The sequence below is a fragment of the Brassica rapa genome, unplaced genomic scaffold, assembly GCF_000309985.2.
Source record: "Brassica rapa cultivar Chiifu-401-42 unplaced genomic scaffold, CAAS_Brap_v3.01 Scaffold1063, whole genome shotgun sequence".
In the NCBI taxonomy this organism is placed as follows: domain Eukaryota; kingdom Viridiplantae; phylum Streptophyta; class Magnoliopsida; order Brassicales; family Brassicaceae; genus Brassica; species Brassica rapa.
The window spans coordinates 1-52,539 of NW_022610997.1; the positions used below are offsets into that span (position 1 = coordinate 1).

Genomic DNA, 52,539 nt, shown 5'->3' on the forward strand with positions numbered 1-52,539 from the left:
TGGTGCGATTGTTCTGATGACGGAACAGGGCAACTGATTGTTCTGCTTTCCACTTTCCTCTACACACTCTTCAATACTTGGTACCAACTTCTGCTCGACCTTTCCAGTGGCTCCAGTTTCTTTTCTTTCTCCCCTTCTCCATCACATTAATTCGTTTTTTGTTTTTTTTTTTTTTTTTTTTTTTTTGATGATTGATATGGTGATGTGACGAAGAAGGAGGTAATACATGATCGTTATGAGTGCCACTGGTGGTTCTGATTTCGCGACCATTCTGGTTCTCCACCCCTGCTCTTGCTGCGCAGTTCATTGGTTATGGAGCGGTTGCTCCCTTAATCTGCTTGTTCTCCTTTCTGACATAATTTCTGCAGCAGTAACGAGTAGGAGGCTGCGTTGATCCTTTCCTCTCCGACCTTTTTGCACATATCTGCACATATGACACTGAAAAACAAATGCATGAAGGTGGAATAAAGGCTAAGGTGCAGGGTGGGAACTAGCTAAAGATGAGCTAGCCACTCAGGATCAGCAAGATGGATAAAAAAGGATAAGAAGTCCTGAGTGTGTTCTCGTTTCCCTGATCTAATGCCCATAACAAGAAGAATTTCAGTCAAGATTAGGTTCAAGTAAGGTGGAGTTAAGTCTACCCAGTGTAACCTGATCGGCTGAGAACTTCTGGAGAATCAAGTGAGATATGTCAGGGTGTTCCAGGTCCACATGTGTGTCTTTCGCCACTGCTAAGGTCACTGAATAAGATAACTAAAGCACGAGGTGGTCAGTGATCAACACAGAATAAGGTCCTAATTCCCACAAAGTTTTGACTGACTCAATAAAATCTGACTCAAATTGACCCAAAAGAAAAACAAAAGAAAGAAACGAGTTAGTAAACGACGAAAACCCTCCCCCAGACTTACTTCACAACGTCCCTGGTGTGAAAATAAATCAGAGAGAAGGAGAAAACAAGAATAAATATTTTTTTTTTTGGGTCGAGATACTTACCTGAGTGGAGCAGGCGCTCCATGAAAATTCTGGGGTTCTATCGTCAGATGATCGCCTGGAACAACCGCTCTTTTCAGGGTAGGTTGTTCCGTTTCTGCAACCCAGAATTTTTGAAGTATCTCGAATTTTTTTTTTTTTTTTTTTGCTTTTTGACCTGAAACTCATAAACTAAAACGAAAATGAGTAAACAAAAAACAAACCAAGTTATATTTACACTTACCAGTGGGTTGCCTCCCACCAAGCGCTTGGTTTAAGTCTCTAGCTTGACTTGGTGACTGGGATCAGTCGGGTTGAGCAGGAGGGCCTGTTCGAAACAAGCTCCACAATCAGACATGTTCAGCTTCAAAACCCTGCTCAACAACCCTTTCACAGCAGCTTCCCCTTTCTCTTTCAGCTCATGTGTGAGAAAGCTCTGACTTTAGAGAACGGTTTAGAGGTACCCTTGCACTTTACCTCATACTCAATGGAGTTCTCATCACACTTGAGAGGTATCAAAGTCACTGTAGGATCTCCTTTGACCCTTTTCTTCTGGACTTTCTGTTTCACCCTTGAGTTCCCTCTGAATTTAGTAGGATCAGTGCTAGGATCTTCATCAAAGAACAGTCTGCTCTCACCCTTATCACCATGCTCCTTCTCTGGAACAACCTTCAGCTTTTCTACATCAAACACTGAGATGCGAGAGGCGTGTGATGAGGAAGATCTGGTGGGTACAGCCTTGTAGAAAACTTTCTTGTTGATGTTGGAGAAGCAGACTCTCTTGTTGGGCATATCGATGGTTGCTCCAACAGTAGCCATGAATGTCCTTCCAAATATCAAAGGCATCTCATGATCTTTGTTCATCTCAACAACTGAAACTCAGCAGGAACAATGCATTCCCCTACTTGAACATGAAGGCTGCGGATGGTTCCATATGGGACTGCTCTGGAAGAGTTTGCAAAGGTCAGGGTCAACTGAGAACGCTCAACATCAGCAATACCCAAATCGTCTACAATAGCCTTTGAGATGAGATTCACACAAGAACCAGAGTCACAAAGAGTGTCTTTGAAGGTTGTTCCTGCGATGGAACATGGGAAAACAAACTTTCCAGGATCATCAACCTTAGGCAATACCTTCAGTGCTGGCGTATTCAGTGCTCTGGTATAGAGGACCTTGATCTCCTCTTGAGTCTCTCTACAGTGTTTAAAGAACTGGAGCAATGGACGAATCTGCAGAGCATCTTCGAATGCAAGTTCTTTAGGAAGCCTTCTCACCATCTTGTTAAAACCTATCAGCTGCTCTTCACTAATGGGATCCTTCAGATGTCTAGGTGGAATTGGATAGGGAACCTTGGGAACATAGACTCGAGATGGTGGAGTCTCAGCAGGTTCGCTAGGAGCAGTCACTCCAGAGCTAGCAGACTGCTCTGCTCTCTCTTCTGCGCCTGGAGCAGTCTCAGCAAACGGCTGCTCTATTGCATTACAGTGCTCAGTCCTAGGATTTTTATCAGTTCTTCCAGGGAGCGTCTCTTGTTGCCTCTTGACACTCTCAGCTGTTTGAGCAAGCTGAACATCGATCTTTCTCATATGGATCGCAAGATTGTCATACTTGTTATTCAGCTCAGTGAACATGTTGCCCATCCTGGTGTCAATTTCTGTGGTTACCTGATTCAACACCTTGGCCTGAACCTGCTGACCCTGCAACAGTTGTTGCATCATCATACCCAGACCCTTCAGCTCATCTGGTTGACTGTTCTCGGTAGCTGGAACAACATGCGGATTGCTCTGCGGTTGTCGTTGGTTCTGGTTCTGAATATGCCCGGCTGTAGGTTGCTCCATGCTGAAGACGTGTCCTTGGTTGTTTTTCAGTAGCTGATCAACCTTGGCAGCTAGCTCATCTATTTTCTGGGCGTCAGAACTGTTTCCTTTCTTGGAGCAATCACTCTCCTCTTTCTTATTAGCTGAGCTAGCAGCCATGTTCTCAATCAGCTTAAACGCTCCAGCAGTGGTTTGAGTCATGAAGTCTCCATTGCTCGCAGAGTTTAGAGCACCTTGGTATTTCCAGTCCACTCCATCATAGAAAATGTCCAGGATATAATCATCATCAAACCCATGGTGAGGACATTCTCTGCGATAGTCATTGAAGCGCTCCCATGCGTCGCAGAAAAGCTCATCAGTGAGCTGTCTGAAGGAGGTGATCTTGTTCCTCAATGCAGCTGTTCTCGCCTTAGAGTAGAAATGGCTGAGGAACGCTGATCGGACCTGTTCCCATGAAGTGAGAGAGCCGGTAGGGAGAGAGTTCAACCACCGTGCAGCTTTTCCATCAAGAGAGAATGGGAATAACATGCACGTGATGTAGTCTGGTGGAACACCATTCACGCGAGTGAAACTGCAGACATTTTCGAAGCTCTCAATATGCTCCATTGGAATTTCTGTAGAGAGACCAGAGAACACCTTTCTCTGTACAAGACCGATCAAAGCAGGCTTGATCTCGAAGTCCTGCCTGGTGCAGAGTGGAGGAACAATGGCAGAGCGCGTAGTAGGGATGTTACGGGGGAGGTTTCTCTGCCCGATTGGAACAGTCTGCGCCTGTTGTTCCTGCTGCGCGAGAGCAGCCTGTTCAGCAGCATCCTGCTGAGCTTGGATGGTCTGCTGCATTTGTTGCATCTGCTGCTGCATGAGTGCCATAGCCGCAGCGAGATCATCCTGATTGGCGTGATCACCCATAGTGGTGTCAGTTTGCCTTGGCTGTTGACGATTTGTTCTTTCTAACCTTGCTAGCTCCTGGTTGGTAAATGTAACTAACTCTCCTTGTGCGTTTCTCCGAGTATGTCTACTGGTCATGCACCTGGAACATTAGCTGCAACAAAAAGGATAAGGCAAGTTAGAGGTCTTAGACTAAATAAATAACCGAAAAATAAAGGTAAAAAAATGGTCCCCGGCAACGGCGCCAATTTGATATTACGTGTATACGCACACCAAATAACCTAATGTGCACACTACCACAATCGAATGGTATGTCGATGTAGCACTTTAGGATCGAATCCACAGAGACCAAATCTTACACTTTATCTTTATGGGATCAGAATCAAGCTAAAACAATATGGGGGTTTTAAAGTTGAGGAATCGTAACAAGCAAGTAATAGATTGAATTAAAGTTTTCAGATGATTAAAAATGCTAGCCTAGGGTGGTTTGATCGGGTGTTAAACAAGTGTGAGCCAAACAATTATTCAAGTTTAATTAAGAGAAAGTCTAGAACTCGGATCACTCAAGTAGAACAGCCCACTGTCGTGGTACTGCTCCCTATGCTGATCGATCTTGATACCTAAACTCTCGTTTGGATCAAGATGCGACAACAAGCAATAGAGGTCAAGTCCGATATGTTCACAAAACACCCTAACATCTACTTTCGCTGGTTAGGGATGCAATGCTCATTCAAGTTATGTCTAGCAACCTATAACACTTTTGATGAATAGATTAAACCTAGAATCAGGCACTAAGTGGTTAACTTGATGCAAGCCTTAAGAACAACAATGAATGAAGACAATCGATTTATAACTTATTTATGTCAAGCTCACGGATCTAACACCCTAACACCCTAGACTAAGCAAGCTGACTACTCAGCCATGGAGCAAGAAAACACAGAGACAGAGATATAAAGCAACATGAAATATGACTGAAATAAAGTAATAGGGTTCAGGGGGTTCTTCTCTAAATCGAGAGAGATGGCCTTCTCCCTTTACAAAGTAGCAGAATCTCAAGTCTCCAACTCTAAGGTCAGGTTCTTTGTCTCCAAAACAGCGTAGAATGATAAAGAGAAACAGAAAATATGATATATCAAAGCCACAGGCGGCTGGGAGAGAAAATATGGATAATTAGGGCAAATCCCATAATGATTGTAGTTTCCTTAAACATCTCTGCCGCTGGAACACTCACTCAGAACAGTCATCAAGACTGTTCTGCGTGAAAATCACTAAATTGCACTGTTTTCTGCATCTTTTGTTCCAGCTGGTCCATTTCCCATCCAATGCAACTCCAGACCTGTAATGACTCCAAAAGGAATAGGAAGACTCGATAAAGACTTGAAAACCAATTTAAAAGCATATATACAAGATGTATAAAACACCATATATCAGTATCCAAATCAAGCTTCTCACAAAGTGATTCATCCTGGTTTGATTGGAACGACGATGAAGCTGTGCTATTCCCAAACTGGGAAACTGGAATCACCTGATTTGAAAGTGGGATAACTTCTTCATCCCAACTCCTATGAGACTTATTCAACTTCCTGGTGATTCTCCCCCACTTTATGTATCCAAATCATGCTTCTCACAAAGTGATTCATCCTGGTTTGATTGGAATGACGATGAAGCTGTGCTATTCCCAAACTGGGAAACTGGAATCACCTGATTTGAATGTGGGATAACTTCTTCTTGCCAACTCCTATGAAATTTATTCAACTTCCGGGTGATTCTCCACCACTTTATGTATCCAAATCAAGCTTCTCACAAAGTGATTCATCCTGGTTTGATTGGAACGACGATGAAGCTGTGTTATTCCCAAACTGGGAAACTGGAATCACCTGATTTGAAAGTGGGATAACTTCTTCATCCCAACTCCTATGAGATTTATTCAACTTCCTGGTGATTCTCCACCACTTTATGTATCCAAATCAAGCTTCTCATAAAGTGATTCATCCTGGTTTGATTGGAACGACGATGAAGCTGTGCTATTCCCAAACTGGGAAACTGGAATCACCTGATTTGAAAGTGGGATAACTTCTTCATCCCAACTCCTATGAGATTTATTTAACTTCCTGGTGATTCTCCACCACTTTATGTATCCAAATCAAGCTTCTCACAAAGTGATTCATCCTGGTTTGATTGGAACGACGATGAAGCTGTGCTATTCCCAAACTGGGAAACTGGAATCACCTGATTTGAAAGTGGGATAACTTCTTCATCCCAACTCCTATGAGATTTATTTAACTTCCTGGTGATTCTCCACCACTTTATATATCCAAATAATGCTTCTCACAAAGTGATTCATCCTGGTTTGATTGGAACGACGATGAAGCTGTGCTATTCCCAAACTGGGAAACTGGAATCACCTGATTTGAAAGTGGGATAACTTCTTCATCCCAACTCCTATGAGACTTATTCAACTTCCTGGTGATTCTCCCCCACTTTATGTATCCAAATCATGCTTCTCACAAAGTGATTCATCCTGGTTTGATTGGAATGACGATGAAGCTGTGCTATTCCCAAACTGGGAAACTGGAATCACCTGATTTGAATGTGGGATAACTTCTTCTTGCCAACTCCTATGAAATTTATTCAACTTCCGGGTATTTCTCCACCACTTTATGTATCCAAATCAAGCTTCTCACAAAGTGATTCATCCTGGTTTGATTGGAACGACGATGAAGCTGTGTTATTCCCAAACTGGGAAACTGGAATCACTTGATTTGAAAGTGGGATAACTTCTTCTTGCCAACTCCTATGAGATTTATTCAACTTCCTGGTGATTCTCCACCACTTTATGTATCCAAATTAAGCTTCTCACAAATTGATTCATCCTGGTTTGATTGGAACGACGATGAAGCTTTGCTATTCCCAAACTGGGAAACTGGAATCACCTGATTTGAAAGTGGGATAACTTCTTCATCCTAACTCCTATGAGATTTGTTCAACTTCCTGGTGATTCTCCACCCCTTTATGTATCCAAATCAGGCTTCTCACAAAGTGATTCATCCTGGTTTGACTGGAACGACGATGAAACTGTGCTATTCCCAAACTGGGAAACTGGAATCACCTGATTTGAAAGTGGGATAACTTCTTCATCCCAACTCCTATGAGATTTATTCAACTTCCTGGTGATTCTCCACCACTTTATGTATCCAAATAAAGCTTCTCACAAAGTGATTCATCCTGGTTTGATTGGAACGACGATGAAGCTGTGCTATTCCCAAACTGGGAAACTGGAATCACCTGATTTGAAAGTGGGATAACTTCTTCATCCCAACTCCTATGAGATTTATTCAACTTCCTGGTGATTCTCCACCACTTCATGTATCAAAATCAAGCTTCTCACAAAGTGATTCATCCTGGTTTGATTGGAACGACGATGAAGCTGTGCTATTCCCAAACTGGGAAACTAGAATCACCTGATTTGAAAGTGGGATAACTTCTTCATCCCAACTCCTATGAGATTTATTCAACTTCCTGGTGATTCTCCACCACTTAATGTATCAAAATCAAGCTTCTCAAAAAGTGATTCATCCTGGTTTGATTGGAACGACGAAGAAGCTGTGCTATTCCCAAACTGGGAAACTGGAATCACCTGATTTGAAAGTCGGATAACTTCTTCATCCCAACTCCTATGAGATTTATTCAACTTCCTGGTGATTCTCCACCACTTTATGTATCCAAATCAAGCTTCTCACAAAGTGATTCATCCTGGTTTGATTGGAACGACGATGAAGCTGTGCTATTCCCAAACTGGGAAACTGGAATCACCTGATTAGAAAGTGGGATAACTTCTTCATCCCAACTCCTATGAAATTTATTCAACTTCCTGGTGATTCTCCACCACTTTATGTATCCAAATCAAGCTTCTCACAAAGTGATTCATCCTGGTTTGATTGGAACGACGATGAAGCTGTGCTATTCCCAAACTGGGAAACTGGAATCACCTGATTTGAAAGTGGGATAACTTCTTCATCCCAACTCCTATGAGACTTATTCAACTTCCTGGTGATTCTCCCCCACTTTATGTATCCAAATCATGCTTCTCACAAAGTGATTCATCCTGGTTTGATTGGAATGACGATGAAGCTGTGCTATTCCCAAACTGGGAAACTGGAATCACCTGATTTGAATGTGGGATAACTTCTTCTTGCCAACTCCTATGAAATTTATTCAACTTCCGGGTGATTCTCCACCACTTTATGTATCCAAATCAAGCTTCTCACAAAGTGATTCATCCTGGTTTGATTGGAACGACGATGAAGCTGTGTTATTCCCAAACTGGGAAACTGGAATCACCTGATTTGAAAGTGGGATAACTTCTTCATCCCAACTCCTATGAGATTTATTCAACTTCCTGGTGATTCTCCACCACTTTATGTATCCAAATCAAGCTTCTCACAAAGTGATTCATCCTGGTTTGATTGGAACGACGATGAAGCTGTGCTATTCCCAAACTGGGAAACTGGAATCACCTGATTTGAAAGTGGGATAACTTCTTCATCCCAACTCCTATGAGATTTATTTAACTTCCTGGTGATTCTCCACCACTTTATGTATCCAAATCAAGCTTCTCACAAAGTGATTCATCCTGGTTTGATTGGAACGACGATGAAGCTGTGCTATTCCCAAACTGGGAAACTGGAATCACCTGATTTGAAAGTGGGATAACTTCTTCATCCCAACTCCTATGAGATTTATTTAACTTCCTGGTGATTCTCCACCACTTTATATATCCAAATAATGCTTCTCACAAAGTGATTCATCCTGGTTTGATTGGAACGACGATGAAGCTGTGCTATTCCCAAACTGGGAAACTGGAATCACCTGATTTGAAAGTGGGATAACTTCTTCATCCCAACTCCTATGAGATTTATTCAACTTCCTGGTGATTCTCCACCACTTCATGTATCAAAATCAAGCTTCTCACAAAGTGATTCATCCTGGTTTGATTGGAACGACGATGATGAAGCTGTGCTATTCCCAAACTGGGAAACTAGAATCACCTGATTTGAAAGTGGGATAACTTCTTCATCCCAACTCCTATGAGATTTATTCAACTTCCTGGTGATTCTCCACCAGTTAATGTATCAAAATCAAGCTTCTCAAAAAGTGATTCATCCTGGTTTGATTGGAACGACGAAGAAGCTGTGCTATTCCCAAACTGGGAAACTGGAATCACCTGATTTGAAAGTCGGATAACTTCTTCATCCCAACTCCTATGAGATTTATTCAACTTCCTGGTGATTCTCCACCACTTTATGTATCCAAATCAAGCTTCTCACAAAGTGATTCATCCTGGTTTGATTGGAACGACGATGAAGCTGTGCTATTCCCAAACTGGGAAACTGGAATCACCTGATTAGAAAGTGGGATAACTTCTTCATCCCAACTCCTATGAGATTTATTCAACTTCCTGGTGATTCTCCACCACTTTATGTATCCAAATCAAGCTTCTCACAAAGTGATTCATCCTTGTTTGATTGGAACGACGATGAAGCTGTGCTATTCCCAAACTGGGAAACTGGAATCACCTGATTTGAAAGTGGGATAACTTCTTCATCCCAACTCCTATGAGATTTATTCAACTTCCTGGTGATTCTCCCCCACTTTATGTATCCAAATCAAGCTTCTCACAAAGTGATTCATCCTAGTTTGATTGGAATGACGATGAAGCTGTGCTATTCCCAAACTGGGAAACTGGAATCACCTGATTTGAATGTGGGATAACTTCTTCTTGCCAACTCCTATGAAATTTATTCAACTTCCGGGTGATTCTCTGTTGAACTGAAGAGAAGATGGAGCTTGTACAATGATAGGGCAAGCTCTAGAAGATGTCTAGAAGAGTTCAATCAAGCTTCAGAAGTGTTCTGAAGAAGTTATCTTGTGAAGATAAGTCTAGGAAAGACTTAGACTGATCATGTGAGGGCTTTGAAGGAGTTAGAGAGAAGATGGAAGTGTGGTGCAAAGATAGGGCCAAGTCCAGGAGGGACTTAGAAGAGTATTTGGGCGAGTGTGCAAACTTAGGGACTGGCTGTACGGATTTGGTACGGACGTTGTACGGACCGTACGGATCCGTACGGACCGAGACATCCCGAAAGTTCACCAGTGGTGCAGCCCTGGAATGGCTGTCTCTCCCTGGATCACTTGAAGGGGCGTGGGTGGATGAAAGGTGATGGATATGGTCTTCTCCTTAGAGCTATGGATGCTATAAAGATGTTTTTTTTCTGCTCCACAGACACAGGATCACCCTGCTTAGTGTCTAGGATGGATCACAGAGATAATCCTTGCAAACAGAGAATCAAAGACTCGATCTGTATCAAGGTTTGTGGATTGATGTGGGACACAAGAGAGATGGCTCGCCTCCTGATACTCCAAGGCTTCTGATCTGGATATGACACACCAAATCAGAGAACCCAAGCTGGATATTACACACCAGCTGAATTGAGAGAAAACTCAAAACAAAGAAGTTGAAAAAAAAATGTCGATTGATTGATCTCCATGCCAAAACGTGGCTATATATGTTAAAAGAATAAAACTGAAAATCCTAAATTTAAATCAAGATGGTTTAATCTCCTAATCCAATTCGAAATTGGTTAATTTTAAATACTAATCTACCCAAATCTGGTTTACTCTAATTCCTAATTGTCTTTGGTTTAAATTAAATGAAAGCCCAATAAACTAAACCCATTACATTGCAATTAAATCAAACCAACAAGGTGGTTCTTCTTTGGTTTATGATGGGCCACGACTTGAACTTGATTTGGAGTGTCTCCTAATTGTTGAACTGAAGAGAAGATGGAGCTTGTACAATGATAGGGCAAGCTCTAGAAGATGTCTAGAAGAGTTCAATCAAGCTTCAGAAGTGTTCTGAAGAAGTTATCTTGTGAAGATAAGTCTAGGAAAGACTTAGACTGATCATGTGAGGGCTTTGGAGGAGTTAGAGAGAAGATGGAAGTGTGGTGCAAAAATAGGGCCAAGTCCAGGAGGGACTTAGAAGAGTATTTGGGCGAGTGTGCAAACTTAGGGACTGGCCGTACGGATTTGGTACGGACATTGTACGGACCGTACGGATCCGTACGGACCGAGACATCCCGAAAGTTCACCAGTCAACCATTTGAGCATAGTTGAAGTTAGTGCAAAAATAGGGTACTGGTGAAATTCTTAAGAGAAGAAGACAAAGGAGAGGCTGGCGAGTGACAGGCTGGAAAGGAGAGTCTCTTGCTGTAAAGTAAAAAGCAAAAGGAGACCATGTATCTAGCAAAAGAAGTGGGCAGATTCATGGGAGCCTTTAGCTAGCCAATAAGGAGCCAGCCTTCCCTTGACCAGATTCAAATGGACCAATTATCCATCAGGAACAGCACAGCCACGACCAAGACCATCTGTCCATCTCATCCATTCATTTAAATTCAAGTTATAACAGCCCTTAGATTTAGGTTTATGATTGCAAGTTGTAAAGAGCATATATAAGCTCATAAGTGATGTTTTGTAACTCTCAAGTGAGTAAGGGGGTTTCCCTTCTCCTTCTCTAATCTGAAACACTAATCTTCAGTCTCTTATTCTCTCAGTCTCTCTCTAGTCTCTTAAGTCTCTTAAGTCTCTTAATCTCTGTTCTTAAGTCTCTCACATACTCATAAACACTCTCATCAATCCTTTTCTCTATATTACCTAGAACAAGCTCTAATCATTCTTCATTGAAGCTTATACACACACACATACTACCAGAGTAGAGATCTCTTTAAAAATCATATGGTATCAGAGCCAGGTTCATCAGAACCTGAGCTGTAGCTTCCACACAACACCAGCTCTACCCTCAGCTCAAAGCCAAAGCCAAACCTTAAAGACATGTTCATCCGGATCTTGTTTCTTCAAGAGGAAGAAGAAGACTGAAGCCATGGCGTGTACTCCTTGTCTCTCAGCCATCCCTACCTGTCCTAATGAAGATTCTCACGGGAAGCAAAGGTGTATGGAGAGGTTGAGTTATTCTACCTCTATGGTGCCTTGCTTCAAGAGCTGTTTCTCATCTGGTTGCCAAAAGAAAGTCATCTAGAAGTTGGCGTGTTGAAGGCTTGAAGAAATGAGGGGTTATTTGGGTGGGGAATACAAGATGGTGGCCATGAACTGAAGGAGAAAGAGATGGGGGTCAAACCAGGCTCTTAGATTCAACAAAATTCATGGCTGGGTTCATAAAATGCAAAAGGAATCAACCTGGTTCCTTGCTGTAAGCGATTCTATAAACCATCTTGATAATGAGCTTGTGTTGTTGACTGGTTATAATGTGTGATGTGATTGAAAACCTGAGGATTGTTAAAGATTGATAAATTAAAATGTTTAGAATCTGTCCCAGGATACTTTAAGAGCTTTGTTTGGTGACTGAATGTGATTAATATGCTTAGCTTCGTTTCATAGTGATGCTTAGTGTGATTAACTGAATCTGCTTGCATACATGGATTGAAACTGAATTTAAAGCTGTTGCATATAGTCTTGTGGCTGTCTTACATTGAAGCATTAGATTCATGTCTAAAGTGCTGAGTAAAGAAGTTTTTAAAAGTGCCTAAGTAACTTGTCTTGAATCTGTTAGGATCTTGCTTGTACTTAGAGAGCTAGCTTGCAAAGAATAGAACTTGATAATGCCTTGTGTCTATCTGTTGCATTGCTTGTGATATTGGGAATCAAACTTGATGATTTATTAATCAAGTTTTGACATCAATACTATTGAAAATGGTTAAATGCTTAATCTCAGCTCTAAATTAACTTGTCTTGTTAAGATGATAGATTATATTATCTAATCATACTTGCTTTCATGAGTTAGAAACTGATTAAGATTAATGCATACTGCCTTGTTGCTGCCTTGTATTGTTGCATTTAGATTAAAGTCTAAGTTGCATATTAAGGAGTGATTAAAATTGCCTAAATACTTTGACTTGAATTTGATAAGGTCTTGCTTAGTATTTAGAGAATGGTTGATTGCATAGTTAAGAACTTGACATTGTCTTGATTCTATCTAATGTTATAAAGCTTGAGACATTGGTGATCAAACTTGATGAAGTCAAGGATTGATCCCAATGCAATTGTGTTATATCTTGGCTAGAGTTTGAGTGATGTTTCAGGTTCACAAAAGGTGTTCCTAGTTCATCATCAAATCCGAGTTTAAAGAGAAAAAATGGTGTCCATTGTGTGTGCAATGGAGAGTTACTACAAGAAGGGTGAAGCGCAGATGGTTGTAAAACCCACTTGAAGCTCACTGGTCTTCCTACTACCATTGCAAGTAACTGAAGAAGAAGCCAACCGGGTCTAGGCAGTGGCGTGCCTATTCAAGAGGGTGCTCAAACTAAGACAGAGCACTCTTGGCTGTGTGAAGAAGAAGGCTACTCTATCAAGGCGGCCTCTATTGTGAGGTGATTGAAGAAGTAGCTGAAGCATCCACAAGCATTCCATCATGGTGGTGAATTCAGAAGGGTGATTGCAATAAGAGAAGAAGAAGAAGTAAGGATTCAAGTGGTAACTTTGAGAACCATTTCTCATCATCTTAACCAAGGGAGTAAACCTAATCTCATCTATCTTAATATGTCTTGATAGGTTTATCTTCTGATTATACTATGTGCTTTCCCTAATTCCATTAAGAGTTTATAGCCTCTAGTAGAATGTCTAGGCTAATTGCACTGAAATTGTTTTGCTGCTGCATTGTCATATTGATAGTAAATAATGTTTAGAGTCCCAGAATCTCATGTTCTGTTTATTGCATTGTCTTGAGGGTTGTCATAGCTTGAATCATCATGAATGTGTTGTAGAATTGAGTAGAATGTCTCTGCTGCTTGCATCATGATTGATAAGTTATTTTGCATTCATCAGCATATCTCATACTGTCTAAGTTCAATCCTATTGTTATCTGATGCTATTGTCTATGCTTAATCCACCAATGAAAGTCTTGCATCAATTAGAAATTGTCTAAGTTGTTTGCATCATTGGTTTTGATTGAAACTGTTGTGCATAGCCTTAATACTGCGCATGGATTGAACCTGTTGCATTCACATAGCTAAAGCTTTAAGATTGTGCATTCATATAATAATGCATTTAAAAATGAGCCTAAATTGCAAATGTACTGATAAGCTTGCATTGCATTTAGAGAACTTAAAAACAGAACTTGCATTGTCATTATTAGAGATTGAAATCTACTTGTCTACACTCAGTCCAGTTCTGATTGTTGCTATGCCATAGTTAAATCCATCAGTGATGTCTTATAAGCACTTAGAAGTATGTCTAAGCTATTTGAATCATTGGCTTTGATAAAACTAGTGAGCATAAGCATGAATTGAGTCACTCTTGTCGCCTTGATTGCATAAGTATCATCTAGACTTGTGTTCAATTTAGATTTAATCTGTTTCATTCATATAGTTAGTATGTAACCTAATGCAGTCATCTATTGTTGCATTTAAAAAAAAAAAAAAACAAAACTGAATTGATTGTCTTGATTGTCTAGCTTGTTTCAAGTATTATATATTATTGTGGCATTGGTGATCAAACAGGATGGATAATCTTGGTTTGATCCCAATGGGATGATCTGATCTTGCATTGAGTTGTGGTGGTGTTAGGTACACAAGGAATGGGATACATGTAACTCACCAACAACCAAGAATGTAAAGACAAAGGTCTTGTGCCATTGCATATCATCACTAGGACATGTTAGTCCATAATCTACAGGAAGTGTAGTGTGATTGAGTATGCAATGAGAGATGGCCATTGCATAATACCATTGGACATATCTAGTCCTTAGTCTACAGGAAGTGTAGCATGGGTCATTATGCAATGAGAGGTGTGTCTTGTGAGACTCTCTATGGTGATTCAAACACCCTAGTTCCTGGTTAAGGAAGAGAGTAAACTCACAAGAAGAAAGCTATCATGAAAGATGATAGTTATTAGACCATGGAGATGCATAGGATCATCACAAGCTTAGCTCCTTCTAGTCTCGGTTCTAAGCTTGAGGGGGAGTCTTAATGCATATGATCCATGGTCAGTAACAAGTTTTTTGCAAAAGCTTCTACAAGGATCATCAACCGGACCAAGTCAGTGGCGTGTCTAGGCAAGAGGCTGTTCAGAGCAGCCTTGGCGAGTGAGGAGGAAGGCTCTCCATCAATGCGGCTTCAATGAGAGGTGATTGAGGAGAAGCTGATGAATCCATTCTGCCTTTCCAAGAAGTTGATGATGCCATGAAGATGGTGCATTGGCCGAGTTTGGAAACTCACAAAAACACAAGGGAAGTTCCCTTAGACTTTTAAAACTCTTTTCAATCTTTTTCATTCATCTTATTCATTGCTTGTGCTTGAAAAGATACTTAAGATCATTATGATTGAATTGTGAGATTGTGTGCATCAAGTGTGATGCAGGATATTCATTTTCTTGTTTTTGATAGGTACTGATGCACCTTTGGGATAATGTATCAGGTACCATTGCTTGAGCCTCATTAAAGATGTTCCTGGTCAGTTCCCAGCTTCTCTAAGATGGCTGAGAAGTCTGTTGAGAGGGGGAGATCCAAACCAGTTTTATGAAGAGGGCAAGCCGTGTGTGAAGTGTTGATCAGTCTCACTGGTGTTTTGAAGATGATCTGGTCGTGTCCTAGCTTCTCTAAGATGGCTGTGAAGTCAGTTGAGAGGGGGAGACTTCAAACCGGTTCCATGAAGAGGTGAAGCTGAAATGTGAAGTGTGCGCAAAGCTGTGAAGAGTTGCTGCACCTATTAGGCCGTGATCCAGAGCTTCTTGTGTCCAACCATACTGGTTTTAAGGCACAAGAGCTCACTGGCCAATCCCTAGGCTTTGGAGAGCTCTACTCTTTTTCCCTTGCAAGGTTTTGTCCCAATGGGTTTTCCTTGTAAGGTTTTTAATGAGGGAGACTCTTCAGAGTTCCAAGCTTGGCTTAGGATCTCCTAAAGTCAAGCTTGAGGGGGAGTGTTGAACTGAAGAGAAGATGGAGCTTGTACAATGATAGGGCAAGCTCTAGAAGATGTCTAGAAGAGTTCAATCAAGCTTCAGAAGTGTTCTGAAGAAGTTATCTTGTGAAGATAAGTCTAGGAAAGACTTAGACTGATCATGTGAGGGCTTTGGAGGAGTTAGAGAGAAGATGGAAGTGTGGTGCAAAAATAGGGCCAAGTCCAGGAGGGACTTAGAAGAGTATTTGGGCGAGTGTGCAAACTTAGGGACTGGCCGTACGGATTTGGTACGGACATTGTACGGACCGTACGGATCCGTACGGACCGAGACATCCCGAAAGTTCACCAGTCAACCATTTGAGCATAGTTGAAGTTGGTGCAAAAATAGGGTACTGGTGAAATTCTTAAGAGAAGAAGACAAAGGAGAGGCTGGCGAGTGACAGGCTGGAAAGGAGAGTCTCTTGCTGTAAAGTAAAAAGCAAAAGGAGACCATGTATCTAGCAAAAGAAGTGGGCAGATTCATGGGAGCCTTTAGCTAGCCAATAAGGAGCCAGCCTTCCCTTGACCAGATTCAAATGGACCAATTATCCATCAGGAACAGCACAGCCACGACCAAGACCATCTGTCCATCTCATCCATTCATTTAAATTCAAGTTATAACAGCCCTTAGATTTAGGTTTATGATTGCAAGTTGTAAAGAGCATATATAAGCTCATAAGTGATGTTTTGTAACTCTCAAGTGAGTAAGGGTGGGGTTTCCCTTCTCCTTCTCTAATCTGAAACACTAATCTTCAGTCTCTTATTCTCTCAGTCTCTCTCTAGTCTCTTAAGTCTCTTAAGTCTCTTAATCTCTGTTCTTAAGTCTCTCACATACTCATAAACACTCTCATCAATCCTTTTCTCTATATCACCTAGAACAAGCTCTAATCATTCTTCATTGAAGCTTATACACACACACATACTACCAGAGTAGAGATCTCTTTAAAAATCATACTAATGAGCTTTAGATCCTCCACGTCCTGTTAGGCCAGCTAGAAAGCAAGTGGATCAAGATTCTGGCTGCAACTCTCTTTTTGGACCGAAAAAGCCTTATTTCGTCTAGATCCAAATATAGCCCAATCCAGAAACTTCCTGACATGTTTTCCTTGTTCTCCATACATATTTGGACGAGGTGAATGGTATCCATAGCTCCTGTTAAGCTCAGTTGGTTGAATCCTCTTTGTTCAAGCTGTTTCAAGGCAGTACCAACAGTTCTTCTCTTCTCTCTATCCAGAACCTCATAGATCATGCCAATAAGAGTATGATATTGTCCATTAAACTGCACCATGATCAGTCGTATAGCTGACCCATACATTGGCTTCAATCCATTGATTCCAATCCTGATCAGGATCACACCATCCCCTCCTCCTTTAAAAGGATTTGTCCTCAAATCCAAGCTCTGTAGGATGATAGAACCTTGATAATTTAACTCCAAAGTTCCTGACCTGGCCATGAGATATATCATCACCTCTCTAGTCTCTCCAGGATGAAACACAAAGCTCTGCAGTCCTTCTTCATGTCTCAGCAACATCTTGGAACTTTCCTCACTACATGTGGCTTCTAAGGCAGATGATTTCTCCACTTTGTTGAGTTTGCAGTTGAATGCTTCTCTCCAGGATGATCCTACCCACGTCCTGATCATGAACATGAGACCATGTACTCTCAGTTTAACATCCTTCTGGTCAGGTGGTCGTGTGGTTTGGTCCCCATACTCATCCTCCAGTTCTGGCTTCTCTATAACCACCACCAGTTCCTGTTTATCTCTTCTCAGCTTGTTCTGGTCAGTTATGAACCAGATAAAGGACGTGTTACCTCCTGACTCTCCTTCATTCTCTCTGCAAATAGTTTTTATCATACCATTCTCTCTCCCTTTAAAAAGATTTGACCACAAATCTTGTTTTTCAAGAGTGAATGAACCTTGCAAATTGAGCTTGTATGCAGTTGCTTTCTGATCTAGAATTTGTTTATTTCTTCTAACCACACACAAGCTTCCTCCTGGTTCAAAAACAACTTGTTGCAGGCCCTTAACAACTCTCAGATGTTCTCCACTAAGCTGAGCTGAAGACATACCAAAGGTCTGATTAGTAACTCACAAGCTAAAGACTTAAAGTTATCACCTTGCTCAACAGTAGGAAGCACCAATTCAAGAGCTTTAGATGACCCTCCAGGAACTTTTTCTTCTTGTTTTATTTGATCAGGCACGTGGCCACACTCAGCTTCTGCAACTTCTGCCTCCTCCTCTAGTTTTAAACAAAGAGTTGTTGGTTCTGGTTCAGTTTTATGACTCTCCTCAATCTGTTTTATTGGAGAAGCTAATATAGAAGCTTGCAGCTTTTCCTCCTCTTGTTTTAATGATAGAACCGGAACCACAGATCTTCTCTCAGCCGGTTTTAATGACAATTCAGACCAATAGGCAGGCTGATCTAAAGTAGTAAGCTTTGTTGCTGCTTCTGGTTTTAGTTTTGGAAGTTTCCACTGCGAGACAAACCTCTTCTTCATCAAGGTCTTCATCTCCACCCATGAAATAATTTGTGGTTTTTTTTCAAATCTCCTAGTCTGAGAAACTCTCTGCCACCATGAGATGCACTTCCACAGAGTCCATTGACTGCTAGACATACCTTTTTCTTTTCAGTGTAGTATAGGAGTCCAAAGAGAAACTCCATCTTCTTTTCCCAATCAAGGTATGCCTCTGTATCAATCTTCCCATAGAAGAATGGAATTGTAAGCTCTTCTTCATATCCAGACATAGAATACAGTTTGTTAACTGATAAATTTCGTGCTCCCTTGTTAAAACTTCAAACCCTAACCCTCAAGAGGCTCTGATACCACTTGGTGCAGCCCTGGAATGGCTGTCTCTCCCTGGATCACTTGAAGGGGCGTGGGTGGATGAAAGGTGATGGATATGGTCTTCTCCTTAGAGCTATGGATGCTATAAAGATGTTTTTTTTCTGCTCCACAGACACAGGATCACCCTGCTTAGTGTCTAGGATGGATCACTATGAGATTTGTAGAGTTCTCTTCTCTGGTTGTATGTGTGTGTATAAACTCCAATGGAGAAAGATGAGAGCTTGCTCTAGGTAATTTAGAAAGAGAGATTGGTGAGAGTGTTTATGAGAGAATAAGAGACTTAGGAACAGAGATTAAGAGACTGAGAGATTAGGAGAGTAAGAGATTAAAGATTAGGGTTTCAGATTCAAGAACAAGTTTATCATTCATGAAGTGGAGAGGGGAAATCCCCCTTACTCCCTTAATTCTATTACAAACGACATTACTTAGCTTATATATGAGTTTCACACAACTCAGATCATAAACCTAGATCCTAAGGCTGTAAATACAAGATAGAATGGATGGTAAGGATGAGAGAAGACTGGTCTTGATGTTCTGGTTCTTAGCTGGCGACTTGATCCAATGTAAAGGGCTTAGATTGCTTCATTTGAATTGAATGGATAGGATGAGTCAAGGCTGTAAAGGTAAAGCACCTTTACCTTTCCAGCTCATACCAACAGCTCACCTTATCCATTTGAATCTTCCCTTGCCTCTCCAAGAGTCTCCAACGGTCACATGATTCAACCTAAGTCGCGCCCACACATTGCACAACTTGGGCAAGGCTGATCCGGGTAATGGCCGTACTGATAAGGTTGTACGGACGCTGTACGGCCTTGAGGTCCGTACACTCGCCCTATCTTTGCACCATACTTCCATCTTCTCTCTAACTCCTCCAAAACCTTCACATGATCAGTATAAGTCTTTCCTAGACTTAACTTCACAAGATAACTACTTCAGAACACTTCTGAAGCTTGATTGAACTCTTCTAGACATCTTCTAGAGCTTGCCCTATTATTGTACAAGCTCCATCTTCTCTTCAGTTCAACACTCCCCCTCAAGCTTAACTTTAGTTGATCCTAAGTTAAGCTTGGAACTCTGAAGAGTCTCCCTCATTAAAAACCTTACAAGGAAAACCCATTGGGACAAAACCTTGCAAGGGAAAAAGAGTAGAGCTCTCCAAGGCCTAGGGATTGGCCAGTGAGCTCTTGTGCCTTAGAACCAGTGTGGTTGGACACAAGAAGCTCTGGATCGTGGCCTACTAGGTGCAGCAACTCTTCACAGCTTTGCGCACACTTCACACTTCAGCTTCACCTCTTCATGGAACCGGTTTGAAGTCTCCCCCTCTCAACTGACTTCACAGCCATCTTAGAGAAGCTAGGACACGGCCAGATCATTTTCAAAACACCAGTGAGGCTGATCAACACTTCACATACGGCTTGCCCTCTTCATAGAACTGGTTTGGATCTCCCCCTCTCAACAGACTTCTCAGCCATCTTAGAGAAGCTAGGAACTGACCACGAACATCTTTAGTGAGGCTCAAGCCATGGTACCTGATACATTATCCCAAAGGTGCATCAGTACCTATCAAAAACAAGAAAATGAATATCCTGCATCACATTTGATGCACACAATCTCACAATTCAATAATAATCATCTTAAGTATCTTTTCAAGCACAAGCAATGAATAAGATGAATGAAAAAGATTGAAAGGAGTTTTAAAAAGTCTAAGGGAACTTCCCTTGTGTTTTTGTGAGTTTCCAAACTCGACCAATGCACCATCTTCATGGCATCGTCAACTTCTTGGAAAGGCAGAATGGATTCATCAGCTTCTCCTCAATCACCTCTCATTGAAGCCGCATTGATGGAGAGCCTTCTTCCTCACTCGCCAAGGCTGCTCTGAACAGCCTCTTGCCTAGACACGTCACTGACTTGGTCCGGTTGATGATCCTTGTAGAAGCTTTTGCAAAAGACTTGTTACTGACCATGGATCATATGCATTAAGACTCCCCCTCAAGCTTAGAACCGAGACTAGAAGGAGCTAAGCTTGTGATGATCCTATGCATCTCCATGGTCTATAACTATCAGTCTTTCATGATAGCTTTCTTCTTGTGAGTTAACTCTCTTCCTTAACCAGGAACTAGGGTGTTTGAATCACCATAGAGAGACTCACAAGACACACTTCTCATTGCATAATGACCCATGCTACACTTCCTGTAGTCTTTGGACTGTATATGTCCAATGGTATTATGCAATGGCCATCTCTCATTGCATAATCAATCACACTACACTTCCTGTAGATTATGGACTAACATGTCCTAGTGATGATATGCAATGGCACAAGACCTTTGTCTCTACATTCTTGGCTGTTGGTGAGTTACATGTATCACTTTCCTTGTGTACCTAACACCACCACAACTCAATGCAAGATCAGATCATCCCATTGGGATCAAACCAAGATAATTTATCCTGTTTGATCACCAATGCCACAGCAATATATAAACCTTGAAACAAGCTAATCAATAAGGCAAGAACAAGCAGTTTTCAATCTCTAAAATGACAATGCAAGCATTATACAATACATTGACAATTTAGGCTCATTTTTAAATGCATCAATACATGAATGCACAATCTTAAAGCATTAACTACATGAATGCAACAGGTTCAATCCATGAGACATATTAAAGCTATGCACACCAGTTTCAATCAAGCCCAATGATGCAAGCAACTTAGACAATTTCTAATTGATGCTAGACTTTCATTGATGGATTAAACATAAACATTAGCAACAGTACACACTCGGATTGAACTTAGACAATATGAGACATGCTTATGTATGCAAAACAGCTGTTCAAACATGATGCAAGCAGTATAGACATTCTACTCAATTCTACAACACATTCATGCTGATTCAAGCTATGGCAACACACAAGACAATGCAATAAACAAAACATGAGATTCTGGGACTCTAGACACCACTCACAGCACAATAAATAAAGACACAAGCTCTTATTAAGGGTTAGGAGGTTTGCTTACAAACAGGAGATCCGAGCTGATCTCTTGAACCTCCATGGGCACGGTTCACTTGAACTTGGCAGGTTTGAGGCTTGGATTCAGTATCCAACACCTCTCCTTGGTGTGCCCATCCCTCTTGCAATGCTCACTCTCCAAGCATCTCACACCAGAAGCTTATTGAGTAGCTTTCTTCTTCCCTCTACTTCAGCTGGATCACTCCATGATCAGCTTGCAATGGTCTTGGTTTAAATTGCATCACCCTCCTGGTGATGCTCTTCTTTGTATGTCGACTGTCCTCTCTACACTCATCTGATGTGTAGGCTATGGTGACTAAACCACCATGGACAGAACCACAAGTCATCTCTCCATTGTCACAACATCCTCTCTACCCTCTTTGGAGCAGGCTGTGGACTTCCCACAGAATGTTGGCAACAGGCTTCATTTTATCATTCTGTTGTAGTGATAAGGAGGAAACATGTCTTGAACTTTAGCTCTTCAGGTTGGTCATTTGAATCCCCACCACAAGCTTGAGACCGAGAATGGGGGAGATCCAAGCTTGAAATGAGCCTCAATGAACTTCAAGACCAGGAGCACATCACCCTAACAGCTGCGCTTAAATCACTGATCCACCCTTTTGCCTTCAGCTTCAAGTACCCTCAGATCACCGGCCTTCCTCATGGCTTAGGTGGTGACCTTCTTCTTCTTGTGTGTCTTGAACCAGGAGCTCAACAACCTCGTGGCCTGCGCTTCTTAAACCGGCTTCTACACACAAGAACCTTCCCATTGCTCCACACAATGGTTGGTCTTCCGCTTGTATGTCTTGAACCAGGAGCTCAACAACCTCGTGGCCTGCGCTTCTTAAACCAGCTTCTACACACAAGTATCTTCCCATTGCTCCACACAATGGTTCAAGTCTTCCTCTTGTCTTGGATAGGTGGTGAGCAAAGAACACTTCTTGTGAACCTGAAACACCACTCAAACTCCAGCAAAGATAAGACACAAGAGTATTGGGATCAATCCTTGATTAATCATCAAGTTTGATTCCCAATCTCACAAGCATTGCAACAGATTAAAACAAGTCATTTTCAAGTTCTATCTTTGCAAGCAATCTCTCTAAGCACAAGCATTTTCTTTTTCAGTTTATGCAAGCTACTTAGGCATTTTAAAGCTTCTTTACTCAGCATTTAGACATGAATCTCATGCTTCAATGTAAGACAGCCACAAGACTATATGCAACAGCTTTCAATTCGGTTTCAATCCATGTATGCAAGCAGATTCAATCAATCACAACAAGCATCATTATGAACCGGAGATAAGCATATTAACATACCTAGTAATCCTAGTAATACTGTTAAATTACTAGTCTTTTTAAAGCACTTACACAACTGCTAGTAAACTTAGTATAACTAGTACAATGAAAGGATTACTAGGGAACCAAGCTCTTTAAGCATCCTGGGACAGATTCTAAATTCATTTTATTTCATTTAATAATCTTTTAAACAGTCCTCAGGTTTTCAATCACATCACAACATCACAACCAGTCAACAACACAAGCTCATTATCAAGATGGTGTATAGAATCGCTTACAACAAGGAACCAGGTTGATTCCTTTTGCATTTTGTGAAACCGGCCATGACTGTTGTTGGAACTGAGAGTCTAGATCATCACCCACCTCCTTCTCCTTCAGTTCATGGCCACCATCTTGTACCATCAACTCAAAAGATCCCTCCTTTCTTCAGAACATCTAGGCGCCAAGCTCTTGACACCATACTCTTTTTAGCCTGATGTGAAACTTCTCTTGAACAAGGAGCTTTGGAGTCAGGTTAGTTAGGCCTCTCCATACACCTTTGCCTCCAAGGATAATCTCCATCTGAGCAGGTAGAGAACAGGATGAGGAACCAAGGAAACTCGCCAAGCTTCAGCCTTCTTCTTCATAAGGGACTGAACTGGATGGGAAAGCGTCAATGGCTTGATTTTGAGCTGAGGCGTGAGCTGTGGACTTGCGGAAGCTTCAGCTCAGGTTCTGATGAACCTGGCTCTGATACCATATGAGATTTGTAGAGTTCTCTTCTCTGGTTGTATGTGTGTGTATAAACTCCAGTGGAGAAAGATGAGAGCTTGCTCTAGGTAATTTAGAAAGAGAGATTGGTGAGAGTGTTTATGAGAGAATAAGAGACTTAGGAACAGAGATTAAGAGACTGAGAGATTAGGAGAGTAAGAGATTAAAGATTAGGGTTTCAGATTCAAGAACAAGTTTATCATTCATGAAGTGGAGAGGGGAAATCCCCCTTACTCCCTTAATTCTATTACAAACGACATTACTTAGCTTATATATGAGTTTCACACAACTCAGATCATAAACCTAGATCCTAAGGCTGTAAATACAAGATAGAATGGATGGTAAGGATGAGAGAAGACTGGTCTTGATGTTCTGGTTCTTAGCTGGCGACTTGATCCAATGTAAAGGGCTTAGATTGCTTCATTTGAATTGAATGGATAGGATGAGTCAAGGCTGTAAAGGTAAAGCACCTTTACCTTTCCAGCTCATACCAACAGCTCACCTTATCCATTTGAATCTTCCCTTGCCTCTCCAAGAGTCTCCAACGGTCACATGATTCAACCTAAGTCGCGCCCACACATTGCACAACTTGGGCAAGGCTGATCCGGGTAATGGCCGTACTGGATAGGTTGTACGGACGCTGTACGGCCTTGAGGTCCGTACACTCGCCCTATCTTTGCACCATACTTCCATCTTCTCTCTAACTCCTCCAAAACCTTCACATGATCAGTATAAGTCTTTCCTAGACTTAACTTCACAAGATAACTACTTCAGAACACTTCTGAAGCTTGATTGAACTCTTCTAGACATCTTCTAGAGCTTGCCCTATTATTGTACAAGCTCCATCTTCTCTTCAGTTCAACAATCACAGAGATAATCCTTGCAAACAGAGAATCAAAGACTCGATCTGTATCAAGGTTTGTGGATTGATGTGGGACACAAGAGAGATGGCTCGCCTTCTGATACTCCAAGGCTTCTGATCTGGATATGACACACCAAATCAGAGAACCCAAGCTGGATATTACACACCAGCTGAATTGAGAGAAAACTCAAAACAAAGAAGTTGAAAAAAAAATGTCGATTGATTGATCTCCATGCCAAAACGTGGCTACATATGTTAAAAGAATAAAACTGAAAACCCTAAATTTAAACCAAGATGGTTTAATCTCCTAATCCAATTCGAAATTGGTTAATTTTAAATACTAATCTACCCAAATCTGGTTTACTCTAATTCCTAATTGTCTTTGGTTTAAATTAAATGAAAGCCCAATAAACTAAACCCATTACATTGCAATTAAATCAAACCAACAAGGTGGTTCTTCTTTGGTTTATGATGGGCCACGACTTGAACTTGATTTGGAGTGTCTCCTAATGAGCTTTAGATCCTCCACGTCCTGTTAGGCCAGCTAGAAAGCAAGTGGATCAAGATTCTGGCTGCAACTCTCTTTTTGGACCGAAAAAGCCTTATTTCGTCTAGATCCAAATATAGCCCAATCCAGAAACTTCCTGACATGTTTTCCTTGTTCTCCATACATATTTGTATTGAGATGAAGACCAAGGAGAGACAGTAACTGTAGAGTTTTACTGTGGTAACTTTATTTTAACCACAGTAACTACTTGGGAAGTTATCTGATGAGATGAGAAGGTAACTTAGTGAAGAGAAGAGGGTAAACTCGACCTAAGAGGATAAGGAAGGATAAGGGAGCACTTTGACAGCCTGTATGATGCTGGAAAGGAGAGGATGCTTTTACACTAGTGCAAGCATGTGAGAAAGCACAGCCAAGTGATTCAAAAGGAGTTCCAGCCTGTCCTTTGACTACACATGCTTATACATTTCGAAATCCCTTGTTGCTCTCTCTTTATATACTTGTAAACCCTCATCAGTTATTAATTAATGGAGTTTTGAGTCTCTCTCTCTATTCTCTCACTAAAATCTCTTAATCTCTTTAATCTTTTCATCTGATTATCCCTGATTAGTTGAATCATGCTCTAATACACAAAAGTGTATATGGTATCAGAGCCAGGTTGCTAAAAAGGGGAGAGTGTGATTTCGTTTTTTCATAAAGTTCTTGAGTGTTCTTGAGTGTTCTTGGTGTTCTTGAGTTCTGGTCTTTATTATCTGAGTGGTGTGAGATATTCTGATGGATTCAAACTATCTCAACATGGAAATGAAGCACAGATCTAGTACAACCATGGAGCTTGAAGAAGAGAGGGAGGGCGATTGGTCAAGATGGGCAAAGAGAGCTTTGGAAAGCTGTGGGTTATGGAGTAGTCATGGAAAGGGGAAACCTTTCACGGAAATGGCTACTGAAGAAGGTCAGCCAAGAGGTCTGAAGCTGGGAAATGAAGTTGTTCAAGGAAACACTACAAAGAGTGAGATTGAAGCAACTTTAGGCAAGTCTAAGCTTGTGAGAGTCGTTGAGGACAGAGGGGTGATCCGCGGCTTGAGACAAGGAAAGGATGAGTGTTATCAGCTTGTGGGAAGGCTGAGAGAAGTATGGTCAGAGCTAGATGTGGTGAAGACACACACATCAAATCCGAGATGTTGTCAAGAAAGGAGGAAGCAAGATGTGATCTTCAGCTTCCTTATGGAAGAGGTATGTGAACTTGTTAAATATACTTGTGTGTGGGAAATGAACAGGAAGCCAGAAAGATGGAAGGGAGGTACAAGCTGTAAGAAGGGAAGGTTGAGAAAACTTTCTAAGGAGTGGTTAATGAAGAGAAGGGCATGGAGAAAGTATAGCGAGTCTGGGCACTTAAGTGACAGGATGAGTGTGATCTTGAAGAGAATCAAGGATGTACTTCAGCAGATGGTTATAGGAGAGTGTTCATACTCAGCTTACATGGGAGAAACAGTAGGAGACAGTGCGGATATGAGAGGAATGGATACCAAGAGGGCAGATGAGTGTGTGACAAAGAAGGAATGGGATGAGTTGGTTAAGCATGTGTATGCTTTGGCTACGACCCGGAGTCAGGGTGCTCCTGCCAAAGCATCCACATCTAAACCCATCATCATTGACTCTGGAGCAACACACCACATGATCAGTGACAAGAGACTAATCAGTGAGGTTAAAGCAGCAACAGGGAGTGTCATGATAGCCAATGGTACCAGGATCCCAATAGAAGGAGTGGGAAACCTCAAGCTGTTTGAGAAGAACTCCACTGCCTTCTACCTACCTCAGTTTACATCCAATCTAATCTCAGTTAAGAAGGCTACAGTTGATCTGGATTGTCAAGTGGTTTTCAGACCAAATGAAGTTGAGTTCCAGGATTTGAAGACTGGAAGGGTTATTGGCAGAGGAGACAGCAAGCATCAGCTCTATCATCTCCAAACAACTGAGGCGCCTAGTCCTGTGGAGTCTGTGTGTTTAAGCAGCACAACGGATAGGTGTGATAATCTCACATGGCATGCAAGGCTGGGACATCCTCATGCCAAGGCAATTGAACTGATTCTACCAAGTATGGCGTTCAATCACTTGGAGTGTGAAGCTTGTATACTTGGAAAGCACTGTAGGACTGTCTTCCCAACATCAGAAACCAGATATGAGAATTGCTTTGATCTGGTGCATTCAGACGTGTGGACAGCTCCCTGTATGTCTAGAGACAGCCATAAGTACTTTGTGACTTTCATTGATGAGAAGTCAAAGTACACATGGATCACCATGATTCCCTCCAAAGACAGAGTCCTAGAAGCCTTCATGAACTTCCAAGCATATGTTACTAACCAGTACAATGCCACTGTGAAGATTCTGAGGTCTGATAATGGAGGAGAATATGCTTTCAAGAGTCATCTTGCAAAGCATGGGATTGTGCAACAAACTAGCTGTCCCTACACACCACAACAAAATGGGGTGGCTGAGAGGAAGAACAGACATTTGATGGAGGTTGCGAGATCAATAATGTTCCACATGAATGTCCCTAAGAGGTTTTGGAGTGATGCTGTTCAGACTGCTTGCTATCTCATCAATAGAGTGCCAACCCGTGTCTTGAAGAAACTGTCTCCCTTTGAAGTATTGAACAAGACCAAGCCACACATTGATCATTTGAGAGTCTTTGGGTGCTTATGTTATGTGATGATTCCCGGAGAAAGAAGGAACAAGCTAGAAGCAAAGAGTACTAAAGCTATGTTCATTGGGTACTCAATCACTCAGAAAGGCTACAAATGTTATGATCCAATAACTAGGAGGGTTATGGTATCTAGAGAAGTGAAGTTTGTTGAGTCTAAAGGGTATTATGAGGAGAAGAAATGGGAAGACCTAGAGGATCTGTCCCGAGCTCCATCAGAGAAGGCAACAACATTGAGAGTGTTGTTGGAGAGGCTAGGGATAGGATTATCCCAAGATCAGGAACCAGGAAGAACAGGACCTTCTAATCAAGCTGGAGAAGCTGGAGGAACAACCCCTCTTGATCATGAGAGGGGGAATGGATCTGAATCAGGGGAGCAGGAGCATAACCAAGAGGATTCAGGTCAGCATGATCAGGAGGAGACACAGGAAGTAGAGAGTGAAGCTCAGTCAGGTGGAAATGAGCAGGGAGAACCTACTGGTTTAAGAGAGGAAGCACAAGAGAATGTTCAGGCTGAAGAACAGGTTGAGACCTTGCGGAGGAGCACAAGGATAAGGAGGGATCCTTCCAACTGGGTAAACACGAGAGTGTACTACAATGCCCAGGCTGTGGAGCATCCCTCTCAAGCCGTGTGTTCCTTTGCTGAGTTTCCAGAAGAGCACATGGTGTTTATGTGTAACTTGGATGAGAATGAGATACCAAGATCTTATGAGGAAGCTATGAAGCACAAGGTTTGGAGAGATTCAGTAGGAGATGAAAGGGATGCAATGATCAGGAATGATACTTGGTATGAGAGTGAGTTACCTAAAGGGAAGAAGGCAGTTTCAAGCAGATGGATCTTCACCATCAAGTACCTTGCAAATGGGGAGATAGATAGGCGCAAGACTAGGCTGGTTGCAAGAGGATTTACACAGACTTATGGGGAAGATTACATTGATACTTTTGCACCAGTGGCCAAGCTTCACACAATTCGAATTGTGTTATCTATTGCAACAAACTTGGAGTGGGATTTGTGGCAAATGGATGTGAAGAATGCTTTCTTGCAAGGTGAACTTGAAGATGAAGTATACATGCATCCACCTCCTGGTCTTGAGCATCTAGTAAAGCCAGGGAATGTTTTGAGATTGAAGAAAGCAATATATGGGTTGAAACAGTCACCTAGAGCTTGGTACAGGAAGCTGAGTACAACACTCAATGGGAGAGGCTTTAGGAAGTCTGAACTAGATCACACTCTCTTCACCTTGACAGGACCTTCAGGGAGCATTGTGATTCTAGTGTATGTGGATGATTTGATTATCACAGGAAGTGATAAGGCAGGGATTCAGGCTACTAAGGAGTTTCTCAAATCTGTGTTTGACATCAAGGATTTGGGAGAGATGAAGTATTTTTTGGGGATTGAGATATGCAGATCTAAGGAGGGTTTGTTTATGTCTCAAAGGAAGTACACTATGGATATGCTGAAGGAGACTGATGTGCTTGGAGGAAAGATAGCTAAGACACCTCTTGAGGAAGGGTATAAGGTCTTGCGTGAGGGGGAGGTTGAAGAGAACCAGTTGTTTGAGGATGCTAAGCTGTATAGGAGGATGGTGGGTAAGCTGATCTACTTGACTATCACCAGACCTGATATATGCTTTGCTGTGAATCAAGTGAGCCAACATATGCAGGCGCCAAAGGTACATCACTGGAAGATGGTTGATAGGATACTAAGGTATTTGAGTGGCTCGCATGGACAAGGAGTTTGGATGGGTTGCAATGGCAGTACAGAAGTGGTTGGGTATTGTGATGCTGATTGGGCAGGAGATAGAGTGGACAGGAGATCAACTACTGGGTATTGTACATTCATTGGAGGGAATCTGGTTACTTGGAAGAGTAAGAAGCAGAAGGTCATCTCCTGTTCAAGTGCTGAAGCTGAGTATAGAGCTATGTTGAAGCTTACAAATGAGTTAGTGTGGATCAAGGGTATTTTGAAGCACTTGGAGATCGAGCAGACCACACCTATGACAATGCATTGTGACAATCAAGCAGCTATCCACATTGCTTCCAATTCAGTGTTTCATGAGAGAACAAAGCACATAGAAGTGGATTGTCATAAGGTGAGGCAGATGATTATCTTGGGAGTGATTCTGCCATGCTATACAAGAAGTGAAGATCAGCTTGCAGATGTGTTTACTAAGGCAGCGAGATTAAAGACAATGGAGTCCATACTATCAAGGCTTGGACTCATTGATCTTACTCCCAGGAGCTGAGCCCCTTAACCATGGAGTCTCCACTCTTTTTCCCTCATCAAGGTTTTATCCCAATGGGTTTTACTTGGTGAGGTTTTTAATGAGGGAGGTCTTCATGGTTTCCAAGCTTGACTTGTTCTACATGGTCAAGCTTGAGGGGGAGTATTGAGATGAAGACCAAGGAGAGACAGTAACTGTAGAGTTTTACTGTGGTAACTTTATTTTAACCACAGTAACTACTTGGGAAGTTATCTGATGAGATGAGAAGGTAACTTAGTGAAGAGAAGAGGGTAAACTCGACCTAAGAGGATAAGGAAGGATAAGGGAGCACTTTGACAGCCTGTATGATGCTGGAAAGGAGAGGATGCTTTTACACTAGTGCAAGCATGTGAGAAAGCACAGCCAAGTGATTCAAAAGGAGTTCCAGCCTGTCCTTTGACTACACATGCTTATACATTTCGAAATCCCTTGTTGCTCTCTCTTTATATACTTGTAAACCCTCATCAGTTATTAATTAATGGAGTTTTGAGTCTCTCTCTCTATTCTCTCACTAAAATCTCTTAATCTCTTTAATCTTTTCATCTGATTATCCCTGATTAGTTGAATCATGCTCTAATACACAAAAGTGTATAATTTGGACGAGGTGAATGGTATCCATAGCTCCTGTTAAGCTCAGTTGGTTGAATCCTCTTTGTTCAAGCTGTTTCAAGGCAGTACCAACAGTTCTTCTCTTCTCTCTATCCAGAACCTCATAGATCATGCCAATAAGAGTATGATATTGTCCATTAAACTGCACCATGATCAGTCGTATAGCTGACCCATACATTGGCTTCAATCCATTGATTCCAATCCTGATCAGGATCACACCAACCAGTCAACCATTTGAGCACATTTGAAGTTGGTGCAAAAATAGGGCACTGGTGAAACTCTTAAGAGAAGAAGACAAAGGAGAGGATGGCGAGTGACAGGCTGGAAAGGAGAGTCTCTTGCTGTAAAGTAAAAGCAAAAGGAGACCATGTATCTAGCAAAAGAAGTGGGCAGATTCATGGGAGCCTTTAGCTAGCCAATAAGGAGCCAGCCTTCCCTTGACCAGATTCAAATGGACCAATTATCCATCAGGAACAGCACAGCCACGACCAAGACCATCTCTCCATCTCATCCATTCATTTAAATTCAAGTTATAACAGCCCTTAGATTTAGGTTTATGATTGCAAGTTGTAAAGAGCATATATAAGCTCATAAGTGATGTTTTGTAACTCTTAAGTGAGTAAGGGGGTTTCCCTTCTCCTTCTCTAATCTGAAACACTTTCTTAGTCTCTCTAGTCTCTCATCCTGAATCTCTATACACGTTCTCAGTCTTGTTACTAATCTCTTAAACACTTAGACACACAAACACTCATCAAACTTCCTTTCTCTCAAATCGCTTCCAAGCTCTCTCTCTTTACCCATTTGGGTTTCATACACACATACAACCTGAGTACTCTTAAATCTCTATGGTATCAGAGCCAGGTTCATTAGAACTTGGTTCCAGCTTCTGCTAAGCTCAAAGCTCACTCCCATTCCATTTCCAAACCAAGAAGAAGCTTCATGGTCATTTGGCTGTTCAACCTCTTCAAGAAGAAGGTGTGCTCATCAATGGCGTCCAGAAGCTGTTCTTGGTCGTTCTCCACTCTCTCATGGTCGTCCTGAAGAAAGAAGGCCATTGGAAGCATGTCCAAGCCATTCCCATTCACTGTCCAAGAAGAAAGGTGAAAGCTTTCAACTTGTACCTGGTATGGCGACTCAAAAATGAAGAGAGGAGGTGTCTTAGGCATGGTGGGTTCAAGAGAAAGGTCCATGAAAGAAGGAGATGTAGGAGTTGACACCAACAGCTCGGATCTTCCCATGTACTAAGGAGTTTCAAGGAACTAACACTAGTTCCTTGGCTGTAAGGAAATCTCTTTCTCTTGTATAAAGCTTGAGTGTATGAACAGGTTGTGATGTTGTGATGTGATTGGAAACCTGAGGATTGTTTAAAAGATTGCTAAAATGAAGTTGCTTTAGAATCTGTCCCAGGATACTTTAAGAGTCTTGTTTGGGTATTGAAATTGTTTAGTATGCTTAGCTCCGGTTCATAGTGATGCTTGTTGTGATTAATTAAATCTGCTTGCATACATGGAGTGAAACCGAATTTGAAGCTGTTGCATATAGTCTTGTGGCTGTCTTACATTGAAGTATTAGATTCATGTCTAAGTACTGAGTAAAGAAGCTCTTAAGAGTGCCTAAGTAACTTGTCTTGAATCTGTTAGGATCTTACTTGTACTTAGAGATTTAGCTTGCAAAGAATAGAACTTGATAATGCCTTGTGTCTATCTGTTGCATTGCTTGTGATATTGGGAATCAAACTTGATAATTTATTAATCAAGATTTGACATCAATACTATGAAAATGGTTAAATGCTTAATGTCAGTTCTAAATTAACTTGTCTTGTTAAGATGATAGATTATATTATCTAATCATGCTTGCTTTCATGAGTTAGAAACTGATTAAGATTAATGCATACTGCCTTGTATTGTTGCATTTAGATTAAAATCTAAGTTGCATAAAATTGCCTAAATACTTTGACTTGAATCTGATAAGGTCTTGCTTAGTATTTAGAGAATGGTTGCTTGCATAGATAAGAACTTGACATTGTCTTGATTCTATCTAATGTTATAAAGCTTGAGACATTGGTGATCAAACTTGATGAAGTCAAGGATTGATCCCAATGCAATTGTGACTTATCTTTGCTAGAGTTTGAGTGATGTTTCAGGTTCACAAAAGGTGTTCCTAGTTCATCATCAAATCCGAGTTGAAAGAGAAAGAATGATGCCCATTGTGTGTACAATGGAGAAGTGTTACAAAAAGGGAGAAGCACAGATGGTTGTAAAACTCACTGGTGTTCTTCTCCTTAACATTGCAAGTACCTGAAGAAGAAGCTAACCGGGTCTAGGCAGTGGCGTGCCTATTCAAGAGGGTGCTCAAACTAAGACAGAGCACTCTTGGCTGTGTGAAGAAGAAGGCTACTCTATCAAGGCGGCTTCTATTGTGAGGTGATTGAAGAAGTAGCTGAAGCATCCACAAGCATTCCATCATGGTGGCAAATTCAGAAGGGTGATTGCAATAAGAGAAGAAGAAGAAGTGAGGATTCAAGTGGCAACGACCACTCCTCATCACCTTAAACAAGGGAGTAAACCTAGTCTCATCTATCTTAATATGTCTTGATAGGTTTATCTCCTGATTATACTATGTGCTTTTCCTAATTCCATTAAGAGTTTATAGCTTCTAAGTAGAATGTCTAGGCTAATTGCACTGAGATTGTTTTGCTGCTGCATTGTCTTATTGATAGTAAGTAATGTCTAGAGTCCCAGAATCTCATGTTCTGTTTATTGCATTGTCTTGAGTGTTGTCATAGCTTGAATCTTCATGAATGTGTTGTAGAATTGAGTAGAATGTCTCTGCTGCTTGCATCATGATTGATAAGTTATTTTGCATACTTAGCATATCTCATACTGTCTAAGTTCAATCCTAGTGTTATCTGATGCTATTGCCTATGTTTAATCCATCAATGAAAGTCTTGCATCAATTAGAAATTGTCTAAGTTGCTTGCATCATTGGTTCTGATTGAAACTGTTGTGCAGAGCTTTAATATTACTCATGGATTGAACCTGTTGCATTCATATAGCTAATGCTTTAAGATTGTGCATTCATGTAGTAATGCATTTAAAAATGAGCCTAAATTGCAAATGTACTGATATAAGCTTTGCATTTAGAGAACTGTATAGAACTTGCATTGTCATTGTTAGAAATTGAAATCTGCTTGTCTTGACTCAGTCCAGTTCTGATTGTTGCTATGCCATAGTTAAATCCATCAGTGATGTATTATAAGCAAATAGTAGTATGTCTAAGCTACTTGAATCATTGGCTTTGATAAAACTAGTGAGCATAAGCATGAATTGAGTCACTCTTGTCGTCTTGATTGCATAAGTATCATCTAGACTTGTGTTCCATTTGGATTGAATCTGTTTCATTCATATAGTTAGTGTGTAACCTAATGCATTCATCTATTGTTGCATTTAAAAAAAAAAAAAAACAAAACTGAATTGATTGTCTTTGCTTGATTGTCTTGATTGTCTAGCTTGTCTCAAGTATCCTATATTATTGTGGCATTGGTGATCAAACAGGATGGATAATCTTGGTTTGATCCCAATGGGATGATCTGATCTTGCATTGAGTTGTGGTGGTGTTAGGTACACAAGGAATGTGATACATGAAACTCGCCAACAACCAAGAATGTAAAGACAAAGATCTTGTGCCATTGCATATCATCACTAGGACATGTTAGTCCATAATCTACAGGAAGTGTAGTGTGATTGAGTATGCAATGAGAGATGGCCATTGCATAATACCATTGGACATATCTAGTCCTTAGTCTACAGGAAGTGTAGCATGGGTCATTATGCAATGAGAGGCGTGTCTTGTGAGACTCTCTATGGTGATTCAAACACCCTAATTCCTGGTTAAGGAAGAGAGAAAACTCACAAGAAGAAAGCTATCATAAAAGATGATAGTTATTAGACCATGGAGATGCATAGGATCATCACAAGCTTAGCTCCTTCTAGTCTTGGTTCTAAGCTTGAGGGGGAGTCTTAATGCATATGATCCATGGTCAGTAACAAGTCTTTGCAAAGGCTTCTACAAGGATCATCAACCGGACCAAGATAGTGGCGTGTCTAGGCAAGAGGCTGTTCAGAGCAGTCTTGGCGAGTGAAGAAGAACGCTCTCCATCAATGCGGCTTCAATGAGAGGTGATTGAGGAGAAGCTGATGAATCCATTCTGCCTTTCCAAGAAGTTGGTGATGCCATGAAGATGGTGCATTGGCCGAGTTAGGAAACTCACAAAAACACAAGGGAAGTTCCCTTAGACTTTTAAAACCTTTTTATTCATCTTATTCATTGCTTGTGCTTGAAAAGATACGTAAAATGATTATGATTGAATTGTGAGATTGTGTGCATCAAGTGTGATGCAGGATATTCATTTTCTTGTTTTTGATAGGTACTGATGCACCTTTGGGATAATGTATCAGGTACCATTGCTTGAGCCTCACTAAAGGTGTTCCTGGTCATTTCTAGCTTCTCTAAGGTGGCTGTGAAGTCTGTTGAGAGGGGGAGATTCAAACCAGTTCTATGAAGAGGGAAGCCGTGTGTGAAGTGTTGATCAACCTCACTGGTGTTTTGAAGATGATCTGGTCGTGTCCTAGCTTCTCTAAGATGGCTGAGAAGTCAGTTGAGAGGGGGAGACTTCAAACCGGTTCCATGAAGAGGTGAAGCTGAAGTGTGAAGTGTGCGCAAAGCTGTGAAGAGTTGCTGCACCTATTAGGCCGTGATCCAGAGCTTCTTGTGTCCAACCACACTGGTTCTAAGGCACAAGAGCTCACTGGCCAATCCCTAGGCTTTGGAGAGCTCTACTCTTTTTCCCTTGCAAGGTTTTGTCCCAATGGGTTTTCCTTGTAAGGTTTTTAATGAGGGAGACTCTTCAGAGTTCCAAGCTTGGCTTAGGATCTCCTAAAGTCAAGCTTGAGGGGGAGTGTTGAACTGAAGAGAAGATGGAGCTTGTACAATGATAGGGCAAGCTCTAGAAGATGTCTAGAAGAGTTCAATCAAGCTTCAGAAGTGTTCTGAAGAAGTTATCTTGTGAAGATAAGTCTAGGAAAGACTTAGACTGATCATGTGAGGGCTTTGAAGGAGTTAGAGAGAAGATGGAAGTGTGGTGCAAAGATAGGGCCAAGTCCAGGAGGGACTTAGAAGAGTATTTGGGCGAGTGTGCAAACTTAGGGACTGGCTGTACGGATTTGGTACGGACGTTGTACGGACCGTACGGATCCGTACGGACCGAGACATCCCGAAAGTTCACCAGTCAACCATTTGAGCACATTTGAAGTTGGTGCAAAAATAGGGCACTGGTGAAACTCTTAAGAGAAGAAGACAAAGGAGAGGCTGGCGAGTGACAGGCTGGAAAGGAGAGTCTCTTGCTGTAAAGTAAAAGCAAAAGGAGACCATGTATCTAGCAAAAGAAGTGGGCAGATTCATGGGAGCCTTTAGCTAGCCAATAAGGAGCCAGCCTTCCCTTGACCAGATTCAAATGGACCAATTATCCATCAGGAACAGCACAGCCACGACCAAGACCATCTCTCCATCTCATCCATTCATTTAAATTCAAGTTATAACAGCCCTTAGATTTAGGTTTATGATTGCAAGTTGTAAAGAGCATATATAAGCTCATAAGTGATGTTTTGTAACTCTTAAGTGAGTAAGGGGGTTTCCCTTCTCCTTCTCTAATCTGAAACACTTTCTTAGTCTCTCTAGTCTCTCATCCTGAATCTCTATACACGTTCTCAGTCTTGTTACTAATCTCTTAAACACTTAGACACACAAACACTCATCAAACTTCCTTTCTCTCAAATCGCTTCCAAGCTCTCTCTCTTTACCCATTTGGGTTTCATACACACATACAACCTGAGTACTCTTAAATCTCATATTCTCCACCACTTTATGTATCCAAATCAAGCTTCTCACAAAGTGATTCATCCTGGTTTGATTGGAACGACGATGAAGCTGTGCTATTTCCAAACTGGGAAACTGGAATCACCTGATTTGAAAGTGGGATAACTTCTTCATCCCAGCTCCTATGAGATTTATTTAACTTCCTGGTGATTCTCCACCACTTTATGTATCCAAATCAAGCTTCTCACAAAGTGATTCATCCTGGTTTGATTGGAACGACGATGAAGCTGTGCTATTCCCAAACTGGGAAACTGGAATCACCTGATTTGAAAGTGGGATAACTTCTTCATCCCAACTCCTATGAGATTTATTCAACTTCCTGGTGATTCTCCACCACTTCATGTATCAAAATCAAGCTTCTCACAAAGTGATTCATCCTGGTTTGATTGGAACGACGATGAAGCTGTGCTATTCCCAAACTGGGAAACTGTAATCACCTGATCTGAAAGTGGGATAACTTCTTCATCCCAACTCCTATGAAATTTATTCAACTTCCGGGTGATTCTCCACCACTTTATGTATCCAAATCAAGCTTCTCACAAAGTGATTCATCCTGGTTTGATTGGAACGACGAAGAAGCTGTCCTATTCCCAAACTGGGAAACTGGAATCACCTGATTTGAAAGTGGGATAACTTCTTCATCCCAACTCCTATGAGATTTATTCTACTTCCTAGTGATTCTCCACCACTTCATGTATCAAAATCAAGCTTCTCAAAAAGTGATTCATCCTGGTTTGATTGGAACGACGAAGAAGCTGTGCTATTCCCAAACTGGGAAACTGGAATCACCTGATTTGAAAGTGGGATAACTTCTTCATCCCAACTCCTATGAGATTTATTCAACTTCCTGGTGATTCTCCACCACTTTATGTATCCAAATCAAGCTTCTCACAAAGTGATTCATCCTGGTTTGATTGGAACGACGATGAAGCTGTGCTATTCCCAAACTGGGAAACTGGAATCACCTGATTTGAAAGTGGGATAACTTCTTCATCCCAACTCCTATGAGATTTATTCAACTTCCTGGTGATTCTCCCCCACTTTATGTATCCAAATCAAGCTTCTCACAAAGTGATTCATCCTGGTTTGATTGGAATGACGATGAAGCTGTGCTATTCCCAAACTGGGAAACTGGAATCACCTGATTTGAATGTGGGATAACTTCTTCTTGCCAACTCCTATGAGATTTATTCAACTTCCGGGTGATTCTCCACCACTTTATGTATCCAAATCAAGCTTCTCACAAAGTGATTCATCCTGGTTTGATTGGAACGACGATGAAGCTGTGCTATTCCCAAACTGGGAAACTGGAATCACCTGATTTGAAAGTGAGATAACTTCTTCATCCCAACTCCTATGAGATTTATTCAACTTCCTGGTGATTCTCCACCACTTTATGTATCCAAATCAAGCTTCTCACAAAGTGATTCATCCTGGTTTGATTGGAACGACGATGAAGCTGTGCTATTCCCAAACTGGGAAACTGGAATCACCTGATTTGAAAGTGGGATAACTTCTTCATCCCAACTCCTATGAGATTTATTTAACTTCCTGGTGATTCTCCACCACTTTATGTATCCAAATCAAGCTTCTCACAAATTGATTCATCCTGGTTTGATTGGAACGACGATGAAGCTGTGCTATTCCCAAACTGGGAAACTGGAATCACCTGATTTGAAAGTGGGATAACTTCTTCATCCCAACTCCTATGAGATTTATTTAACTTCCTGGTGATTCTCCACCACTTCATGTATCAAAAAAAGCTTCTCACAAAGTGATTCATCCTGGTTTGATTGGAACGACGATGAAGCTGTGCTATTCCCAAACTGGGAAACTGGAATCACCTGATTTGAAAGTGGGATAACTTCTTCATCCCAACTCCTATGAGATTTATTCAACTTCCTGGTGATTCTCCACCACTTCATGTATCAAATCAAGCTTCTCACAAAGTGATTCATCCTGGTTTGATTGGAACGACGATGAAGCTGTGCTATTCCCAAACTGGGAAACTGGAATCACCTGATTTGAAAGTGGGATAACTTCTTCATCCCAACTCCTATGAGATTTATTCAACTTCCTGGTGATTCTCCCCCACTTTATGTATCCAAATCAAGCTTCTCACAAAGTGATTCATCCTGGTTTGATTGGAAAGACGATGAAGCTGTGCTATTCCCAAACTGGGAAACTGGAATCACCTGATTTGAAAGTGGGATAACTTCTTCATCCCAACTCCTATGAGATTTATTCAACTTCCTGGTGATTCTCCACCACTTCATGTATCAAAATCAAGCTTCTCACAAAGTGATTCATCCTGGTTTGATTGGAACGACGATGAAGCTGTGCTATTCCCAAACTGGGAAACTGTAATCACCTGATCTGAAAGTGGGATAACTTCTTCATCCCAACTCCTATGAGATTTATTTAACTTCCTGGTTATTCTCCACCACTTTATGTATCAAAATAAAGCTTCTCACAAAGTGATTCATCCTGGTTTGATTGGAACGACGAAGAAGCTGTCCTATTCCCAAACTGGGAAACTGGAATCACCTGATTTGAAAGTGGGATAACTTCTTCATCCCAACTCCTATGAGATTTATTCTACTTCCTGGTGATTCTCCACCACTTCATGTATCAAAATCAAGCTTCTCAAAAAGTGATTCATCCTGGTTTGATTGGAACGACGAAGAAGCTGTGCTATTCCCAAACTGGGAAACTGGAATCACCTGATTTGAAAGTGGGATAACTTCTTCATCCCAACTCCTATGAGATTTATTCAACTTCCTGGTGATTCTCCACCACTTTATGTATCCAAATCAAGCTTCTCACAAAGTGATTCATCCTGGTTTGATTGGAACGACGATGAAGCTGTGCTATTCCCAAACTGGGAAACTGGAATCACCTGATTTGAAAGTGGGATAACTTCTTCATCCCAACTCCTATGAGATTTATTCAACTTCCTGGTGATTCTCCCCACTTTATGTATCCAAATCAAGCTTCTCACAAAGTGATTCATCCTGGTTTGATTGGAATGACGATGAAGCTGTGCTATTCCCAAACTGGGAAACTGGAATCACCTGATTTGAATGTGGGATAACTTCTTCTTGCCAACTCCTATGAAATTTATTCAACTTCCGGGTGATTCTCCACCACTTTATGTATCCAAATCAAGCTTCTCAAAAAGTGATTCATCCTGGTTTGATTGGAACGACGATGAAGCTGTGCTATTCCCAAACTGGGAAACTGGAATCACCTGATTTGAAAGTGGGATAATGGTGTAGCCATGAGTAGAGATATTGGAGAGCTGAGTGAGTCTGATGAGGGAGAGCCAGACTTGAGAAGAGAAAAGCCAGACTTGAGCAGAGAAGAGCCAGACTTGAGAAGAGAAGAACCAGACTTGAGCAGAGAAGAACCAAATGAGCTAGCCAGCTTGTGGAGTGGACCAGTAACCAGATCAAGACTGAGAGCACAAGAGGAGAGGCTCCAGGAGATAGCCAAAACCGTGGGCCTTGGTTCAAGGCAAGGAGATCAAGATAAACCAGCTTGTTGGTTTAATTTAATTACTTTGTAAGGGTTTGGTTATTGGGCTTTCATTTAATTTAAACCAAAGACAATTAGGATTAGAATTAGAATTAAACCACCTTGGTTTAGCATTAGGGTTTTCGATTTTACTTTAAGAACATGGGGGCTGCAGCTTTGTTTTCTCAACTTTCAATCTAAGAATTATTCAGTCAACTTTGTTGTCTTGTCTCTAGCTTTCTCTGTTCAGCTCTAGAACATTGATCTCACTTAAAGGAAGGAATTCCTGTGAATCCCATCTTAGACAATACAAGGTGATGTTGTGTCTTTGAGTAGCAAACCATCCTTGGCGCCAACCCACAGGCTCAGGGAGACGTTCATAGTTCAAAGGAGAGCTAGTAGCCTCTTAGAACACCCTCTATCCATCCACCTTCAAGTGATCCAGAGTCTAAGCCATACCCAGGCTGCACCAAGTGGTATCAAAGCCACTTGAAGGTTAGGGTTTGCAATTTGACTACTCAGATCATTCATTCCATCAAACACTTCTCTTATCTTTCTATCTGTTGTAAGCCAGCTGAGCCAACCCTGCAAATCAAAAAAAAAAAGAAAAGAAAAGAGATCTCTGATCCAAATCAAAAAAAAAAAAAATAGCTGAAGAGTAATCCAGCTAGCTGAGGAGAAATCCAGCTCAGGGTGGTAAAGTCAGCTGGTGCCTAAATCTCTTAATACTTCCTATCTGATTCATTGGGGTTTTAGTTCTAGATCTTAAGTGTAGAACTTTGTTTTTCAACTGAACTTGTGGGAAGAGCTGAGACTTGGCGATTTGAAAACTTGAGTGAGAGAGAGATATAATTTTGTTCCTGGCTTTGTGTTTTCTCTAACTATTTCAGGAACAATGAGTGAAGAGAGGCGAGATGGAAAGCAACCTGAGAGTTCAGGAGAACCGGCTGTCCAGCAAATCAACCTCAACCAAGTTCAATTTGAGGCTATGATAGCTGAGATAACCAGAAGAATGCAAAATACTTACAACCGTGTTCAACAAGCTAATGAAACTTTACCTGGTGATAATGCAGGGCAAGAGAGGGACGCGGTTGCTGCTGGAGTTCAGAGAGCACGCATTGGACCTATAAGAGGGCAACGAGTTGAGCTTAGGGGTCGTGGGATTTATGGAGAACATTATCAAGAAGATTCAGCTGATGAAAGTGATGATGGATCTCAGGCTAGTCATCATGGTAGAAATCACAACCGCAGGCGACCAGCTACTGATAACCTAGGCAATCTCAAGCTTAGAATCCCTCCATTCCATGGGAAGAATGATCCTGATGCTTACTTAGAGTGGGAGAAGAAGATTGAACTGGTTTTCAATTGCCAACAGTTCACTGAGGAGAGGAAAGTGAGACTAGCAGCTACTGAATTCTGTGGTTATGCTATTAGCTGGTGGGATCAGATTGCTACTACCAGGAGACGCAATGGAGAGCCTCAGGTAGCTTCATGGTTTGAGATGAAAACTGTGATGAAGAAGAGATTTGTTCCTAATCACTATGGAAGAGATCTACACCAGAAGTTGAGAAGGCTTTCTCAAGGATCTAAGAGTGTAGAGGACTATCACCAGGAGATGGAAACACTCATGTTGAAAGCTGACTTAGAAGAAGAAGTAGAAGCTACTATGGCTAGATTCCAAGGAGGTCTTAACAGAGATATACAAGATAGGTTGGAGCTACAAGAGTATGAGGACATGGATGAACTGCTACATAAAGCTATTTTGATTGAGCAGCAGAACAAGAGGAAGAGCTCTACCCGGTCTTCATACACTCCTGCCTCAAAACCAGCCTACTCCAAGGAAGATAAGCCAGGGGATAAGTCCAAAGAAGGTTCTTCTTCAGTGGAGACCAAGAGAGATGACAAGGGTAAAGGAGTAGCCACACCTACTAAGACCAGGAACATTAAGTGTTTCAAGTGTCATGGCTTTGGTCACTATGCTAATGAGTGCACCAACAAGAAGGTGATGACTATCTTAGCCGACGGGGAGGTGATATCTGAAGAGGAGGACGCCGGCCAAGAGTCTGATGAGGAAGGCGTGGAGTACCCTGTCCGTGGAGAGCTATTAGTCACCAGGAGACTTCTCAATGCTCAACCTAAAACCAAAGAAGATGAGCAAAGGGAAAACTTGTTTCACACCAGATGCTTGATTCAAGAAAAGGTTTGTAGCTTGATCATTGATGGAGGAAGTTGTACTAATGTAGCAAGTGCTGAGTTGGTGGAGAAGTTGGGTCTTCAAGTGTTCAAGCATCCTAAGCCATATCTGTTGCAATGGATCAATGATGAGGGAGGATTAAAGATCACCAAGCAAGTGAAGGTATTGCTATCAGTGGGAAAGTACCAGGATGAGATCACTTGTGATGTAGCACCCCTGGAAGCTAGCCACATCCTTCTTGGACGTCCATGGCAGTATGATAAGAGATCAGTACATGATGGCTTTACCAACAGATACACTTTTATCCATAAGGAGAAACAAGTTACCCTGGCGCCAATGACCCCTCAGGAGGTACACCAGGATCAGATGCATCTCAAAATGAAGAGAGGAGAGTCCAAGGCCGCCAGCAAGTCCTTGCTTCTTGAAGAGACCAGCCAGGTAAGTAAACTCAACCTCTTTGCTACTGCTAAAGATATCAAAACTGCTGTGATTGAACAATCAAATTTGATACTAGTAGTTTACAAAGAATTGTTGAGCTCTACTACTAACCCTGCTCCTGAGATTCCAGAGGAGATTGAGTGTCTTTTGCAGGAGTATAGAGATGTGTTCCCAGAGGACAATCCCATAGGTCTGCCGCCTATTAGGGGAATAGAGCACCAGATTGACTTTGTACCAGGAGCTACTTTACCAAACCGTCCAGCATACAGGACCAACCCTGTGGAGACTAAGGAGCTTCAGAAACAAGTCAATGAGCTAATGGAGAAGGGACATATCAGGGAGAGTATGAGTCCTTGTGCTGTACCTGTCCTCTTGGTGCCAAAAAAAGATGGAAGCTGGAGGATGTGTGTGGACTGCAGAGCCATCAACAACATAACAGTTAAGTACAGACATCCTATTCCTCGCTTAGATGATATGCTAGATGAGTTACATGGTTCATGTGTCTTTTCTAAAATTGATTTAAAGAGTGGTTACCACCAGATTAGAATGAAAGAAGGAGATGAGTGGAAAACTGCCTTTAAAACTAAGCTAGGATTGTATGAATGGCTTGTGATGCCTTTTGGGCTTACTAATGCACCTAGTACTTTCATGAGATTAATGAATCATGTCTTGAGAGCTTTGATAGGACGATTTGTAGTTGTTTACTTTGATGATATCCTGATTTACAGCAAGACTATGAAAGAACATGTTAATCACTTGAAGCAAGTTCTAGATGTGCTTAGAAAAGAAAATCTGTATGCTAACTATAAGAAGTGCTCTTTTGGCACAGATAACCTTGTCTTTTTAGGTTTTGTTGTGACTTCACAGGGCATACAGGTTGATGAGGAAAAGGTGAAAGCTATCAGGGAGTGGCCGATTCCTAAATCTATTGGAGAGGTCAGAAGTTTTCATGGACTTGCTGGCTTCTACCGGAGGTTTGTGAGAGATTTCAGTACAGTTGCAGCACCACTGACTGAAGTAGTCAAGAAGAGTGTAGGTTTCACTTGGGGACCAGCACAAGAAGAGGCATTTCAAATGCTAAAAGAGAAGTTAACAAGTGCTCCCTTACTTGCACTTCCTGACTTTTCTAAGACTTTTGAAATTGAATGTGATGCATCTGGTATTGGAATTGGAGCTGTGTTGATGCAGGATAAGAAACCCATAGCTTATTTCAGTGAGAAACTAGGAGGCGCCACCTTAAACTATCCTACCTATGACAAGGAGCTGTATGCCTTGGTGAGAGCTTTACAAGTGTGGCAACATTACTTGTGGCCTAAGGAGTTTGTGATCCATACAGATCATGAATCCCTTAAACATCTCAAAGGGCAACAGAAGCTGAACAAGAGACACGCCAGGTGGGTGGAGTTCATTGAGACCTTTCCTTATGTCATCCACTACAAGAAAGGTAAGGAGAACGTAGTGGCTGATGCACTCTCCAGAAGGTATACTCTTTTATCTTCAATGGAAACTAAACTCTTAGGATTTGAACACATCAAATCTTGCTATGCTAATGATCCTGAGTTTAAAGATGTGTTTAGAGAATCTGAGAAACATGCTAGTGGAAAATTCTATCAAGTAAAAGGATTTCTTTTCTATGATAACCGCCTGTGTGTTCCTAGTGGTTCTTTGAGAGAATTGTATGTTAGGGAAGCTCACGCAGGAGGGCTGATGGGACACTTTGGGGTCGCCAAAACACTCTCCACCTTGCAGGAGCACTTCTACTGGCCGAGTATGAAGAAAGAAGTGGAGCGTGTGTGCTCAAGGTGTGTCGTGTGCAAGCAAGCCAAGTCTAAGGTCCAACCAACAGGTTTGTATACACCTCTCCCTATTCCTACTGCACCATGGATTGATATCTCTATGGACTTTGTCTTAGGATTGCCTAGAACTAGGAAAGGAAGAGATAGCATCTTTGTGGTTGTTGATAGATTTTCTAAGATGGCTCACTTCATACCTTGTCATAAAACTGATGATGCATCTTTGGTAGCTGATCTATTCTTTAGAGAAGTTGTTAGATTGCATGGTATGCCTAGGACTATAGTTTCTGATAGAGATACTAAGTTCCTTAGCTATTTCTGGAAAACTCTGTGGGGAAAGTTGGGAACTAAGCTATTGTTTTCAACTACTTGTCATCCCCAAACTGATGGTCAAACTGAATCAGTCAATAGGACATTGTCTACTCTTTTGCGTGCCATCATTAAGAGTAACATTAGGACATGGGAGGATTGTTTACCACATGTAGAGTTTGCATATAACAGAGCAGTGCATTCAGCTACTAAACTCTCTCCTTTTCAAGTTGTTTATGGTTTTAACCCATTGTCTCCTCTTGATTTATTTGCTTTACCTTTAAAAGAACAAACTAACCTTGATGGCAAGCAAAAGGCCGAGTTTGTTTTGTCTTTGCATGAACAGGTCAGGAAGAACATTGAGGAGAGGACCAAGATGTATGAGAGGCAGAAGAACAAGGGGCGCAAGGAGCTAGTACTTGAACCGGGTGATCTTGTGTGGATTCACATGAGAAAAGAGAGGTTTCCTGTTGAGAGGAAATCAAAGTTGCTGCCAAGGAAAGATGGACCTTTCAAAGTGCTGAAGAGAATCAACAACAATGCCTACCAGATTGATCTTGAAGGGAAATACACAATCAGTTCTACTTTCAATGTTTCTGACTTGGATCCTTTTATTGCAGATGATTTGGATTTGAGGTCAAATCCTTTTAAAGGAGGAGGGGATGGTGTAGCCATGAGTAGAGATATTGGAGAGCTGAGGGAGAGCCAGACTTGAGAAGAGAAAAGCCAGACTTGAGCAGAGAAGAGCCAGACTTGAGAAGAGAAGAACCAGACTTGAGCAGAGAAGAACCAAATGAGCTAGCCAGCTTGTGGAGTGGACCAGTAACCAGATCAAGACTGAGAGCACAAGAGGAGAGGCTCCAGGAGATAGCCAAAACCGTGGGCCTTGGTTCAAGGCAAGGAGATCAAGATAAACCAGCTTGTTGGTTTAATTTAATTACTTTGTAAGGGTTTGGTTATTGGGCTTTCATTTAATTTAAACCAAAGACAATTAGGATTAGAATTAGAATTAAACCACCTTGGTTTAGCATTAGGGTTTTCGATTTTCACTTTAAGAACATGGGGGCTGCAGCTTTGTTTTCTCAACTTTCAATCTAAGAATTATTCAGTCAACTTTGTTGTCTTGTCTCTAGCTTTCTCTGTTCAGCTCTAGAACATTGATCTCACTTAAAGGAAGGAATTCCTGTGAATCCCATCTTAGACAATACAAAGTGATCTTGTGTCTTTGAGTAGCAAACCATCCTTGGCGCCAACCCACAGGCTCAGGGAGACGTTCATAGTTCAAAGGAGAGCTAGTAGCCTCTTAGAACACCCTCTATCCATCCACCTTCAAGTGATCCAGAGTCTAAGCCATACCCAGGCTGCACCAGATAACTTCTTCATCCCAACTCCTATGAGATTTATTTAACTTCCTGGTGATTCTCCACCACTTTATGTATCCAAATCAAGCTTCTCACAAAGTGATTCATCCTGGTTTGATTGGAACGACGATGAAGCTGTGCTATTCCCAAACTGGGAAACTGGAATCACCTGATTTGAAAGTGGGATAACTTCTTCATCCCAACTCCTATGAGATTTATTCAACTTCCTGGTGATTCTCCACCACTTTATGTATCCAAATCAAGCTTCTCACAAAGTGATTCATCCTGGTTTGATTGGAACGACGAAGAAGCTGTGCTATTCCCAAACTGGGAAACTGGAATCACCTGATTTGAAAGTGGGATAACTTCTTCATCCCAACTCCTATGAGATTTATTCAACTTCCTGGTGATTCTCCACCACTTTATGTATCAAAATCAAGCTTCTCACAAAGTGATTCATCCTGGTTTGATTGGAACGACGAAGAAGCTGTGCTATTCCCAAACTGGGAAACTGGAATCACCTGATTTGAAAGTGGGATAACTTCTTCATCCCAACTCCTATGAGATTTATTCAACTTCCTGGTGATTCTCCACCACTTTATGTATCAAAATAAAGCTTCTCACAAAGTGATTCATCCTGGTTTGATTGGAACGACGAAGAAGCTGTCCTATTCCCAAACTGGGAAACTGGAATCACCTGATTTGAAAGTGGGATAACTTCTTCATCCCAACTCCTATGAGATTTATTCAACTTCCTGGTGATTCTCCACCACTTTATGTATCAAAATCAAGCTTCTCAAAAAGTGATTCATCCTGGTTTGATTGGAACGACGAAGAAGCTGTGCTATTCCCAAACTGGGAAACTGGAATCACCTGATTTGAAAGTGGGATAACTTCTTCATCCCAACTCCTATGAGATTTATTCAACTTCCTGGTGATTCTCCACCACTTTATGTATCAAATCAAGCTTCTCAAAAGTGATTCATCCTGGTTTGATTGGAACGACGAAGAAGCTGTGCTATTCCCAAACTGGGAAACTGGAATCACCTGATTTGAAAGTGGGATAACTTCTTCATCCCAACTCCTATGAGATTTATTCAACTTCCTGGTGATTCTCCACCACTTTATGTATCCAAATCAAGCTTCTCACAAAGTGATTCATCCTGGTTTGATTGGAACGACGAAGAAGCTGTGCTATTCCCAAACTGGGAAACTGGAATCACCTGATTTGAAAGTGGGATAACTTCTTCATCCCAACTCCTATGAGATTTATTCAACTTCCTGGTGATTCTCCACCACTTTATGTATCCAAATCAAGCTTCTCACAAAGTGATTCATCCTGGTTTGATTGGAACGACGAAGAAGCTGTGCTATTCCCAAACTGGGAAACTGGAATCACCTGATTTGAAAGTGGGATAACTTCTTCATCCCAACTCCTATGAGATTTATTCAACTTCCTGGTGATTCTCCACCACTTTATGTATCCAAATCAAGCTTCTCACAAAGTGATTCATCCTGGTTTGATTGGAACGACGAAGAAGCTGTGCTATTCCCAAACTGGGAAACTGGAATCACCTGATTTGAAAGTGGGATAACTTCTTCATCCCAACTCCTATGAGATTTATTCAACTTCCTGGTGATTCTCCACCACTTTATGTATCAAAATCAAGCTTCTCACAAAGTGATTCATCCTGGTTTGATTGGAACGACGAAGAAGCTGTCATATTCCCAAACTGGGAAACTGGAATCACCTGATTTGAAAGTGGGATAACTTCTTCATTCCAACTCCTATGAGATTTATTCAACTTCCTGGTGATTCTCCACCACTTTATGTATCCAAATCAAGCTTCTCACAAAGTGATTCATCCTGGTTTGATTGGAACGACGAAGAAGCTGTGCTATTCCCAAACTGGGAAACTGGAATCACCTGATTTGAAAGTGGGATAACTTCTTCATCCCAACTCCTATGAGATTTATTCAATTTCCTGGTGATTCTCCACCACTTTATGTATCCAAATCAAGCTTCTCACAAAGTGATTCATCCTGGTTTGATTGGAACGACGAAGAAGCTGTGCTATTCCCAAACTGGGAAACTGGAATCACCTGATTTGAAAGTGGGATAACTTCTTCATCCCAACTCCTATGAAATTTATTCAACTTCCTGGTGATTCTCCACCACTTTATGTATCAAAATCAAGCTTCTCACAAAATGATTCATCCTGGTTTGATTGGAACGACGAAGAAGCTGTGCTATTCCCAAACTGGGAAACTGGAATCACCTGATTTGAAAGTGGAATAACTTCTTCATCCCAACTCCTATGAGATTTATTCAACTTCCTGGTGATTCTCCACCACTTTATGTATCCAAATCAAGCTTCTTACAAAGTGATTCATCCTGGTTTGATTGGAACGACGAAGAAGCTGTGCTATTCCCAAACTGGGAAACTGGAATCACCTGATTTGAAAGTGGGATAACTTCTTCATCCCAACTCCTATGAGATTTATTCAACTTCCTGGTGATTCTCCACCACTTTATGTATCCAAATCAAGCTTCTTACAAAGTGATTCATCCTGGTTTGATTGGAACGACGAAGAAGTTGTCCAATTCCCAAACTAGGAAACTGGAATCACCTGATTTGAAAGTGGGATACCTTCTTCTTGCCAACTCCTATGAGATTTATTCAACTTCCTGGTGATTCTCCACCACTTTTTGTATCCAAATCAAGCTTCTCACAAAGTGATTCATCCTGGTTTGATTGGAACGACGAAGAAGCTGTGCTATTCCCAAACTGGGAAACTGGAATCACCTGATTTGAAAGTGGGATAACTTCTTCATCCCAACTCCTATGAGATTTATTCAACTTCCTGGTGATTCTCCACCACTTTATGTATCCAAATCAAGCTTCTCACAAAGTGATTCATCCTGGTTTGATTGGAACGACGAAGAAGCTGTGCTATTCCCAAACTGGGAAACTGGAATCACCTGATTTGAAAGTGGGATAACTTCTTCATCCCAACTCCTATGAGATTTATTCAACTTCCTGGTGATTCTCCACCACTTTATGTATCCAAATCAAGCTTCTCACAAAGTGATTCATCCTGGTTTGATTGGAACGACGATGAAGCTGTGCTATTCCCAAACTGGGAAACTGGAATCACCTGATTTGAAAGTGGGATAACTTCTTCATCCCAACTCCTATGAGATTTATTCAACTTCCTGGTGATTCTCCACCACTTTATGTATCAAATCAAAGCTTCTCACAAAGTGATTCATCCTGGTTTGATTGGAACGACGATGAAGCTGTGCTATTCCCAAACTGGGAAACTGGAATCACCTGATTTGAAAGTGGGATAACTTCTTCATCCCAACTCCTATGAGATTTATTCAACTTCCTGGTGATTCTCCACCACTTTATGTATCAAATCAAGCTTCTCACAAAGTGATTCATCCTGGTTTGATTGGAACGACGAAGAAGCTGTCTATTCCCAAACTGGGAAACTGGAATCACCTGATTTGAAAGTGGGATAACTTCTTCATTCCAACTCCTATGAGATTTATTCAACTTCCTGGTGATTCTCCACCACTTTATGTATCCAAATCAAGCTTCTCACAAAGTGATTCATCCTGGTTTGATTGGAACGACGAAGAAGCTGTGCTATTCCCAAACTGGGAAACTGGAATCACCTGATTTGAAAGTGGGATAACTTCTTCATCCCAACTCCTATGAGATTTATTCAACTTCCTGGTGATTCTCCACCACTTTATGTATCCAAATCAAGCTTCTCACAAAGTGATTCATCCTGGTTTGATTGGAACGACGAAGAAGCTGTGCTATTCCCAAACTGGGAAACTGGAATCACCTGATTTGAAAGTGGGATAACTTCTTCATCCCAACTCCTATGAGATTTATTCAACTTCCTGGTGATTCTCCACCACTTTATGTATCAAATAAGCTTCTCACAAAGTGATTCATCCTGGTTTGATTGGAACGACGAAGAAGCTGTCTATTCCCAAACTGGGAAACTGGAATCACCTGATTTGAAAGTGGGATAACTTCTTCTTCCCAACTCCTATGAGATTTATTCAACTTCCTGGTGATTCTCCACCACTTTATGTATCCAAATCAAGCTTCTCACAAAGTGATTCATCCTGGTTTGATTGGAACGACGAAGAAGCTGTGCTATTCCCAAACTGGGAAACTGGAATCACCTGATTTGAAAGTGGGATAACTTCTTCATCCCAACTCCTATGAGATTTATTCAACTTCCTGGTGATTCTCCACCACTTTATGTATCCAAATCAAGCTTCTCACAAAGTGATTCATCCTGGTTTGATTGGAACGACGAAGAAGCTGTGCTATTCCCAAACTGGGAAACTGGAATCACCTGATTTGAAAGTGGGATAACTTCTTCATCCCAACTCCTATGAGATTTATTCAACTTCCTGGTGATTCTCCACCACTTTATGTATCCAAATAAGCTTCTCACAAAGTGATTCATCCTGGTTTGATTGGAACGACGAAGAAGCTGTGCTATTCCCAAACTGGGAAACTGGAATCACCTGATTTGAAAGTGGGATAACTTCTTCATCCCAACTCCTATGAGATTTATTCAACTCCTGGTGATTCTCCACCACTTTATGTATCAAATCAAGCTTTCACAAAGTGATTCATCCTGGTTTGATTGGAACGGACGATGAAGCTGTGCTATTCCCAAACTGGGAAACTGAATCACCTGATTTGAAAGTGGGATAACTTCTTCATCCCAACTCCTATGAGATTTATTTAACTTCCTGGTTATTCTCCACCACTTTATGTATCAAAATAAAGCTTCTCACAAAGTGATTCATCCTGGTTTGATTGGAAACGACGAAGAAGCTGTGCTATTCCCAACTGGGAAACTGGAATCACCTGATTTGAAAGTGGGATAACTTCTTCTTCCCAACTCCTATGAGATTTATTCAACTTCCTGGTGATTCTCCACCACTTTATGTATCCAAATCAAGCTTCTCACAAAGTGATTCATCCTGGTTTGATTGGAACGACAAAGAAGCTGTGCTATTCCCAAACTGGGAAACTGGAATCACCTGATTTGAAAGTGGGATAACTTCTTCATCCCAACTCCTATGAGATTTATTCAACTTCCTGGTGATTCTCCACCACTTTATGTATCCAAATCAAGCTTCTCACAAAGTGATTCATCCTGGTTGATTGGAACGATGAAGAAGCTGTGCTATTCCCAAACTGGGAAACTGGAATCACCTGATTTGAAAGTGGGATAACTTCTTCATCCCAACTCCTATGAGATTTATTCAACTTCCTGGTGATTCTCCACCACTTTATGTATCAAATCAAGCTTCTCACAAAGTGATTCATCCTGGTTTGATTGGAACGACGAAGAAGCTGTGCTATTCCCAAACTGGGAAACTGGAATCACCTGATTTGAAAGTGGGATAACTTCTTCATCCCAACTCCTATGAGATTTATTCAACTTCCTGGTGATTCTCCACCACTTATGTATCAAATCAAGCTTCTCACAAAGTGATTCATCCTGGTTTGATTGGAACGACGAAGAAGCTGTGCTATTCCCAAACTGGGAAACTGGAATCACCTGATTTGAAAGTGGGATAACTTCTTCATCCCAACTCCTATGAGATTTATTCAACTTCCTGGTGATTCTCACCACTTTATGTATCCAAATCAAGCTTCTCCAAAGTGATTCATCCTGGTTTGATTGAACGACGAAGAGCTGTCCTATTCCCAAATGGGAAACTGGAATCACCTGATTTGAAAGTGTGGATAACTTCTTCATCCCAACTCCTATGAGATTTATTCAACTTCCTGGTGATTCTCCACACTTATGTATCCAAATCCAGCTTCTCACAAGTGATTCATCCTGGTTTGATTGGAACGACGAAGAAGCTGTGCTATTCCCAAAACTGGGAAACGAATCACCTGATTTGAAAGTGGGATAACTTCCCCCTTCCCAACTCCTATGAGATTTATTCAACTTCCTGGTGATTCTCCACCATTTATGTATCCAATCAAGCTTCTCACAAGTGATTCATCCTGGTTGATTGGAACGACGAAGAAGCTTTGCTATTCCCAAACTGGGAAACTGGAATCACCTGATTTGAAAGTGGGATAACTTCTTCTTCCCAACTCCTATGAGATTTATTCAACTTCCTGGTGATTCTCCTACACTTTATGTATCCAAATCAAGCTTCTCACAAAGTGATTCATCCTGGTTTGATTGAACGACGAAGAAGCTGTGCTATTCCCAAACTGGGAAACTGTAATCACCTGATTTGAAAGTGGGATAACCTCTTCATCCCACTCCTATGAGATTTTATTCAACTTCTGTATTCTCCAACACTTTATGTATCCAAATAAAGCTTCTCCCACAAAGTGATTCATCCTGGTTTGATTGGAACGACGAAGAAGCTGTCCTATTCCCAAACTGGGAAACTGGAATCACCTG

At 41.3% G+C, this 52,539-nt stretch overlaps 1 protein-coding gene, 2 long non-coding RNA genes and 1 other non-coding gene across 4 annotated transcripts; 3 read left to right on the top strand and 1 right to left on the bottom strand.

Annotated features, from left to right (window-relative positions):
• Positions 1–3,075: 3,075 nt before the first annotated feature.
• Positions 3,076–3,182, top strand: LOC117131589. Its single transcript, XR_004454702.1, has one exon. It is a non-coding gene; the product is annotated as a small nucleolar RNA R71 (small nucleolar RNA).
• Positions 3,183–9,699: 6,517 nt separating this feature from the next.
• LOC117131587 lies at positions 9,700–24,881 on the top strand. Its single transcript, XR_004454700.1, has 2 exons — positions 9,700–10,040; positions 24,494–24,881. It is a non-coding gene; the product is annotated as an uncharacterized LOC117131587 (long non-coding RNA).
• Positions 11,330–14,059, top strand: LOC117131588. The gene is made up of 2 exons (XR_004454701.1): positions 11,330–11,937; positions 12,827–14,059. It is a non-coding gene; the product is annotated as an uncharacterized LOC117131588 (long non-coding RNA).
• LOC117131586 lies at positions 22,155–24,433 on the bottom strand. The gene is made up of 2 exons (XM_033283653.1): positions 23,105–24,433; positions 22,155–22,480 (listed from the first exon to the last, which is right to left on the bottom strand). Exons 1-2 carry the CDS (start codon positions 23,226–23,228, stop codon positions 22,179–22,181), a joined length of 426 nt encoding a protein of 141 aa, XP_033139544.1. The 5' UTR covers positions 23,229–24,433; the 3' UTR covers positions 22,155–22,178.
• Positions 24,882–52,539: the final 27,658 nt, after the last annotated feature.

Coding starts and splice junctions, on each gene's coding strand:
- LOC117131586 (XM_033283653.1), bottom strand. CDS start 23,228: ATGGTACAAGATGGTGGCCATGAACTGAAGGAGAAGGAGGTGGGTGAT. Junction 22,481..23,104: donor AATCAACCTGGTTCCTTGTT/GTAAGCGATTCT, acceptor GTGGTGTTTCAG/GTTCACAAGAAGTGTTCTTT.